The sequence below is a fragment of the Pleurodeles waltl genome, chromosome 2_2, assembly GCF_031143425.1.
Source record: "Pleurodeles waltl isolate 20211129_DDA chromosome 2_2, aPleWal1.hap1.20221129, whole genome shotgun sequence".
Lineage (NCBI taxonomy): Eukaryota > Metazoa > Chordata > Amphibia > Caudata > Salamandridae > Pleurodeles > Pleurodeles waltl.
The window spans coordinates 17,881,744-17,953,832 of NC_090439.1; positions in this window are offsets into that span (position 1 = coordinate 17,881,744).

Consider the following 72,089-nt stretch of genomic DNA (forward strand, 5'->3'; position numbering starts at 1 on the left):
CGTGCAATTACTCATTTGCTGACATTGGCCTCTATGGAGTATAGGAACCAATGATGATCAATGTCGGTGGGGACGGTGTTCATCACCGTGACCACCATTTTCTTTCTACCACTTCACTTGATTCCTGACTTTCCACAGGATCACATCTCCACTGTGTGTGCTGCTGTGACCTGTGTCTGGAACATACAATGGCCCGTGCGATAGGGGAAAGGGTACCAGCCTTCACATCGGAGGAGTTGAAGAGGCTTGTGAATGGGGTCCTACCCCTGTATGGGCAGTTGTGTGGGCGTCCAGACAAACAAGCGAGTACATTATGGGTACGTTGCATGCGACATGGCTGCTTGTAGATGTGTGTGTGTGCTGGCAGTGTGTCACTTGGGGGGCTATGGCTGGTGGCAGGGTTAATGCAGAGGTACGGGTCATGCGTGTGCCTGACTAGGGTCAAATGCAGTATGTAGGCCATATGTGTGACAAGCTGGATTGTCTGGTTCATGTTGTCCCCCTGTTTGTGTTTCCTCTGTAGGTCAGCGCTCATCAGAAGAAGGGGTTGTGGTGTGCCATCGCCAAGGATGTGCAGACCCTGGGGGTCCAGAGCTGGTGGAGCACCCACTGCAGGAAACGGTGGGAGGACCTGAAGTGCTGGGCCCGGAAGACCGCAGAGGTCCAGCTGGGGACAGCCTCCCAATGAGGGAGGGGTGCCCATTGGAACCTGACCCCCCTAATGACCTGCATACTGACAGTGACCTACCGAGAGCTGGATGGGCCCTTGAGGGTATCACAGCAGTCACAATGGGGTGAGTACAGTGTGTTTGACAACCATCTCTGTTGCCTGGCATGGGAATTGAGTGCAGGGTGCTAGTCAGTGGATGCCCCAATATGCCAGTTTAGTCATTGCTGCGTGGTCCAGCTTAGGTTTATTGGGTGAAATGCATGTTTTTGATAGCTTGGTATCTGGCTTTCCATGGCAGAAGGGATTAGTTTTTCCTAGTTGGTGTGCAGATGCAGTGTTTGGCTCATACCTGCTGTGGTACTCAGCCAATTGTATGCCAGTGTGGTCCATACTGCCCATTCTTAGTCTCAGTGTGTGACAGTGGCATGTATGCCATCTGTGCTGTTGGTGCTGTGATTGACCCTGTGCTCCCTTTCTTTCTCCCCCTCTCCTTTTGTCATCCTGTCCATGTGTGCATTAGCATCATCTTCCAAAGGAGCAGGGGCACCGGCGATTGAGGGAGCTGCAGCCTACTGGACCCAGAAGCCACAGTCCGCCGAGGGGACCAGTGGGACAGAAGGCGAGGGGAGCACCACGGGGTGGACAGGAGGTGATACAACTGGCTCTGATTCCTCCTCCAATGTGAGCTGACTGGTGGTGGCTGACTTCTCTGGGACCACCCCAGCTACAGGTTCTACTGCCACCACCGTACCAGCACTGCCCTCTCAGTAGCTCCCACTGAGTTGCCAGTGCCCGCTCACCCATGAGGGTGGTCATCTCCTTTGCCCAAGGCACCTCAGACCCTGCCCAGTCTGCCCTGCTGCCCTCAGTGAGGAGGCTATTGACCTCCTGATATCCATCTCTGTAGGGCAGTCAACCATAGTGAATGCCATCGAGGGGCTGGCATCCCAGATGGAGCAATGCAATGCCTTTCTGGAGGGCATTCACTGTGGCTTGGTGGCCCTACAGAGATCGTTTCAGGCTCTGGCCTCTTCACTGATGGCAGCCAGTGTCCCTGTTTCTTCCGTCCTCCCTCCAACTACCACTTCCCCATCTCCTCACCCCAAACCCATCCCATGCACACATTCTGACAAGCATGCATACAAAGCAACTAACAAGACTCGCACAGACAAACTCAGGCAGCACACCTCAGTCCATAAGCACTCACACAGCCAACACACAGATGCACACACAACATTATCCACTTCCTCCTCCCTCACAGTCACATCCGCACTCACACCTGCATGCACTGCATCAACAGTCCCTGAACCTGCCACCTGCACAACCTTGCCAACAGTCACCACAACAGCAGACCCGAAGACATGCTCCCCTTACACCAAATGTGCAGTCATCACCACCATTACCACCTCATGAAGCACACTCACCTCACTTGCAGACACCACCACAACATCCATCCACATTCCTGTTTGACCTCCCCCACCCTGACTGCCCCCCCTCCAAAGATACTCAAACACTCGCACTCAGACTCCCAACAGACATCCTCCTCACACATGCATACTGTCCATGTACCTGCACCCAAGTCCAGCCTACCTCCTCCTCCTACAACCACTCCCTCTACAACCACTCCCATCGGTCCTCTGACATCACACCCCATTGGCCCTAAGAAGCTTTTCCTTTCCCGCCTTGACCTCTTTCATCCCCCTCCCCCCATCCTGCCCAGAAGAGGAAGGTCCCACCCCCCAGCCCAGTATCTCCAGCACCCAGTCTGACCCTATTCCATCTCCAAAGTCTTCAGCTGCCAAAACAGAAGGCTAAAGTGCTGCCCGCTCCCAAACAAAAACCCAAAACCAAGGAGACACCTTGGACTTTGCCCTGAGGGCATTACAGACTTTGAACTGCCCATTGGGCCTGCAAGTATATATGCAGTTCTGATTTTTTTGGATGTGGGCTCTTCATCCAACAGGATTACAGTGGTTGGAACAGAAGTATGTGTCCTGGCTTTCTTTGCTCCTAGGTCCTGTTACAGTCGCTTCTGTGTGTGGTGTGTGTGTATGGTGTGTGTTGTGCGTGTGTGAGTCACTCTCCCCTCCCTTCCTCCCTCCTTGCGTGCTAGGCGGCTGTATTTACTAACGTTGTCTTCGTCAGCGTTGGTACTCCAGGACGGCCATGGCATGGTACAGCATCAGGAAGACTTGCAGTTCAGGTTCCATGGCGGCCGCTGACTCCTCTGTGTCCCTGGAGGTGAGTGTCTCCTTTTATATGATGTGTTTCCGCCAGGCTTTTGGTAGCATTGCTACCGACCCGGAAATCCTGGCGATGTGCTATGTCATAATATGGTGGGCGGATCTTTGTCTTCCGCTTGCCTGGAGATTGCTACTGCAATGTTCAGTGATCATACCGCACTAGCGGCTGGTGTGGTACATTGGCTGTCTATGGGAGGGACCACCAAGGTCATAATGAGGGCCATAGTCTGCATCTGTGAGAGAGTACTCATCACAAACACCCCCATATTGAAGGCCAGCAGAGCCACACTTATGTCCTTAGCAGGACCAGTTAGGCTATGGAAGAGACTCACAGACTACCCACATTCTACTTCTGAGTCAGGATATGCATGGGAGTCAATCACTTAACTCACCAGAAACGGTTACAGAAACAGTACTAGGGTGCTGCATATTGTAGAATGTATGTGCATTGGCAAACATCTCATGGGCAAATAACAATTAGGAGCATGAATAACTGGACAGTGAGGATGAAGAACATGAAGAGTAAGTTCAAAATGTCCCAACAATGTGGCTGGTGTACCACATACTAGGGAATCTGTATTCTACTTGCATGAATGACTCTCACAATATCACAAGTTTAACACAAAAATCATCATTGTACCCTTGTAAACCAACACACATAAGCAAACCCATTGTGTAGCCAACTTACGTGCCCAGTCACAGTGTGAGAAAGTCTTCCTTTTATCATGGCCATGCCAATACCTATGACTGATACTTGTGGTAATGGACTCTGACTCTATCCTGGTTCTGTAAACCTGGCCCAATGCCAATACTCTGTATAAAATGTAAATGAGAAAGTGGTACAATTACCATTTTCAATGACAGACTTGTGTCAGTCCCTAGTAGATAAATGGCATAGGACATTCCTTTAAGTCCGTAGTATATAAAAGGGCAGGGAAGTCTAAAGGCAGAGTAGCATTTCTGCACTGGAATGTGCACTGCTATGTTGCCTGTCTTCAAAAAGTGAAATGTGTGCCAAATCTACACTGTAAGAAATGGTACCTCCAAAGTGTTAGGCCAATCTATTTTAACATAATATTCGACCCTTAGGTCTCCCCTGGGTGCCTCAGGGGTGGGGTGCCATGTACCTATGAGATGGGACAATTCAAAAGATGTTTGATAGGCCCTGGTGAGGGGAAAACTACACCTCAAAGTATTTTCTTAGTGCAGAAACTTAGCTCCATAGGCTAACATGGAAATCACTGTTAGAGGGAGAAGTATTACTATGAAGGAGCTCAATGATCCATGAAAGGTAATGAGATATTCAACAACCCGCTACTGCAGTAGGCATCATAAATAACACTGGGAAGAAACATAAGACTGCCTTTCCTGTAATAATACAAGTTGCTAGTGGCCTCACCTAGGATGGCAAGTCATACAGATATGAGCCTTGGTACCACAGGCTGATGATGCTGCCATCGCCCTTCACATGGACCACCTGGTGGCACAAGCCTCTAAAAAATATCCATGAGGCCATGCAAATTCCAGCTATGTAGCCCATCATGGACTCATAGCTATGAAGTAACTGAACACACCCCAAGAGGCTTACAAGTGTCACTCAGTGTAAAGGGTGCATTGCAGGGACATTGTTGCGGCATCAGTGCTGGACAACCCACATGGATGACCTGGATGACCAATGTAAATAGGTTGATGTCAACATGGAGCTGTAGAAGAGGATTACATATCCACGCAACCTGCTAGAATTGTGTATCACAGTCCACTCAACACCTACAGCACAAGTAACATCCATGTCTCAGTCCAACATGGCTGGTGTGAGCTAAATAATACAGGATATATTAAAACCGATGGGCCAAGAACACATCAATTGATACATCCATGTTTATGCTCTACTGGGGGTTTCTGACAAATTTGGGCCTGCACCTGCTCCATGAGTTCCATTACCTGTCACAGTGTTACACTACATGGATAATGCATTTGTATACCTACTGCTATGCCTGATGCAGAGTGTAGTAACGGTATGATGTACACTGGCTTGCTGTCCTCAGTATGTCAGAAGTCACGCACAGGTATAAATGGAGTGGGAACAGTGCAGTATGAGTGACAATCGTGGGCACCACAAATCAGGTGAAATAGACTAGTCACATCACCTTCACATGCTACTCCAGTTAGAAATGGCACCTTAAGTGCAACAGTAACAACAATAAGTTCTGTGTGCTGTAAGTCCTGCAGGTGCACAATGACCCTTTGCAGGCACTTTGGCCCATATTTATACTTTTAGATGCAAACCAGCGCTGGCGCAGGTTTGCGTATTTTTTTTTACCACCAGCTAACGCCATTCCTGCGCGCTATGCGAATGCCTTATTTAAGGATTGACGTTAGCCGGCCCTGCGGGCTGGTCAGAGTAAAAAAAAATTACTCAAACCAGGCAGCGCCGGCGTATGGGAAAATGGGGGTTTTGAGTCAAAAAATGGTGCAAGTCAGGTTTAAGTCAAAAATCATGGCTCAAACCGAACGTGCACCATTTTTTGACACAGAACCCCCATTGAAATGACTCCTGTCTTAGCAAAGACAGGAGTCATGCCCCCTTGCCCAATGGCCATGCCCAGGGAACTTCTGTCCCCTGGCCATGGCCATTGGGTGCAGTGGCATGTAGGGGCCCCCCTATGCCACTTTCAAAAATAAAATAATAATACTTACCTCAACTTACCTGTACTTACCTGGGATGGTCCCCCCATCCATGGGTGTCCTCCTGGGGTGGGCGTAGGTGGCAGGGGGTGTCCCTGGGGGCAGGGAAGGGCACCTCTGGACTGCTTCCATGGTCTGAGACCATGGAAGTGAGCCCATAGGTCCCTTAACGCCTGCCCTCACCCAGGTGTTAAAAAACGAAGCACATCAGGCTGTGCGCCATTTTTTAAGGCCCGCCTCCTCCTGTGCGTCAAAATGTCGCAGAAATATAAATAAGGCGCACAGGCCTTAAAGTAATTTTTGGGACAGGAACGCCTACCTTGCATGTCATTAACGCAAGGCGGTTTCCCGCATTCAAAAAATGATGCACACAGAGGGTTTTTGACGTCTGCGGGGTCAGGCATCATAGTTTAAATATGGGGCAAGGTTTGCGCCAAATGTGCGTCAAAATTGTTGACGCACATTCGGCGCAAACAGAGTATAAATATGCCCCTTTGTGCCCCCTGGGGTCCATGGCAATGCCTGAAGGGGCTGCACATGCTGACCTTCATGACCGAGCTGTGGTGTAGGGAGACTCACAGTGGCTTTGCCATCAACAGAGGGTGCACCCTCCTGTGCGGGAATGTGTGGGCATCTGCCAATAAGATCCCCACTCTGATTTGGACTGTATGCTGTAAGAAAGATTGTGGAGCCATGGGCAAGAATTCTGAATGGACTTCTGCCTTTAATTCTTAGCCCCCCGCCTACGATCAAAGTTGCACAAAAATGTGAGTTGTAGCACCGACAGCGACAGCATATGGTGGGAGCAGGGCGTAATTATAAATAGTGCAGTAGGTGTAACAGCACCAGCAACTAGGGGTATAACAGCCGCCCTCTACTGCTCCAATCATGGCTGGCTTTCTTTCCCTAAGAAAAGATTACTTGGGGTACATTTTCCTTGCTTGCATGAAGGGGCACAGTGTCTTTACTACCCCTTTGACATAAAAACTAGTGATTTACACCTCTCCTACATTCCAGTCTTAATGTACATCCCATAGTAATCTGAATCATGCTAATGTCTATGGGTGAATGCGCTGACCTCAATAAAGTCAAATGCTGTCTGCCCCTTACTCAGGTTACAATCTGCCACCCAGATGTCTTTCAGTCGTAGCTTCTTTAAACATTGGTTATGTGGATGCACAGGGAGCCTGTTGCCATTAGCAGGGCTGTTCTCTATATATACTCCTGTCGCTCATGGGATCCCATTTATGGATAAGCAGCAGAGACAAACCCTGATTACGTCTGGCCTGACGATGGTACTGCTGCCATCCCAGGCATGGTGGTCACCTGACCACCAAGGTCATAATGAGGGCCATAGTCTGCATCTGTGAGAGAGTACTCATCACAAACACCCCCATATTGAAGGCCAGCAGAGCCACACTTATGTCCTTAGCAGGACCAGTTAGGCTATGGAAGAGACTCACAGACTACCCACATTCTACTTCTGAGTCAGGATATGCATGGGAGTCAATCACTTAACTCACCAGAAACGGTTACAGAGACAGTACTAGGGTGCTGCATATTGTAGAATGTATGTGCATTGGCAAACATCTCATGGGCAAATAACAATTAGGAGCATGAATAACTGGACAGTGAGGATGAAGAACATGAAGAGTAAGTTCAAAATGTCCCAACAATGTGGCTGGTGTACGACATACTAGGGAATCTGTATTCTACTTGCATGAATGACTCTCACAATATCACAAGTTTAACACAAAAATCATCATTGTACCCTTGTAAACCAACACACATAAGCAAACCCATTGTGTAGCCAACTTACGTGCCCAGTCACAGTGTGAGAAAGTCTTCCTTTTATCATGGCCATGCCAATACCTATGACTGATACTTGTGGTAATGGACTCTGACTCTATCCTGGTTCTGTAAACCTGGCCCAATGCCAATACTCTGTATAAAATGTAAATGAGAAAGTGGTACAATTACCATTTTCAATGACAGACTTGTGTCAGTCCCTAGTAGATAAATGGCATAGGACATTCCTTTAAGTCCGTAGTATATAAAAGGGCAGGGAAGTCTAAAGGCAGAGTAGCATTTCTGCACTGGAATGTGCACTGCTATGTTGCCTGTCTTCAAAAAGTGAAATGTGTGCCAAATCTACACTGTAAGAAATGGTACCTCCAAAGTGTTAGGCCAATCTATTTTAACATAATATTCGACCCTTAGGTCTCCCCTGGGTGCCTCAGGGGTGGGGTGCCATGTACCTATGAGATGGGACAATTCAAAAGATGTTTGATAGGCCCTGGTGAGGGGAAAACTACACCTCAAAGTATTTTCTTAGTGCAGAAACTTAGCTCCATAGGCTAACATGGAAATCACTGTTAGAGGGAGAAGTATTACTATGAAGGAGCTCAATGATCCATGAAAGGTAATGAGATATTCAACAACCCGCTACTGCAGTAGGCATCATAAATAACACTGGGAAGAAACATAAGACTGCCTTTCCTGTAATAATACAAGTTGCTAGTGGCCTCACCTAGGATGGCAAGTCATACAGATATGAGCCTTGGTACCACAGGCTGATGATGCTGCCATCGCCCTTCACATGGACCACCTGGTGGCACAAGCCTCTAAAAAATATCCATGAGGCCATGCAAATTCCAGCTATGTAGCCCATCATGGACTCATAGCTATGAAGTAACTGAACACACCCCAAGAGGCTTACAAGTGTCACTCAGTGTAAAGGGTGCATTGCAGGGACATTGTTGCGGCATCAGTGCTGGACAACCCACATGGATGACCTGGATGACCAATGTAAATAGGTTGATGTCAACATGGAGCTGTAGAAGAGGATTACATATCCACGCAACCTGCTAGAATTGTGTATCACAGTCCACTCAACACCTACAGCACAAGTAACATCCATGTCTCAGTCCAACATGGCTGGTGTGAGCTAAATAATACAGGATATATTAAAACCGATGGGCCAAGAACACATCAATTGATACATCCATGTTTATGCTCTACTGGGGGTTTCTGACAAATTTGGGCCTGCACCTGCTCCATGAGTTCCATTACCTGTCACAGTGTTACACTACATGGATAATGCATTTGTATACCTACTGCTATGCCTGATGCAGAGTGTAGTAACGGTATGATGTACACTGGCTTGCTGTCCTCAGTATGTCAGAGGTCACGCACAGGTATAAATGGAGTGGGAACAGTGCAGTATGAGTGACAATCGTGGGCACCACAAATCAGGTGAAATAGACTAGTCACATCACCTTCACATGCTACTCCAGTTAGAAATGGCACCTTAAGTGCAACAGTAACAACAATAAGTTCTGTGTGCTGTAAGTCCTGCAGGTGCACAATGACCCTTTGCAGGCACTTTGGCCCATATTTATACTTTTAGATGCAAACCAGCGCTGGCGCAGGTTTGCGTAATTTTTTTTACCACCAGCTAACGCCATTCCTGCGCGCTATGCGAATGCCTTATTTAAGGATTGACGTTAGCCGGCCCTGCGGGCTGGTCAGAGTAAAAAAAAATTACTCAAACCAGGCAGCGCCGGCGTATGGGAAAATGGGAGTTTTGAGTCAAAAAATGGTGCAAGTCAGGTTTAAGTCAAAAATCATGGCTCAAACCGAACGTGCACCATTTTTTGACACAGAACCCCCATTGAAATGACTCCTGTCTTCGCAAAGACAGGATTCATGCCCCCTTGCCCAATGGCCATGCCCAGGGAACTTCTGTCCCCTGGCCATGGCCATTGGGTGCAGTGGCATGTAGGGGCCCCCCTATGCCACTTTCAAAAATAAAATAATAATACTTACCTCAACTTACCTGTACTTACCTGGGATGGTCCCCCCATCCATGGGTGTCCTCCTGGGGTGGGCGTAGGTGGCAGGGGGTGTCCCTGGGGGCAGGGAAGGGCACCTCTGGACTGCTTCCATGGTCTGAGACCATGGAAGTGAGCCCATAGGTCCCTTAACGCCTGCCCTCACCCAGGTGTTAAAAAACGAAGCACATCAGGCTGTGCGTCAAAATGTCGCAGAAATATAAATAAGGCGCACAGGCCTTAAAGTAATTTTTGGGACAGGAACGCCTGCCTTGCATGTCATTAACGCAAGGCGGTTTCCCGCATTCAAAAAATGATGCACACAGAGGGTTTTTGACGTCTGCGGGGTCAGGCATCATAGTTTAAATATGGGGCAAGGTTTGCGCCAAATGTGCGTCAAAATTGTTGACGCACATTCGGCGCAAACAGAGTATAAATATGCCCCTTTGTGCCCCCTAGGGTCCATGGCAATGCCTGAAGGGGCTGCACATGCTGACCTTCATGACCGAGCTGTGGTGTAGGGAGACTCACAGTGGCTTTGCCATCAACAGAGGGTGCACCCTCCTGTGCGGGAATGTGTGGGCATCTGCCAATAAGATCCCCACTCTGATTTGGACTGTATGCTGTAAGAAAGATTGTGGAGCCATGGGCAAGAATTCTGAATGGACTTCTGCCTTTAATTCTTAGCCCCCCGCCTACGATCAAAGCTGCACAAAAATGTGAGTTGTAGCACCGACAGCGACAGCATATGGTGGGAGCAGGGCGTAATTATAAATAGTGCAGTAGGTGTAACAGCACCAGCAACCAGGGGTATAACAGCCGCCCTCTACTGCTCCAATCATGGCTGGCTTTCTTTCCCTAAGAAAAGATTACTTGGGGTACATTTTCCTTGCTTGCATGAAGGGGCACAGTGTCTTTACTACCCCTTTGACATAAAAACTAGTGATTTACACCTCTCATACATTCCAGTCTTAATGTACATCCCATAGTAATCTGAATCATGCTAATGTCTATGGGTGAATGCGCTGACCTCAATAAAGTCAAATGCTGTCTGCCCCTTACTCAGGTTACAATCTGCCACCCAGAAGTCTTTCAGTCGTATCTTCTTTAAACATTGGTTATGTGGATGCACAGGGAGCCTGTTGCCATTAGCAGGGCTGTTCTCTATATATACTCCTGTCGCTCATGGGATCCCATTTATGGATAAGCAGCAGAGACAAACCCTGTTTTCTTGTGAATGGAGGTCCAGTCAGAAACTCCGAGTACAGCATCAGAGCTCACTGCCTGGCCCTGTTTCTGCCACTATATCCGAATCATGGCATAAGATGTATAGGTTTATAGCAGCGAAATTCTCGGTTTTCTTATGTGTGACATTTCAGTGCATTTTGTGTGACACTTAGTGACATTTTATCATGAGCAGAACAAGGCAGTTAATGTTAATTCTAGAAATTACCTTTTTTGTGAAAAGTACTGATCTAAAAGGCACTTTAGTTCACTTGCAGTATTCCCAGCCTAGGACAGTTAGACCTGGGTGATCACTGCATTGGTAAATCAGAGTTATCGGGTGAACAAATGTAGAAATTATGGCCACGGGTAGGCTCAGTATGCAGGAGAATAAACTGGGAGCCTTTCCTGCATTATCCCAGTCTGTCAAGAGTCAAACAAGTGGAAAGGGTAGCGGTATAGCAAGGAGCCACAAATCCAGTGCAGGCAAGGAAAATGGGCCTCTTCTGGTAGAAACTTACCACAATAATCACTGTTCAGTTGGGCCCTCAGGGCCCTTGTTCCCGGTGCAACCACACCTGTTCACAGGCAACACAGCAATCCCTATCACTTCTTACATGCATTCCACCTCACACAATACATAAATGCGTTTTCCTCATTGCGTAAAAAAAATTATGCATGAGGCAAACGCTTGTTTTTTCATCTATCGCACCAGGCAAAAATGGTGCTTCATACCCAAAGTGTTAAAATTTCCTCAGTATGCTTTGAGCTGCCTTCTGTAAAATCCATTCTTTGGCCTGAAACAGCAGCAGAAAACGTGACATATACACACAGGAAGTGATTCAGTAGATCAGCCATGCTGCAAACCAGGAACTGTGAAGTTTCTTTCACTTTTTCTTCACTGACAGTCCTTGTTTCTGTGCTTGGGAGTGGTTGTTTTGTGGTGTTGGTGGAGAGAGTTGTGCTGCTTGAGTCTGTTCTGCTGTCATTGTTCTGTCTCTCTTGTCACACTTGTCCCTCGTAATAGTTTTTTGTATTGTACTGTGTATTGTCGGGTGTTTGTCTTTGGGGTTTTCTAGTTCTTAATGGTAGTTGGGGTCGTTTTTTTTGGGGGGGTTGTTAATCATGTGTTTGAGTTGGGACATGGTGGGGAAAGGACGGGAGAAAGGCATGAGTGCCCAGGAGCTGAGAGTGTCCCTTTGGCTGGTAGAACTACCTGCTGAACATGGTGGACAAGGGAGGATGTGTGATCCAGGGATACAAGCTGTGTGGGAGAAGGTCCCCTTCCACATGCAGTGGATCTTCCAGGTGGAGAGGAAAAAACACTAGATCAAACAACGCTGGGCGGATGTCATCAGCAGGAAACGGGACCTGCTTGACTACATTGGCTTTGAAGTTAGTGAAACTGATTGTAAGTACACATTCCTAGTGAATGCTTCTTTGGAGTGCAACTGCATTTGGATGTGTGGTGGCCACAGGGCATCATTAACTTTTTTCAGACTCAGGGCTGAAAGGTGTGTTGCTGCCCTGCATCCACAACAAGTGCAGCAATGTTCCTCATCTTTGACATATGGTGCATTGCTATCCTTGTCCCCTTCAACATAATTTGCTGCTGAGCACCAACCTGGGCAGCCTTGTGCAGTGGAGCAAGAGTGCATGGTTTACAGGGATCATTGTTCATGTGCATCAAGAAACGCCATCCTGCACATACCCAATCATTAATACTCTTTATCTTTGTCTATGTGTGCAGTAGAGTGAAGCACACATACTAAGAAGATAAATGTAGAGAAATAATGTACTAACTTTCCATTGTGCTACTGTGATGCCACCCCTGACGTGTTGTTGGTATCTGATATATTCCCCACATTGGAATATTGTTTGGCACACTGTGCTTCTGAAACTTCAATAAAGTGATGCTCTGGTTTTGCAGGTTGTGGCCTGGGTTTGTATATGAGGCACATAGTGTCAGTGGTCCATATATGTCAGTGCACAAATGCAATCACACCACAAGACATATTTGTCAAAGCATGATGCAGATGCTTCAGATAACTGGGCTGTCATTCGCCCACACTGAGCAGTGGGCCTAGCGTACATGGGAGACAGTTTCTATGTTAATACCACAGAGCACTTGTTGACAGATGTGCTGTGGGCAACCTAAGTAAGTGTGCCTCTTTAAGATACAAGGTCAGCTGCCAGAACATTTGGTAACTAGTTCTGCTCTGGGGTATTTCCTTTTGCAGGAGCTGTCCTATTCTGTGACATTCCAGTTGATCATGTCTTAGGTACATTAGTCATGATTTATGTGACTCTGTACATAGTTCTGACATGCGGACTGTCATACACCTGAATATATCTCACACATGTGTGTCTGAATCCAATATACTGAGGTTTGGGGATGGCAAATAAATGTATGTTAGGTGTCTATTACTATGTAGCAATGACAGATACCAATGTCTGTTAAATGAGGGTATGATGTCTGACTAGTGAGGTTTGTAGCATAATCATAGACATGTGTTGAAAAGAGTAAGGCAGGGACATAGCTAGTCGTGGCTGACTGTGTTCTGTGAGTCATTTAGATGCAGAGTGCTATGCACGCAGGTAGCCTTGCAAAAATCCTGGGGTAGTGAGTCAAATAATGTGCCCAAGAGATGTATGTTACATTTCATCACATGTGTACGTGTCTGCCTGTCCTACCAATGTTAAATTTTGAGGCATGTCAAATGAGCCATTTCATTTGTTACAACCAGAAGGGTTCAATATCCATTTGCAAGCCATGTGCAATGTTCACTATTTGATCATAGTGTTTTGTGGTCCAACAGTCACGGTGCTATGTCGCATGTTATGTTTTGCAGGTGGACCAACACTTCATATCATTGGAGAGATTGCGAGCTTTAATGACCCTAGTGCTACCGTTGAGTATCATCCTGTATGTCTGATGGGTAGTGTAAAGATTGTGTGTAATGTTGGATACTTTGTGCAATGCCATGGTCAATGTGCACTTTAAAAAAATCTAAATCCAGATGTGACATGTATCTGGACAGGAAGGCAAAGGTTGTGTTCTGGATGTGCATTGGCCTCTGACTAATGTCATAAAGGGTGTGATTGTTGTCACTTAGGGGGCAGATGGTTGCTAATATGACCAAAGAGCAATGGCCACAGTGCCAGGATCTGTGAATATAAGTGGTGGTGGATTGGTAGTTGAACACGACAGAGGATGTAGAACATAAATGCATTTGAGATGCCCAGAGTTGCTGTTGTTGCTCACAGTGCAATCTATGTCTGATATGTATGACACAACAGAGTAATGACAGTTAGGGCATGTGCCAGTATTACAGGGTTACAACAAGCCATGCAGGGTGGCATAATGTAGTTTCTAGATCATGCTCTTGCTGTGGGTGCCACAGGAGCATCACAGAAAATGATGTTCTTCCAGGACTGATCGACTTATGAATAAGGCCCTAAGTGTAGCAGGACAGAGGTCAACCTTCCACACTTGGAACTGCAGTTGATGTGCCCACTCATGTGGTGTGATGCTCCATACTGTATGTTGGATGGATCAACATTGCTATCCCATGTCTTCCTCACAGACATGGTGATGTATGTTGGAGCAGAGGAATGTCTGCATAGCATTGTCATGCAACATGCCAATGACCAATCCATCCTCAGATAGTGCTGGCTATTATAGCCTGCAAAATGTACTACAAACAGGATCATACAGGGAAAACCATTAGCCATTGCCATTCTATGATCCTGTGCAGATGAGATTTTGAACATGCATGCACACACATGAAATGGCTGTGCAGAATGCTGGTGTGCAGCAAGGTTACATGCATATCTGACATGTAATGGTCTGTGTAGTGGGACACATGCAGTTACTTGGGGAGTGTTAGCAGCACGGCATCGGAAAAGGGTAGCAATGCGTTGATTCCTTAATCACAAGTGAGGCTGTTCGTCGTTTCCTTCTCCGGTTGGGCCGGTGATATGTCGTTTTTCTCCCCGCAAGAGAGCGATGCATCGATTTCCGGACACAGCAACTCGGTTCTGCGCTGAGTCGGGTTGCTTTGACGCCCAGGGACGATGCATGGAAAATCCAGTTGCACGGTATCAAGAAACTACGCTGCGTGGGGTTTGCATCATTATCAGCCTTCATTAGCGAGTGTTGCACATCATTTCTCCAGCCGCGCTGCATCGATCTTCCAGCCGCGATGCAGGTGGAGCTTGATTTCAGCCATGAAGCTGGCAGCGCACTGTTTATCAGCAGCATAATGGAAGGTGCGTCGAAAATGTCCCCGCTCGACGGTCTATGCCTGGATTTTCAGTCCTTGTGTGCCAACTTCACCTTTCAAGGGCCTAGAAACTGGATAAGGCATCACTCGACAGGGCAGGAGTCTCAGCAGAGAGTCCAGGTGCTGGCAGGGGAAGTCTTTGATGGCCCAGAGACTTCAACAACAGGAGGCAAGCTCAGTTCAAGCCCTTGGAGATTCTTCTCAAGCAGGAATGCACAACAAAGTCCAGTCTTTGTCCCCTTTCACAGGCAGAAGCAGCAACTGCAGGATAGACCACAAAAACAGTCACAGGCAGGGGCAGCATTTCTCCTCAGCTCCTCAGCTATTCTTCTTGGCAGAGTTTCCTCTTGGTTCCAAAAGTGATCTAATGTTCAGGGGGCTTGGGTGCCCTTCTTATACCCCTTACTGCCTTTGAAGTAGACCTACTTCAAAGGCAAGTCTCTGTTGTTTTCAAGATCCTGCCTTGCCCAGGCCAGGCCCCAGGCACACACCAGATGGTTGGAGACTGCATTGTGTGAGAGCAGGCACAGCCCTTTCAGGTATAAGTGACCACTCCTCCACTCCCTCCCAGCACATATGGCTCATTAGGATACGCAGGCTACACCCCAGCTCCCTTTTTGTCACTGTCTAGAGAGCGGTGCAAACAGCCCAACTGTCAAATTGACCCAGACAGGGAATTCATAAACAGGCAAAGTCACAGAATGGCTTAAGCAAGAAAATGTCTACTTTCTAAAAGTAGCATTTTCAAACACACAATCTAAAACCCAACTTCAATAAAAGATGTATTTGAGCTCAGAGTCCTTAAACTCCAAATTTCTATCTGCTCCCAAAGGGAATCTGCACTTTAAAAACATTTAAACAGCTTCCATGCTAACCTATGGGAGAGATAGGCCTTGCAACAGTGAAAAACGAATTTGGCAGTATTTCACTGTTAGGACATGTAAAACACATAAGTATATGTCTCACCTTTAACATACACTGCACCCTGCCCATGGTGCTACCTAGGGACTACCTTAGGGGTGCCTTACATGTAAAAAAGGGAAGGTTTAGGCCTGGCTAGGGGGTACACTTGCCAACTCGAATTGGCAGTTACAAACTGCACACAAAGACACTGCAGTGGCAGGTCTGAACCACGTTTACAGGGCTACTAATCTGGGTGGCACAACCAGTGATGCAGGCCCACTAGTAGCATTTGATTTACAGGCCCTGGGCACCTTTTGTGCACTGTACTAGGGACTTACTAGTAAATCATAAATGTTAATCATGGAAAGCCAGTTATACCTATATTTTACATAGGAGCACTTGCATTTTAGCACTGAATAGCAGTGGTAAAGTGTACAGAGTATCAAAAATAGCAAAAACAGAGTCCAGCACAAATTAACAACCTGGGAAACAGAGGCAAAAAGTTAGGGGAGACCACGCCAAGGATGCCAAGTCTAACAAGGAGTATGCAAGAAGTCATGGCACAGCATATCATGTACTAACAGGAGTTAATCTAGAAGTTGTTCCACACATCTCTGTGTGGTGTGAGTGTGCTATCCCCCCTCCCCCATTGTCACATTTGATATGTGGTACATGCAGATCCTATATAGCAATGTGTGCAGATATGTGTCTTTGACATATCAGGCACCCAATGTTGTGACACAATACATGTGACTTGCAGTCCTTGGTCAACTTAATTTTGATGATGCCAATTGTATCAAGGGTATTGCAAGATGCAGAAGGGGCACTGATGGTAAATACAGCATGAAGATTGGGACTCCCATGGTCACAAAACAGCATTTTTCCTAAGCATTCTGAATGCTGACATGGTCATGCCTAGATGTAATGAGATGGTGCATTTCTACTATGCAACATTAGTTTAACTTTGGTCCTTTGTCCATAGTAAATTGTGTGATGTTGGATATTGTGCAGACCCGTGAGCACTTTGACCTTCAAGATGCATTTGTGACATGTAAAGTGCAACATCTGAAGTCTGAAGAGTGTACTTGCATGGCATGGTTGATGTACAGTGACCACCTTTGTATGACATGTTTTCTTTATATGTACACAGTTTACACAGTGAATATGACCCCAGCCAGAAGAAACACCACCAGCAGAGGGTGGATCAGCACAGGCACATACACAAAGTGCAAAGGACCTACAAAAAGATGGTGAAGACCTACAACTGGAAGAAAGCATCTGTGTCCCCGAAGGCATTTACCCAAAGTGTTTTGACACTGGGACAAGCTATCACGAGCAAGGCTTCTAGGTGCAGACAAGGCTGGATCTGCAGGAACAGGACCTTCCACATCCACTGCCAGTCACACCACACCAACAGTCTCCCATGCTCCACCACCAGCACTTCCACATGACTTTGAGAAGGATGTGCGTAAGGAACTGGCAGATTTTAAATTTCAAGTGCCTGGACTAGAGCAGAAAGTGGACAGCATGCACATCCTACTCCGTGAAATAAAGCAGTCGGTGCAGAGACACTGAGGAGCATGATGAGCCCAATGGACCCAGCCTTCCCTTCCCCTTGTAGATAGTTGTTTGTTTTGTACTTTTCATGAGATAGTTTAGTTTAAGTAAGTTAGTATACTGTAAGTTAGTATTAGTATTTCGTAGTTTATATTAGGGGTAATTACAATTTTAGGGATTCTTATTTTTTAGGAGCTTTTAGGGGGTGGGGGATGTCTGTAAAATATCTGTTTTGAGAAAAGAAATCCATAACAAATACAAAAAAATGTTTAGGCATAGTGTTTAGTGAATTTATATATAGCTGAAGTTACTGTTGTCCTTGTCTGCAGATATGTTTTAAGGGGGGTAGGAGTTGTTGTTTATCATGTGGCATTGAATGCTTAGGATACGTTAGGCATAGGCATTAGTTAGTGTAGGTTAGGTTAGCATAGCTAGAATAAGTGGTTTAGATATTTTTTGTGACAGAAATGGATTGTTTATTAAATGTTGTTGCTAGCTGCAAATGAGTCTCCATCTTGATTTACTGTGTACGAGTTAGCATGTCTGGTCAGGTTTTGTTAGGTACATGTCATTGGCTTTGCTAGGAGTATTGTGCTACATATGAGACTAGGTGAACTCCCTATGGGCAGGTGCCTGTCAGATTGGGCATGGAATCACATGAGCCATCTACAATCGTCATTGAGCAATGCATATGACAATCTGGTTGTGAATGGATATATATCCCAACACAGGTATTCACATCCAGTTGATCTGTGTAGGTAAGTTGTGGGGCGTGCATTGGTGGGATGCTATGGTTCTTTCAGTCACCCTAATTCAAGGGTTTTTCACTCACACACTGATGCATGCCTTTTCTATCTCACACTCACATCTTTTTGTTGTGACAGCAATGTTATTTGTTTGCTACTATCCAGGAGTAGACCACCTGCCTGTGGTGTGAGTTACATCATCTTTAACAATGACTGCATGATACCTGTTAAACTACATGCTTGGGGGCTCCAGAAGCTGCTTGCTAGTCAACATACGCATCATGTTCATCACAAATGTTTCACTCAGTCTGTGTGGCTTTGTCTCTGGCTCCAATATACACATGTCTTTTTAGTAAGAAGTCACTGTATTTTCTTCTCACAATCCAACAATCTGCCAAACAATTTGCCAGACAGGCTGTAGTTAGTGGTTTTATTTACAGGTGCAAATGTTATGTGATATACTGATGTACATTTCATGAGACAACAACCCCAACAGATGTATCAAGCCATTGGATGTCCCTAGGACTCCATGAGGGGGACATGTCATGGTACATGTGTAAGAGAGGAGTGCTCCATTGAAGGAGGAGGACCACATTGCCATTAGGGAAGATTGGCCACTATGATAGTCCACAAATGTGAGAGTTGAACAGAGGGAGAGTCAAATTGAAGACAGTGCCAGGTGTTTGGTCATTGGCATGATCTTAAGCACAGGGCAAAGGAGAAAGTGGTTATGTGCCACTGGGAGTTGCTTCTGGGCTGTTTTTCATCTGAAAGATGTGCATTCCACATCTTTTTCCTCTGTTGTATGCTGTACCTCTCATGACAGAGGTGTTGAGGAGTTGAAGTAGAATGAGGCACACACACATTAGGGGCAGAAGATGTGGATTCTATGTCTGCAGCAGCTCTCCTGTGTGGCAACACATAAGGCAGCAATGCAGCATGGAGGATATGCTGGTTTTGTAATACAGTAGCATCATCACGGTGATAGCCCCCCCCGCTGGCATGGAGGGTGTCCTGCTTGCGCTCCGTGGACTTCAAGACCTTTTGTATAGGCCCCATCCTGTTAGCAACCTCACTGGTGCCACTTTGGCAAGGCATTTGCTCATGCCTCTGCCTCTTGACACCAGCAATGTTAGCCTGAGACTGCTGAAGGCCACGGATTGGAAAGTAGGTGCCTCGTATGGCAGTAGTTTTGTCCAATTTTGGACTGAGGCACCTATGAACTGCCTCAAGGATGTCCACCATTGTCCCCATCCCCAACTGCACCTGATCTGCCAGCTCACATTGGACTCCTACTGCAGTGTTTTGGAATGTCGGTTGTGGGCTCTGGGTGGGCTGGCAGGTGGCGAATGTTAGAAGTTGGACAAATCACCTGGAGACTTTGCAAAGCTGTCAGGCCTCCCCACAACTGAGATGGTGTCTAGATGCTGGAGGCTGTCAGGATTTATGGTTTGGATCATCAGAAAAGTCAGGACAGACAGTTGGCCGGGAGGTATGGGTTCTACCTCTGCAATGAGATAGAGATATGTTAATGGTGATCTCTGCTAGACGTTGACATGAGTAATCAGGTTGACATTCAAGGTTTCATGTGTAGCACTTTCAGCGCCTCATTTACGAGGCCCTAGCGGCACACTGCGCAACTGGAGTGTAATATTCTTTTACACTGTGTTGGCGCTGTGTCCCGCCTCATATTTACAAGCCCACGCAATGTCAACTTGCATGGCTTTTTTATGGTCTTGAAAATATGGAACTCTTTTGCACATGACACTGCGTGTTAGGTGTGTTCCATGGGTGTTGCTGTGGGTGTTCCCACACAACACCCATGGAATCCAGAGCAATCTGACACATTCCAAGATTTATAAGTCTAGGAATGCGTCCGATTCGTAGACCACCTCAGGAGTGACATTGAAGTGGTGCAACGGGGAGCAATAACATTTTTCTCCCAGTTGTTTCCACTTTCTATGTGTGCTGCATTCTACAACACACATTGAAAGAGGAATAAGTCATTAATGATTGTTTTTGTGCAGGAAGGCGTCCCTTCCTGCACATATTCAATCATCACTGCAACCCAGGCATTCTTTCACTATGGCTGTGTTGGCACTAGGCAGCAGTGTGTGCACCTGCACTGAGGGAAGTACAGGGATGGGTTGTATTTTTGTAAATACAACACATCCCTGCACTTTGAAAATGATGCAGCGCCACATAGCAAGATGGCTTGCTGTGCCATGCTTCATCATTTCCACATATATGAGGCCCTCAGGTCCACACTGATGTGTAGTGAACCTGTTAGGCATAGGTATTGATGTATGGTTTCACAGTATTTCCATTACAAATGGTAGTATCTCTGCATTGTTTTCACAAGAGCTGTGTACCTACTCTGAGGGGATGGGCCCTGCCCTACTGGGTAATTTAAGCTCACTGACATTCACCCAATTTCATCATGCTCCGAGTTGTTTATCTGCAGACTGTAACATGTCATGTGACAAAGGCCTAGCCCATTGTATGTGTACAAGCTTCCTCTGATTACTCACTTTTGGGTCCTGGTATGCTGATAAGTGCCGCACAGTGATCCTACGCAGATCATACTTTATTGCTCATATGCCTACGACATATGGAACATGTGTGCCCATATAAAATGGTGCTGCATGTTACTTTGTTATTTATAGATATTGGTGCAGCCTCACCCCACATGGTAGTAGTGGTGTGAAGAGTGGGAAGTACCTAGATATGATTCCCTCATTAGTGGGCCCACCCACAGTCTGGGTTCTTCCATGAATCTTGTGATTTGTGATGGCTATGTTGTTCTTGTTATCCATTGTGAAGTCCCTCATTGACATCCTACATCTTTAACATGTGGCACCAAGAGACAATGTTGCATCAGACTCCCTCCTGGCACATGCTATATATTCCCCCAGTCCACATGACATGTAGGTTGTAGTCCCCCAATGGGCAGCTAACTGCCATCCCTCCCTTGGTGTGCCACAAGCATTGCAGAGTCAGACCTAGCAGTGCATGTGTATTTGTTTAGCTACAACGCAGTAAAAATGTCCATTCCCACCTCCCCAGTATGCACAGTCTCCCCATTCAAACCAAGGGGCATATTTGTACTCTGTCTGCGCCGAATGTACATCAAACATTTTGACGCACATTCGGCACAAACCTTGCACATATTTATACTATGACGCCCGACCCCGCGAATGCCAAAATTCCCCCGTGTGCGTAATTTTCTTGATGCAGGAAACCGCCTTGTGTTAATGACATGCAAGGTAGGCGTTCCCGTCCCAAAAATTACTTAAACACCTGTGCGCCATATTTATGCTACGTGCAAAAATCCCACACGGGCGGGAGGCTGAGTCAGAAAATGACACACAGCCCGATTTGCTTAAAACAATAATGCCTGGGTCAGGGCAGGCATTAAAATGGGGCAAACACACCACTACTTAAGGAAAAAACACAGAATCAAACAGCAGAGCTCAAAAAGAAAGACATGGAAGTGCTATTCATCCAGCATGCACGAGGACACAGAGCACAGGACCAACACCAGCACCTTCCACCACACCAACAGGGACCCCAAAGGCAACTCAGAAGGCAGGAGAGAATATTCAGGACCAGGACAACCCTTCTGGGACTCCAACAACAAGACATCATCCAGAGGTACATACTCAACTGGCAAGCCATTCAGCAGCTGCTGCGCAACATTGAGCCACAGTTGGCACCCAGCTTGCAGACACCCCACACCATTCCACCAGAGACCAAGCTGCTAGCTGTCCTCCACATGTTGGCAAGTGGCTTGTTCCAAGCCACTGGTGCCCTGGTTGCCAGGATCTCACAGCCCTCATTCTCTGCCTTCCTACCCAAGGTATTGGATGCCATCATCTCTCTCACATCCCGCCACATAAGCTTCCCCAACACACAGCTGAAGCAGCAGGAGACCAAATAGGGCTTCTACCAAATCAATGGCTTCCCACACGTGCTTGGTGACATTGACTGCACACATGTAGACATTGTGCCACCTGCTGCAACCAAACATCTATACCGTAACAGGAAGCACACACACTCCATCAATGTGCAGGCCATTGTCGATCACCGGGGATTGATCACCAACATCGTGGCAAAGTATCCTGGGAGTGTACATGATTCATTCATCTTCCGCCACTGCACCATCAATCAACACTTCCAGGATGGACGATATGGAAATGGCCTACTTGTTAGTAAGTACAGAAACCTACTTATATACACACAGCACAGCAACCCTGTTGGACACACAACACATACACCACTACATTGACACGTGGCCAGGAAGACACTGAGGTTGTGACACTGGTAGCCATGTGTGATATCCTCACCCAATGGGATACACACTTAGGGACAAATGACAGATGCAAATGACAACAGATGCCACTCTACAGACACAAGGGACCAATTTAAAACAACACAATGACAATGACATGGCCTTAACTGGCAGTACAACTTGGAAGATGAATCTTTCAATATCACATCAATAACACTCAATCAAGCACCCTTCCAAGCAATAAGTACTGTGTAAGGGGTGTGTAATGTGTTTCGCTGCAGGTCAAACACCATGAGACACATAGCATGATGATGATGACTCTAATGAAGGTGACATGGAATCATTGAGGCTGTACCAATATCTCACATCACTCCTGCTCTGACATTGCCCACTACCAATAAGCAAGTGGACTGTGCTAAGAACACATATTGATGTGACAATATTGAAAGTGCACATTCCTACACATACAGTTTGAGAAAATTACACATATACACAACAGATGTACAGGCATGTGGACCTTCTGACACTCAAACCGTCAACCGCACAACCAAGTTAGCCAGCTGAATTGGACCAGGTTCAGTAGTATAGGTACACGTTTGAACATGAGTCAACTCGGTAAGGGCAGATAAATAGGTTGCAGAGAACTTGTCACACATGGGTTATTTGTGCATTGTCAATTGTCAACACGTCAGTGCTGCCAGCTTATGGAGATGTGTTGTACAATGTCACCTAGCCAAATCAAAGGGCCTCACTGATGTTTAACTAATTCTATTACATATGTTAAATTGGATGGGATGTCCAGGCCATGCAGTTAAGACACATGAACACCTCTTTCACATGACATAATGCATGGGATTACACAATGTACTGCAAGTCTACAAAAATACCGCTGACAGTATGGTCAATCAGCCAAACACCAGTTCAGATAATGAAACATCCCAATGCCGATGGTACTTCCTAGAAGCCTAGGATTCCACACAATAACACAAACACAGATGAGTCACAGACAATAAAATAGAACAACTTCCATGCAAAGTGATAATCATGATGCAAGCAACATCAACATTTTCTCACTCATTTTCTCTTTCAGCTGATCAGGGGAATGGGATCCAGCCATGGATCATAACCCCATTTGCAAACCCAAGCACAGCATCAGAGCGTGCCTTTAATGAGGCTCATCAGAGGACATGCACCATAGTCGAGAGGACCTTTGGCATCCTGAAGTCAAGATTAAGGTGCCTCGACATCACCGGAGGCAGCCTCCTAAACTCGCCAGTAATGGTCTGCAAGATCATTTTGACCTGTGCCATCCTGCACAACATTTGTGTAAGGAGGAACATTCCTCTCTATGAACCAGACCCACAAATGGCTGAAGAGGAGGAAGAGGAGGATGTTGTCCATCAACATGAGGGGGACCATGCAAACATGCAGCAGGATTGTGTCGGAGACAACACATTGTCTAAAACTTCTTTTAACTATAGTCACCATCACCACTGTCTTACCATATGTCATTAAACACCAATTCTAATCACTATATCATGGTCTGGGTATTCATTTATGCATCACATTATCCCTAAGATTCATAATCAGAGTGTAGCCTCATGGAGCATTGCAGTAATACAGATTAAGATCCTGAAAAATCCACATCACATTTGATGGGTATGAATGTACACCCAACTTCACACACACTGTAAATGACATATATCCTGTCCATTTCACATTTGAAGGGCAATATCAGAGGACCACAGCTATTTCACACATACATGTTGGCAACATGGCTCATTGCAGCATATGGCACACAACAAAGACACCATTGTTCAATAAGGAAAACAAATCTCTCATACATGAGGCAGTGGATGTGTTGTTGCATTAGTCACAGGAATGTATGACCAGACCCTTGACAGCAGTAAGTGTGACATCATCTATCTTTGCAAGGAGTATGTGTGACAAGAAGTCCATGTAAGCTGCAAATGGATAGCACGAGTGCCCCAGGTATGACTAGCTTTGCTCACAAGACATCTCCTGCACATGCCATCCCAGTTCATAAATCCTGCCACTGACATGTATTATGTCTCTCCCCACCCTTCTCTAAGGGGCCCTGGAAGTGGACTATTTGTACCCAGATAATCCTTCATCTACACACACCCAGACTCACATTCTGACTCCAGTGTGATTCCCTCTTTAGTGTGGCATGCCATGGTCATAGTTCATCTGTGTGCATGGACTTCTGGTCAGATTATGCACTGCCTGGTAGTCTGTAGGACCGGTAATCACCTGTCCATTGCTTCCCATGTGAAAGGCACTATTGACCCTTTGAATTTGATTCTCACCTACAGGACTTGTGAGAGACTGAAGCTGCACACACCTGTGAGCACCTCCAAGTAGACCAGCCGTTTGAACATGCACTGCCCTTGCTGCTTCCTGGAATGGCATAGAAGCTGACATTATATGTAAATCTCTGTTATGCATTGCCATATAAATCACTTGTGTAACACAGGCCTTAAGTTGTTGTGTAATGTTACAGCACACAGGACAAATACAGTTTTCATTTTCCACAGTGTTGTTCCAGCTTTGACCAGTCTCAGTCTGCTCACTGTGTATTTGCCTTGTTCATTTTTGTTCCTGACTGACCCTGCATCCTGTTAGCCTGACTAGTTCCTGTCTTTGTGTTACCATAAAGGTTCCCTGTGGCTACATTTGTCTTATTTTTGCTTTCAATACCCTCACTTTCCTCCTGGGGTATTGTGTCAGGTAGGTCTACAATGAATACTCAAATACATCGTATAGTGTAATCAGTTTACTTATTGTATCATGGGGTGGGACATGTCTTAAAATAGCCTAATCACAGCCCATCCCTTGTCTGGGTTTCATGTATGCATGAGTGACAAATAGTGACAGTGTACCATGGCTGTATGCAGAGATTGGGTATGGTGCCTCCAGCACAACAAACAACGTTTGATAATGTGCATGAAATGTCAACATATGTTTGTACCCTGATGGTCCACACACTGATTCAGATCAGCCCCAACCTATTGATGGGGCTTGCATGATGAATAGCTGTGAGATTAATCAGCACAGAGGCACTGATGTTCCCGGCTGCAGTGGGAATTTTTGAGGCCAACCTGTGTACAAATGTTGTGAGGAAACCTGCTGGTTTTAAATTACTGATCCATTAACTTTGTGAGCACACCAAGGTTGCCCTGTTGTCAGTCTCATAAAACTTCTGCAGTGCCATAGCTGGACTATCCCCATGTGTGTTCTCAATTCCTCTTTGGCTTTCGTTCAATTCAGCTGTGAAGGATACTTTGTTAATGCAGGGAATGGCTTCACAGACTCATGACTAGACCTGCATGTAAATGTCACAACATGGACCCCAATATTGACACAGGCTACACATGGCCCCACACACTTGAACTGGACACCTTTGTGCAATTAACTACTGGAAATATGTGAACACGTGCTGCTTGGTCTGCTCGTCCTCCACTGCCACAAGAGAAACATTGGTCATTTATATGACTCAAACTGTGGAGTGTCATTACAGTTGTGGATTGGTTTTGGGACTCACATAGCATTTTCAAATGCCTGACCCATGGGTAGTATCGAAACAAGTGACCAGGAAGTGGTATCCAACATTCCAGGACATGTGATGGCTTAGTCTTGGAACATTGCCATGATCAACCGTCCTCTATCTATCCTGTGCATGGTTTGTTTGGGAGATGCTTTTGTCCCAAAATTCTAGGAAGTTCACACAGCATTTGTTGCTACATGTATGACAAACACATTTCCTTGCTCATTCCCACACTGAATAGCATCTGATGGTTATCCACATTGACAACACATGCATACAAGCACATTTATGAAAGCATGGCTTGTGATGTTCACACAGTGGGACAACTAAAATTGAAATAGCCAATTCACACACATTGACACACAGGCAATGAGTTACTGTATTAATTTGCGTAGCCTTGCTATCCTCTATTGATGCACAACCTGCTCAAACTGGGTAATACCAATTTGTATTCCAAACGTTTGGGAATCTATTGCATTGGTGAAGAGTGCAAATCCGGTACAACTACTAGAGGATCATGGTCCGCAGTAGTCTGATTTGCCACATGTGCCCATACACTGGAATGCACAATGTAGGTGCAAACAGCATATCCCTGTATAGTTAAAGCTGTCATGTACTATACAATTGTGAGAAATGACCCAAACCCAGTAAGAGACATAACTTTTGATCCATATGCGTAAAAAAATCCGCACATGCATAAAAAAACACCGCAAATGTGTAGAAAAATAACGCTCACTGCCATGATACATCCATTGGCCCGAGCGGTTATTCCTACACTGTACCCCATGAAATTGGTTAACAATGAAAAATATTTGGAAATATGGATGTGGGGTAATTTATAAGCATGTGCGTAAAAAAATGACGCACAGACTGTAAGCATTATAATATTTTGACAGATCATAATAAAAACACACCGCATTTGATGCAGGAAGTGATGTAATAGGCTATCATGTTTACAGAATTGGTAGAGTGGGTGTACTTTCACTTTGCAGTCTGTGATTTTTCTTGACTGTGCGGCTGTGTTTGGACTTGTCTCTCTGTGAATATTGTGAATTTGTCTCAAGGGTGCTCTTTATATTGTCTCCTGGTGTTTTCTAAGTGTCTGTGGTATCCTGTGTAAGTGTATTTTTGTCATTTCTGGTGTCTAATTTTGTCTTTGTACTGTTGGGAGTCCGTTGTGGGTAGTGTTAGTTTGGGTATAGTTGGGCTGTTATAGGGTTATTTACTTTTCATTTCCATCTCCTCCTTTCCCCTCATTATCCTCTGTTCCCCTTAATTCCTTTATTATATCAATCATGTTGAGTAGGCCACGTCTGGGTAGAATGGGTGAGGAGGAGCTGGGGGGATTCATTTGGCTGGTTTGCCACTTCCTTCCATTGATGATCGAAGCAGGTGGCAGGGTGATACAGGGGTATCACACAAAGGCAAGGAGGCTCCGGTGGTCAAAGGTCCTGTACCATCTGCAACACATCTACAACACACCACGCAACAACCACCAACTAAAGCACCCCTGGGCTGACCTTGTTGCCAGGGAGCAAGACCTGCTGGACCACCTGTGTATTGTGATTGGTGGCCCTGTTGGTTAGTACAATTCAGAGTAATGTGCACATTTAAGTGCTCTGTAGTGACAGTAGCAGATTTGTTCATATGCTGCAGGCGATGTATTTGGACATGTGGAATGCAAGTTAAACATAGAGTGGCCCTGATTTATACAATAATTCCTACACATCACCATCATTTGTTGATGCAACAGCTGCACTGAGTTACAAAACTCAACTGGAGCCTGTACATTATTGCTGCTTTCACGTCAATAGTTGATGCAAATGTGGCTCTAACATATGTTTAAGACATGGTTTGTGAGTGTACCAGGAAAGACATGTTTTTCACCAGATATTTTCAAGAATTAATGTGTCCCCCAATTATTTCTAATACATGTCTGAACTGTATTCTGGCCCACACGTACCAAGTTCTTTCTAACCTCAGGTAATATCTTAGGCTGATAGTTTGACTTGGTTGTGCCGAAATTAAATTAGGGATGGGTGCCAAAGTAATGCACAAAGGTTCATATCTAAATATTTGGTGCTACTTTCCATAGCTGTAGCACATAAAATGAAGCAAATTACACAAATGGAGGGACAACAACTATCCATGGCCCTCTGTTCATTGTACCTGTGTGTTTTACATTGGTCTTGGGCACAGTAGCTGGAACAGAGCTAATGCATTTGCCATCTGTGTTATTCTATAGCCATGAACTTCTCATAAGTTATGGGATCATCATGGGATACCTGACATTGGGGAATGCATGGTCACAATGTATTACGTGCATGATATCGTGCAAGGGACCCCTGACCAATTCCATCATACATATAAAGTTCCCTAATACTTTGCTAGTTTTGTTTGGTACACCCCTGCTGATCTAGTGCAGCATATGTTTAGTAACTAACTTCCCAGTATGGAGGCTATCACAGACATGGGTGTATGCTAAGATCAGAAGACCAGCATTCCTGTGACTGCTGCTATTTCGAAGGTACATACAAATTGAAACCTACATCATCATGATTGACACAGTGGTACATTTGCTAAACCATGTGTTAATAATATGAAAGTGTCAGTTTGCTGTATAGCCGCTGATCTACCATCTTGGCAAATGTAAGATGATGAATGTGGCTCACTGTTATTTCCATAACCCATAACGGGTACACAGGGCAATGAGTGACACATTTCAGGTGCAATGACTACACCTGTGCCCATGCAGTCTGTCATGGATGACTACAATATACACTGTCAGCATATATCTCCTTGTTGTATCAAAATATTAAAATTGGTCAATCCATGGCTAGCCTCAAACTGTCACCAATTAATGCACAGGATCCCTGCCATTATGGTGTCATAGGGGGCATATGTGGCTCAGGGTACACTGTTAATGTAGCATATGTAACCTACACACAACACAGGCCCTACATGTAAGGGACCATAGAAAGCATGATAAATCATGACCTTAAATCAACCCACAGGTGCGTCACACAGTAAATAAATGTCCCTTGCATGCACAAGCCACAATACCTGAGTGACTGGCATTGCGGTACTCCAGGAATGTGGCTTTGCATGTCTTTCATTACTACAAATGATGAGAGGAGTACACTCCATAAATGAGTGCAACCAATTGATGGAGCATGTTTGTCACCACATGATAGTTAGGGCACTACATGTGTGCAGATATGTGTGTATCACTCACTGGAGTGACCGGGTCTGTACATGTTTGCAGTGGTATGCCTGTTGGAGTATCATGATGCCTGAGAGGCTTGACTTTCAGATTTAATGTTACACACAGTAATTTTATTTGAAATGTTGCACAGTGCACAGACATTGAGCACATTTCTCCCTTCCATGCTTTACAGGTGGACCTGCCCCCTACACAATCGGAGAAGTGGCTCGATTTGCGGACCCAGACATATCCAGTAAGTGTTGATATTTCAGTTCTGTGTTGTGTTTGCAGCTGTTGTGTGATTGACTCCTGTGTGTTGGACACATAGCAAGGTATGTTGTGTTGGTAAATGATCGGATATGTTACTTGAGTGGAGTTTCACTTTTTTTCCATCTTTAAGTTGGACAATCAGTAGCATATAGTCATATTTTGGGATTGTAGTGAAGCCCTGTCGGCATGGCCATGTGAAGAGGGTGACATTTGTTTTTGAAATTTTTATCAATAAAAATTAACAGAGGCCCATATTCATGATTTAGCCGGCAAGTCAGACCCTGAATCTCACAGAATAGGGATGCCAAAGTCTTACTCACAGACTTGAGCCTCCCTGTTCACTAATGAACATGTTCGACTTCCTAGCAGCATCTAGCTCCACATGTTGTGCTACGTGTATGTGGCACTTCAGTACAATGTCATAGGTGTGCATGCAGCTCATGGCCAGATGTGTGCTTGCATCTATCTGCTTGTTGTAAGACAGGTATTAGTGGTATTAAATGGTGTTGACAATTGTCTGCCTTTACAAACATAAATGTGGATGGGATTGTCCAAGGTTTGGGTCTATCCTAGTTGGGCATCCTCCTTACCTGTGGTGGACTGCCCAAATCCATGTACAGCTCTCCAAAGCTTCCTGGGTGTCCTTGATGTTTGAAAGTATGTGTTGCTTGTCCACCCCCCCCCCCCGAGGCACTGGCTTAGGGTTATGAAATGTGTACCTAGGTGTGATGATCCAAGTTTAGTACACAGACATGTAAATCTGTAAATCACTTGTCCAAACCTAGGGTACCCACTCATGACTAGCAACTGCATTCCATCCTGGCAATTCCATTTACAAATCACAGATCTTGTGGCCCTTGATTGTCATCCAGAAGATAGTCATAAGTTGGCCTGTCACATGTGGATGACTTGCAGCATTTTTTACGTGACTAATGGCTGAACAATGATGCATAGGTCATTTAAGTTGTTACAGATCTTTTAAGAGCATTAATGTGATATTAGATAGGACATGTGTAGGCTGCGTTGGCATGTACTTCCTCAGGGAGAATCTGTGATCTGTATGGTGATATGGCCTGTTTCAGCTACATTAGATGTATTGTCTGATTCTCATCAGTAGCTATATCACACAATGAAGTACCTAATGTTCGGCTTTATCTTTTTTAACAGCAGCCAATATGGATGCCATCCAGATTTCTGAGTTTCAGCGCCAGGCAATGCGTTACCGCCACATTCTGAATGTGGAGTCTGGGTTCCGCCACATGGCACTGCGGTATCGCCATGAAAGAGCCTCAGGAGTGTGGAGGGCATTTGCCCAAGGGGGCCCTTCGGTGTCCGCAACAGCCGCCACCGCCAGCACCACCACTACCACCCAGGAGGCACCAAGGATATCAGCCACCACTGCAGGACCATCGACTTCCACTGCTCCAGGACTACTGACAGCAGCACCTGCACCGCCCCCTACAAGCATGGCACCACCAACCGGACACACATCTACAGCTGCCACTCACACCACCCCTGCTGCAGTCATTGACCCTGCAGATTTCAGAGTGATGCAAAGTGACATGCAACGCATGTTGCGGAAACTGAACAGGCAGGAGGTGTCACAAATTAATAAGAGGGTTCGTGCCATCAAGAAGACCCTGCGGAGGGTGAACTTGTGACAATTATACCCTCTGCCATGATTCCCTCCCCTCCCTCCTCTTTCCTGGTTCTTTTAATTAGTGGGTTTAGGGGGCTCAGTGTTAGGTTAGAATAGGCTGTTAGTTTAGTTAGTAGTGGGTTGGGGGTGGGGGTATGATATTTTGAAATGTTCTTTTATTATGTGTGTGGGTGGGTGGGGGTTGATGTTGGGTTTTGGGGTTTAAAAAAATATATATATAAAAATACAAAAAAATATATATTTGTTTAGTATAGGATAGTATGTGTTTAGGTTAGTATATGTTGTCCTCCATATGTCCCATCTTATAAAGGGGGTGGGGGGTTGATGTTTAGAGTGTTTAGTTAAATGTGCTAAGTAAGTTAAGCTTAGGCTAGTTAGGGCCAGTTATGGGTAATGTGTAGTTAGGATAGGTTAGGTTAGTTAAGATGTTTCCCCAGGGTTTATTATCTTTTTTTACTGATAAATAAATATTTAGGTACTCCTTTACAGTTTGTGCTTTATGCATGGGGATCAGGGCCTTGGCATGGGTACACAGTGTCTCTGTAGTATTTGCATTTGTGTCCCATCCTACAACCAAATCCCAATTGAGCTGTCACATTGGCAGTTACACCAGAGCTACTTTGTTAAGAATCTGCCATCCATTGCACCCACCGCTCAAGGTTACTATGGATCCCAATGTGTTGTTATATTTTGATGTATGTTTTCAATCTCACATACTTTAGGACCAGATTTGGTATTGGGGACACTGTGTTACGTCTGCCTGCAACCTGATGTTCAAGTGACCTTATAAGGTGAGTGATGGTATATTCTCAAGTAGTATAGTATACATGACTCACACCTCTCATTTATTACATTGTACAGCCAGGTTACTTATTTTTACGTACCCTCATACACATCCATTCCTGCTGCATGGTGTGTGTTAAGAAAATTGTGACAAATGTCACATATGTAAAGATTGTCTAGTACAATAATTTGAAGGCAATATTTTTTGGCTTAGACATCCCTTGAAGAAGACTTATTCTGTCCAACACAGCATTTTACTGTATAGTTTTGAGTTACCTCAGAGTTGGCCTTCATGAAGGGTAGATTATGGTATGATCCAGACCCCAGTGCATAGTTATCAACCCACATTCTTTCAGGGCAGTTGTATTGACATTCTATGGTCATTGACATGAGGCAAACATCACTAATCTCCCTCACAGTTGATGTGTCACCTTAAACAGAGAAAAAATGGTTGTTGAAGTGCTATTTATTTTAAAGTGGTGTTGTGCTATGTTTAAATTGTCCATGATTGTGAGTCCATTAGTGTGAAACTTTCCATTGTGATCGTACACAAGTGCAAAAGGACATGTCATTGGACATGCTGGGGTGAAGTGTCACACAGTGCAGAGGGACATGATTTGCCAAGTAGTTAGTGAGAGACAATGACAGGACATTGTGATAAGGTAAACAGTGGGCTGGAGAACAGTGCTTGAGAGCAGCTGTTGCAAGACTGGCATTTTACAAAGCACAGGACCTTGGTTATAAGTGTCCAGGTGGCAGGGAATAGTGCTACCAGGTACCCTTACTGGTGAAGGTGATCTGTTCACGTCTTCATCTTCTGATGTGTGTGTTGTCTCCTCTGCCCTTAGTGGTGGTGGGTGTGAAGGGGCAACACACACCTCAGTGTTTGAAGGCGTGGAGTCAGACATCCCGGTAGCTGCCTACTGTGGGGCTATTAAGGGCAGTACTGCATCAAGGAGGAGCTGCTGGTTCTTAAGAATAGCAGCCACATCACTGTGGTAGGCAGCCAGGTCTGCCCTGAGTGGGTCAATATTACATTTGTGCACGAGTTGAAAGGTTTGTTGTTGGAGGTGTTGTGTCAACTCTTTTACAGCTGTGCTGATTTCCTTCACAATTTTTTCAAGTTCTTGCAAGACTGATGTTCACCCTTGCATGGCTGCTGCCTCTTCTGCAGTTGACATCATGCACGAATGTACCCCCTCTAGGCTGGCTGCCATATTTTCCATCCCCACCAGCACCTCATTGGCCAGCTCCCGCTGTACTCCAACTACAGTTCTCTCAAAGCTGGTGCCAGTGTCGTCAGAGTCCTCAGCTGGGTTGGAGCTGGCAGGTCGTACAATTGGGGCGGTGGGTGGGTCCTATGTGATGGCTGCTGTTTCCCGTGCTCCTCCTTGCAACTGAGGTGGGGTCTGGAGGGTTCCAAGGACATCTTGGAGGGCTGCTGGATGATGTTTGTCAGCTCGTCATCCATGTCATCAGGGAAGTCCAGGACAAGCATATCCCCAGGATAGCCATCGTCCTCTGCAAAGAGATATTGTGCAATTAGTGTGTCTGTGTTGTGGCATTTGTAATGTGACGTGCCTGCCTTCCTTTTTGTTGCACATTGTGATATAGGTTCCTGTTCATTGTTCCTGCCTATAATATTAGCATTCTCCCAGGCCTATGCCCCACCTGCATGTCACATGTAGTGTGGTCAGTTTGGGGACTTGTCAGCATCACATCCTCTAGGTGTAGGTCCTGCCTAAATTGTATATTGCCACCTTCTTGTCCTACTCAACCCTCCGTCTACTTACATTCTCATGGTGAGGCCTTGCAGTGGCTGTGGGTGTTCTGATGGCACTTGCACCACACTTATAAATCTGGAACTGAGCCAGTCTCTGATATTTCACATCCAGCTATATGTTGCTGAGATCTAGCATAATTATGTATAGCATTGGCATGGCACACTACATATGTCAGCATTGGTAGTGTGTAATGTTGATGTTGGGGAATGTTTGCTACATTGGATTGCACTGATGGTCCTAGCAGTGTTCCATTTCCTCTTCTGACTGTGAGGGTGTATTTCATTAGCCGGTGACATATGTGCTCCCGCTCAATGCTGTTGTCTGAGCAGTAGAACATTTGGGATGTTGCATGGTGTCATTGGAGCTATTGTGACCCAGGCACAGGGTGGACCCTGACATATGCAGCATGGGTATGACATTAGAGCTGTGTACCTCCGAATGTTAATGACAATGGCTGATGTTTGTAGCAACTTTGGCCAATCACATTTGACAGGATTGGAACATTTGTCTAGATTTCAGGGGATTGATAACGTTGTCATCCTGAATCCTCTAATTTAGGTGTGTTTGATCCATGGGCACGTTACTGCGTTTAGCTACTTGACCTGCATATAGAGCAGAGATGGTAGTGGCAGCTGTTGTCAATATTACATTCCACTTGTGGATATGGATTGAGACTGTTAATTGAGCCCTAGTTCATGTAGGGAGAATACCAGCTGTTGTGTGAAAGCAGGCCAGTTTTACGTTGTACCCTACCCTCCTGAACTGGCTTTAGCTTTTTTAACATCCTTGGCATGGCAGCATAACCCCATGCAAAGGTTGTTGGTGTACTGTAGTACTGTGCCCCAGGTTTCCTCTGGACAGCCCATGCCCAGTGATGTGCCCCTTTACCTATGCCACTCCCTGAATATCATGATTTACATGCATTGTGTAGTAGATATGTAGCCCCCCCGCTTACACTTAACATGTGTGCATTGTAATTCCCCATGCGACTTACCCTGCATCTGTGTTGTCTCCTGGTAGTCTGCACTGTCCTGTCCTTAAATCACTGTGACAATCTCCTCAGGGATGATGGCTGTCACCATCTCCTCCATGTGGTCCAGGGCCTCTTGCGGTGCTGGACTCTCACCTCCAGTCTGCAGTGCTGCCTTCCTGTTCCTGGCCATCTTTTCCTTGGTCCTCTGCTTGCAGTCACGCCAGCATTTCTTGCACTCGATGACTGTTCTCCGTACTTCTGCCTCACTGTTTATCTTGTCAACAATTTGTTGGCAATTTTGAGGTGACAAAAAGTTGGTGCTGGTATTCTGTCACCTCTTTCACCAAAAGTTCCTGCTTCTCTGCACTGAAACAACACTTTCTTTTCTTCTTCCCCCTCTCCTGGGTCTTGTGTGAGTCCTCCTGGCAGACTCGTGGTCTTGTGTCATCTTCGTGGGGTCTGTCCAAGCATCTGGGATCCAATTTGGCTCTCCTTAGCACATTTTGCAGTGTTTGAGCTGCTTTTTGACGCTATTGTGTCAAAAAAAAGGCACATATCCGGTTTGCATCGTTGTAAACCGGCTAACAGTAATTTTTGCAGCATTAACGTTGTTTTTCTTTACGACGTGACGCATTGGTCTGAGTAAAAAAAAAAAGACTCACACCAGTGGTTTGCGCCGCCGTGTGTCAAAGTATAAATTTGACGCCCGAGCGGCGCAAAGATATGGCATTAGCCGGCAGTAAATTTTTTAACGCAAAACTGCGTCGGCACAGTTTTGCGTCAAAAAGTATAAATATGGCCCCAAATGTCATTTGGACAGGCAGTCAGCACCTACTCTGCACAGCAGTAGTAGTAGCCCACCATACCGACACATCATCATTACTTTGTACACACATGGTCCTATGGCATACACCTCTTACATTTCCCCAACTTATTATTCACAAAGAATTTCTGTGATCACTTCCATGGCGGCTGATACCTTTGTGCACTCACCCTGCACGTTAGGTCAGCTGGGTGCAATATAGCTGCATGCAGGTTCCTAAGGACATGTATCTTGCCAGGTTCTTATGTGTGGATACCTCCCACGTTCACACCTGGCCTCCCTCTCAGATTAGTTATTCCTCCCATGACACAGGCATTATATTCTGTGGCTTAAAATTCTAAATTACTGTGTATAGGTCCAAGTGAGACCGGGTAGCCACATGGTGCAAGGTGTACTGCATTATAACAGTCAGGTTGTGTAAGGTGGCAGTGTGCATGCTTGGTGTAATGTTCCAGTCTATGCTTTTTGCTGTGTATTGTGGGAGTTGTAGTTGTGGTGAGTACTGTTGTACATTGCACTGCAAGTGCCAAAAATATAAAGTTAGGTAAACATTAACTGATGCTGCACTTCACACAATGAAGAAAGTAAGTTGACAGGTCTAGAGTGGGCTGTGCAAATTGTGGGTGGGCAATGTGCATTGCATGTCTTTGCCGTTTAACCATAGACATGCTAGCATACTGCCCTTTGGCCTAAAAACGGTGCATTCTAGCACCGGGACATAGCTGCCTGCATCTTTTAACATTGCCTAGTTGCCACATTGCCCCTCGCAGCAACTTACCCTGTGTGTCATGTTGTTCATCACATGCTGCACTGTCCTGTACTGGGACTCCTATCACCAACTGCTCATGGATGATGCCTGCAACCATCTCCTCTAAGGCATCCAGCTGTTTCTGGGGACACCTCCTTCAACCTCATGTCTGCAATGCTGCCTTGTGATTGCTGGCCAGTTTCTCCTTTGCCCTGTGCTTACAATCATGCCAGTGCTTTTTGCAATTGATTACTATCCTCCTGACTTCTGCCACATTGTTCACCTTGTCAACTATGGACTGCTATATGGCTTCTTGCCTCCCTAATTGCAATTTAGAGGTGATGAAGAGCTAGTGTTAATGCTCCATCACCTCAGTGTTCAGGAGGTTATTCTCCTCACTGAACTTGCACTTCCTTTTCCACTTCCCTTTTTTCTCTGAGAGTCTGTCTGGACATTTTGGCTGGTACTTGTGTTGTTGGGGTTGTTCTGGGGTCTCTGGTGTTATAGGTTCTCCATGTTTTCTTCTGGAGTGTCTCTGTTGTGTTTGTTTTTGAAATGTGGCGTTTTTCAACAGTTTTGTTAGGCTTGCGGCATGCAAAAATGATGCTAGGACGGCTTGCGTCACATTATGTGGCGCTACTCAGCTTAGCATCACTTTTGCAGCATTTGTGTAATTTTTTCTTATGGCGCACAGGCTAGCGTCTCTTTTTTTGACGCTTCCATGACCCTGACGCCAAGGTACGCTGTTTTGTAAATATGGCTCTATCCTGGCATTAGGATCTGTCAAACCGCGGTGGTCATTCTTTTCACGACCCACTGTGCTGAGGCCCTGAATGTACAATGCATTAAACTAATTGAAGGGTCACTTTAACCCTAATTGTAATATGAACCTTAACCCTAAATCCTCATGAGTACGTCATGAAAAAATATCAAATGGAATACAATTAAATTGATTTTTTATAAAATAAATTTAGAACACACCTTATCCCTCTTCTTTTGTTTCTACTGATTTACAAATGATGTACTCTCAATTTACACGACCCTGTAATTTCACAGTATCACTGGAGTGACTTTTACCACACCCGAGGCAGACTTTCTGACCCTTCAGGTAGACAGGTCTACCTAAAATCCAAGAAAATTATCATCAAGTGGATGAATGACGTTTGAGGACCTAGGGCTTAGTATAAAGCAGGCCATTTATTATATTAACAGTTCTTAAACACAGCTTGCACTGATCAAGAAGGTCATTGTAAATCTGGGTCCGTTTATATTCCCAGAAAGACATTCTGTACATGTAAAGTGGAAAAGCTCACATTCAGAACGCCGCGGATTGTAGGATCACCTTACTTTTCACGAGCCCCGTGGACTTCTTGGGAGATTGACTTCACAGCTTTTAAATTCAGTTCTTAAAATATTCCACTGAAGTTTGCAATTAACAGTCTCGGGCAATTCTATTTGTTCCACAATAGCAAGTGGTCAGAAGCAGTTATGGCAACTTTATTTGATGCCATAGGTAAATGCGTGCCTGGCGCGGTGATGTCATAGAGTGAAGGAAAATTAGAGAAGGCGTTATCGCTCTGTCCTGCAGCGAGATTCGCACCTGCAGCTGTGGGGAGAGACAATTGTTAATTGGTGTCTGTCTCTCCTTTAGAATCTATATACAATTCAGGCCTGATAGAATCTTATCACATAGGAGAGCAAAGAAATGTGTGATTTCATCATCTCCTATTTAATTTTGGGCCACTGTGGATGATGTGTATTAAAATGGAAGGAAAACAAGAGTGTTATTGTAGAAGACATTGCAAGGGTAAATCAGGTTCTGTGTATATCGCTTAAAGAAAATGCCAGTTAAACATCAAGTACTTTCCAGCTTGCAATTTTCACAATCCACATTCTCCGACAATTCTAAATTCTTCCTTTTTAGACCTGTGTTAGCCAAGACATTTTGATTTTGCCAAATTATACAAATAATAAAGTAGTTGGTGTCGTCCTCTTTATCCATTGGACTGTTGTTGTATGAATCGCATTTTTCTTCCTCCCACTACAACACACAGGATGGGGAAGCAGGTCAGCCGACTTCAGCCACTGACGAATTGCTCTGCGAACAATGACATTCTGTCGTTTAACAAAAAGTATATCTACACAAAGTAGTTTCCCTTCCATAAAATAATATCTATGGCAAAGAGTGTTTTTTAGGGCCAAAAATATATTTTTCATAATGCAAATTTAGTTTTTTTATGTGGATGAAAGAATCACAGCTCCTCAAAAGTAATTTTCCAGAAATCACGAGAAAACAAAATAAATACTGATAAAGCCAAAAAGAAAGCAGACAGCACAAACTTATTGGCTTTGTCAGTGCTTTTTTTGCCCCTATTTGGAAAAACATGTTTGCATATTATTTGTAGAGAGACCAACAAAATTTGGCCCAGGAGATCATGGAACAAAAAGAAGCAGGCTGCTGTTAGGCGTTTTTAGCTGCATGCAATCTAGTGGTTAATTTATAAAAACATAAGGGGAGAGGCCCAAACTTTCTGTAGGACCACCACTCATTCTCCGTCATTCATGTTTCACCCAACACCTTACGTGACCTGATTCTTTATGTCATGCTTGCAGATTATTTTCATCCCTGCTGTATCCATTTTTCACTGTTTTTCTTATTGTTTCTCCCTTTTCATGCTCTCCTGCTCTGAGTCAAAGCCTGATGATGAAAATGCAGTCCTGCTAAAAAAAAAAAAAAAGCATAATACCTGTAGCCAACCACACTGCTACAATTCCACTTTTGTTTGACTTTTTGCAAATGGGGTGCAGTGACTGAGATTCATAACTCTCAGGTGTATTTGTGTGTATGCTGAGCTACGGTCACACTAACACCTCCCCTCTGCATATGACCTCTGCAGTGGCATGCATAAAGGAATGTGATTGGGGCATAAAAAAATGAAAATAGTAAATGCAGTCTGAACGTGGAATCATGTGTAGAGCTGCATGCAGGCCCAGCAGTATAGTAGCTGGGAGCCCATGGAACAGTAGAGGTTTAATCTAAATGGCATATAACTATATTTTAATAACCACACGAAGAGAAGGTGCTGAACATTTTTTGTTTTGGAATAGTTAGTGACCCCGCTGGTAGTTTTTGACGTCTGAGGACCTTTGCTAAGAATTTAGACCCTTCCTTAAATTTGTGATCACAGTCTGGCAGGGTTGAAGAAAAGTAGAAACTTCACATAACTGGTGTAGATGTCCAACAGTGTTGAAAGACTTTGATTTTTAAGTGTCATGCTCAATGATGCACACAATGCTTCTGCTCACACATTGGCCACCAAATGTGGTTGATAATTCCATTTGTGAGGTCAAGGCAGTAACTGGCTACTAAATGATGTGGATGGTGCATTGTCTTAGAGACCTGTATTGATGGTTTGTATTACTTTTAAAGAGCGGAAAAAGGTGACATACCGTGCTACATGCGATGCCATGTCTCAGGGAGCTATCAGACTGCATTTCAGGAGGGTCATAAACAGACTGCGGTATTGTTTCCTCGGACTCCTGGAATTAAACCATTAATACCAGAATCAAATCACAAATATCCTCTGTGGAAGGTAAGACCATCCCACTTCAACAAACATTGTGAAACGTGTACATATTGGTGGGAGGGCAGATCCATTACACCCAAATATTAAAAGTTTCCATTAAAAATGAATAACAAATACATTTCAGTTACATAACTCAACATTTGAAAATAAAAAAAATGAAATAATGTTAAAATATGTACAAATAAAGTAGAATTATAAAAAACTGTTTACATTTTTTTTTCAGTGAACATTATCCCTGGAAATGATTACACTACTGGATACCCAAGCCCAGAAAATCATTATAAAAGAATATCCAGGACAGAATATTGAGGGCCAAAATTTTTAAAGGTAAGTGTGTATATGGTAGTAACGATTTACTATTCTTAACCCCCACATTTCCATACCTGGAAGATATATATGTACCACATGTAAGTACAGTTGGGTATAGAAAAATCTAGACTTATTTACATGTTGATGTTTTACCCTCGATACTGTGCCCATTTGTTCGCTGGGGTAGATATTCAGGGTGCATACCCTGAAAAATCGCCCATAAACTACCTAAACCTAAAATAAAAGTGTTACACTCTGTCATTTAATTGAAAATTATATTTACAATCAAACTATAATTTACAGTTTTGAAATTCAACATAATTTTACTTTTTTATTCATTTTAATTCTATAGTCCCCCCACTATTCCCAGCAAAAGTGTAGAATATTTTAAAGATAAACATAAACACATATTTCAGTACGAATCCATAAACAATAAAAATGCTAAATAAAACTCTAACTTAGAAATTAAGATAATTAATAGGTTAATCAGCTATTAAAATTATATGCATTTTATTAAAACCCTGTCCACCCAATCCCTCAAAAAGCTCATCATTCTAAAAGGAAAAATAAATAAATAATTTAAACACTATAAAACATGTCAACATAGAAATGCCAATGTCAAACATTACAACTATAAATTATTAAACAATTAAAAATAATTAAAAACACTGTCCACTTAATCCTCCAATAAACTCAATGGCCCGATAAAAATACACAGTTTAATATAATTTTTTTTAATAATTTTAAAAACTCATACTATAGAAATATTATTCATAATATATTCAATATTATTGCAAACAAGTAAACATTAAATAATATATCTATATTCAATATTTTTGTTCACACTTTGCATTTCTCTTCCTCCTCTTCTGCAGGGAAGGACAAAAGGAAGCTAAAATTAGTTATTAGACACAATGAAAAGAGGACACTTCTTTGAAATAAATTAAGGATTGAACTCAAAACCCCTCTGTCCGAAAGAGAATCACAGAGAAAAGGTTCTCTACACTATAAAACTCTAGTTCTCCAATAGTCTTGCTGATCTAATGGCCACTAAGAATGCCATCTTCATGATAAGAACTTTCAAACCGATTGAAGTGAGAGCTTCAAAGGATGTAACTGTATAGCTTTAAGGACAATAGGAAAGTCCCAGGGGGAAGATAAAGAAGGAAAAATACAATGACAAACTTCTCAGATGACATTAAGCAAACTTTTTTCAAGATTATAAACTTCTCCAACATTATCTGATGCCAGATTTACTAACAAGTGCCATAGCAAACGAAGGTGCTGCATTGTGTTGCATCTCCAGAAGAGAGAACTGTGACTTGTCTTCAAAGAAATGGTGCATTTCTGCTATCTCCATGTACTTGCGTACTTTGTGCTGCCTAGCACCAACGTAGCCACCCTTGTGTCATAGTGCAGGGGTGTTTGTATTGTGTTCAGGTTAGTTTTTGTGCTCAAATTCCTGCACAAAATATCCATTGAGTATAGTTGCCCTTTGTATGTGTGTGCAGAATACAAAACACATGCAAAGAGAAAATAACCAGGAGAAATAAAGATATTTCTCATTGTTATGCCAGGCTCTGGGAAGGGAAGGATTCTGACCCAAATCAATGTCTACAGTCTTTGCAGAAATAGGTTTGTGTCAAAATGCATGGGTGGATGCATGGGAATGCCCATTCAAAACCCACGGAACACCTTCCTGATACAAAGTAGCACAATGCAGTGCAATGTGCTACTTTGCCTTTTTTTCTTGTACAGAGCAATGCAAGTAGCCATTTGTGTTGCTTTCTAAATAACAAAAAAAGATTTTGCATCGGATCCGCATAAAAAAAGTAACACAAACCTGATACAAAACCTTTGTAAACATGGGCCTGAATATGTTAATTGCTGCCCATTGAGTACACCATATTGAAACAGATAAATCTTTAGAAAAACATTCTACAGAAATTGATAGACAGCCCAGAACTTACAACATGTGCAGGAAATATTTTTGTACTGCATAATTTCTGACAAGTTGACCAGTGACGTAAATAGAATTTTAAGATTCATAATCCTTGTGATAACCTCCTTGCCCTAACTGACTTATCTGGCAACCTCCATGCTGACAGAAAGAATTTGAGGATCTAGTGAGTTATTTTTAATCAGAGATGGAACAAAAGGAAGGCTGAATTTCCAATTGCCATTATTTTGAAAAGTGGTAACCAAGGCTGTCTGGGAAAGTAAGCACCACTAAAATTTCCTGCGTCAACTACACTTGTACCCTTGTTACTAACGTAGGAACTAAAGGGAGTGAAGGAAAGACATAAAGAAGAACCTGGAGCCACTGAATTGATTACACATCCTCTCCCCATGCTTTCATGTCAGGAAGCTGAGCCCAGTACGTATTTTCTACTGAATTCTCCCTGGAGGCAAATAGATCTAATTTTAGTGTTCCAAACTTCCCACAAATTTCCTTAAAAACCTACGGTTAAATTGTCAAATCTTGAGAGGACAAAAATCCAAATGAGTTTGTCTACTTCTTAATTGTGCTCCCCTCCTAGGTTCATTGCTTTCACAGAGAGAGAATACTGTTCTGCCCAGCATCTTAATTAAAACTCCAATGTGCCAGCGAATGAGATCTGATCCCCTCTAGCAATTAGCATAGACCACTGTTACTATGTTGTCTGATCATGCAGAAACTGAATTTCCCTTGATCGAATGAAAAAAGTTCTTGAGAGCTAATAAAAATAGGAAAAAGCTTCTTCCAATTAGATGTATTCTGTCGATGCCCCAGTGCCTTTATCCCTTGGATGGGGTATGAATGTAGGGTTGCTCTCCATCCCAATGTACTTGAGTATGTTGTGATCACCATTCATATAGGGATATTAAAGGTATTCCCTTCAGAAGATTTACCACTATGCCGTCTGTTTCTGAAAAGAATAAGTCACTGGATTTAATTATTTATACATTTAAGAAGCTGGATGCCCCTGGGAGGGAAGATGATCCAGAAGAGGGCACATGTACAGTGGGGCCCAAACACCTTTGAATACAGAAGCCACCATAAGCTCCTGCACCTTGAGTCAATACCTTTCCATTGCTAAATCTTTGGACAGTAAATGACTCACAAAATTCAGTAGATACAGAGCTCTGTCCTGTGGAAAGAACATATTTGCTATATCCACCTGAAGCTGGGCTCAATAAAAAAAATCTGAAATGGGAGGGAATCAGGCAGAATTTGGGTAGGCTGGGTAAACACTCATGAGCCTCTAAACAGCAACTCACTACTTCTATGTTCTCAAGAGGTGTCTTCCACGATGTTCCCTGAATGAGACAATACTGTATTAAGGGAATAGAAACCAACCCTGGAGATGTAGAAGGGTCACTAATTGTGCAGTAATTTTCATGAATACTCTCAGCGCCAACCTAAGTCCAAATAGCGGACCTTATTTATTTTGAATCGGTAGTGTACATTCTGAACAACAAACCTGAGATTAGAGTAACAATGAGGAGCTAGTATAACATGTACATAGGTATCTGAGAGATCTAACATTACCATAAATACTGGAGTAACTAGTGTCATTATGCGTTGGAGAGTTTCCATTCTGAAAGTTATGAGTTCTGCAAATGTGTTCAATCTTTCTTTTACTTTCGGCTCCAGGAACACAATGGAATAAAATCTCTGACCATTTTGTGGCCAAGGAATTGTTATTGTTTGTTAGAAATGGGGTCTCTAGTTGGCAGTCAGTTTGCGCACCGTCCAAGTAGAGACCCTCACTGTAGTCAGGGTAAGGGAGATACCTGCTCACCCCCTTGGTAGCTTGACACAATCAGTCAGGCTTATCTCGGAGGCAATGAGTAAAGTATTTGCACAAACACACACAGTACCACAATGAAAACACCACAAAAGGACTCCGCACCAGTTTAGAACAACACCCAATATTTATCTAAATCAAACAAGAACAAAACAACAAAAATCCAACATACATAAGCAAAGGTATGAATTTTTTAAGTAAAAAGAGTCTTAATCCATGGAAATCAATGGATGTGTTGTTTTAGCACAAAGTACCTGGTATGGGTTAAAAATAAGGACATACAGATGAGTGTGCTTCGGAAAAGCAAGCAATGCGTTGATTCCTTACTCGCAAGTGAGGCAGTGCGTTGATTCTTTCCTTGCAGGGAAGGATGCATTGATTTCCGAACAAGCAGCCTCAGGTCTGTGCAGTGACATGGAAGATTTTGATGCCCAGGGTCGATGCGTGGAAAATTACGATGCGCTGTTGAAGGGTTTGTGTTGAGAACAAAGGCAGCCTTGATTCTCCAGTCACAAGGCAGGCGGTGATCCAAATTTTCAGCCGCAGGACAGGCGCTACATCAATTTTTCTGATGTGTACACAGCAGTGCATGCATTTTCCCCCGCAAGTAACCAGCTTCCACTTCTAAGGGCCCAGGGACTGAATTTGGCACCACTTAGCAATTTAGGACTCTGGGCAAAAGAGCCCAGGGACTGGCAGATGAAGTCTTTGATGTCCCTGAGTCTTCAGAACAGAGGACAAGCTCAGTACAAGCCCTTGAAAAAACTTCACAAGCGGGATTTTAGAAAGCAAAGTCCAGTCCTTTCCTTCTTATGTCAGGAGCAGAAGCAGCAAGCCAGCACAGTAAAGCAACAGGCAGAGTGACAGGTCCTCCTAAAGCATCAAGCCCTTCTACTTGGCAGAGATTCCTCTCTTCCAGAAGTATTCTGAAATTGTGGGGTCAGCAGTCCAACACTTATATTCCTTTCTGCCTTAGAAGTAGGCAAACCTCAGTTTTTGTAGTGCACAGGACCCTGTCTCTTCCTTGCCCTGCTCCAGGCACACAATGGGGTCGGAGTATGTATTGTGTGAGGGCAGGCACAGCCCTTTCAAGTGCAGGTATGCTCCTCCCTCCCACTGTAGCTCAGAAAGCCTCATCAGAATGTACAGGACACACTTCAGCTCCCTTTGTGTCACTGCCTAGAGTGAATTCACAACCAGCCCAACTGTCAGTCTGACCTGGACGTGAATTTAGTAGCCAGGCAAAGGAACAGAATAGTTAAGCAAGAAAATGCCCACTTTATAAAAGTGGCATTTTCAAACAGACAATTTCAAAACCAACTTCACAAAAAGATATATTTTAAATTGTGAGTTCAGAGACCCCAAACTCCACTGTTCTATCTGCTCCCAATGGCAAACTGCACTTAAAAGGTATGTAAAGGCAATCCACATGGCACGTGTTAACCTATGGGAGAGATAGGCATTGCAACAGTGAAAACCCAATTTGGCAGTATTTCACTATCAGGACATGTAAACTATAACAGTACATGTCCTACCTTTTAAATTCACTGCACCCTAGTCATGGGGGTACCTTGTGCCTACCTTAGGGGTGACTTAGATTTAGTAAAAGAGAAGGTTTGGGCCTGGCAAGTGGTTACACTTGCCAGGTCGAACTGGCAGTTTAAAAATGCACACACAAGCACTGCAGTGGCAGGTCTGAAACATGTTTAGAGGGCTACTCATGTGGGTGGTACAATCAATGCTGCAGGTCCAATAGTAGCATGAAATGTACAGGTCTCCGGCACACATAATGCACTTTACTAGGGACTGACCAGTAAATCAAATATGACAATCATGTATAAACCAATCACCATACAATTTAGACAGAGAATATGCACTTTAGCACTGTTGAGCAGTGGTAAAGTGTTCAGAGTCCTAAAGCCAACAAAAACAGGTCAGAACAAAATAGGAGAAAAGAGGCAAAAAGTTTGGCGATGACCTTGTAAAAAGGGCCAGGTCCAACACAATTGTTTTCTTGTACTGTAGGTTTTAGAGAGCTTGAGACCAGATCTACTGCTTCTGAAGATCATTTAAGAAGGCTGGGTTATGGAGGTTCCCTTGGTTCGCAGTTCAGCAAATGTCAAAGGCCAGAGAAGAGAGCCTGAAATAGCCTCTTCATTGAACCATGGATACCAATGACACGTCATAACTTATCGTCATCATGTATGGGAAAGCATTATGGCAAAGGTTGACATCATTATACCATGGAGGCCTACAATATGACAGGAATTATCACCATTAAGGTAGGGCCCATATAATGTGAGGGTATAATCCATCATTCAATGCATGCCTACAGTATTCCTACAGCATGTCAAGAATCACCATCATATTTCAGGGGCTGCTTTAACCAGGTGTGTAAACTATTGATCCATGCATGCCCACAATGGAGGCCTAATATATGGAAGGGGGTTTATCACCATACTGCCATGGGCACCAGCAAACATGCTAACTACTCATATCCATATCGCAGAGGGTGCCTTCTATAGTCCACTGTGTTGGGTCCTATGCAGACTGCCTACAGTCTATGTACAGCTCATCGTATTTAACTCTGAAGTTCAGACTGCTGAGGACACCATTTGAATCCTCCAGTGCTGATGACATCTTTGCAGACTACTACTGGCTCCTATCCAGCATGCACAGGCTCTTTCCATTCTTGTCTAGATCTCCGGTCCTTCCTTCTGGGGCTCCTGTTTAGCCTTCTGAGGGTTCATATCCTGTCTGACAACAGCCCCTGTCAAGCTTGTTAGTCCTGTTCCTCACACTGCTGGTTCAGAATAACATGTATAGTATTTGTTGCGTACTAGCTAAGGTGCATACCTATACTGACATTTTATGTGTGTGCATTTTTTATACACTATACATTGGAAGAGGGATCATTGTATTTGGTGTGATATTTCTTTGGGAGTGTGTAGAGAACATTACTGTTATTAATTCCTTGCCTCCTGGGTGTAATACTTGCAAGTTCATTTATTAATTATAACTTAATTGTGACATTTTAACCATATTAATTGTATCAATTCATGTAATAAAATCAATGATTTCATGGGTGATTTTTTATTTTTATTTATCTCAACCACTGGTAATTACTTCGGCCACGTCAGTGCATTTTTTTGCTTACTGTACCACCACAGACAGGATCTAATGTTATGCAAATCAGTATTAAATCAACCAGAAAACTAGTTGCAATTGCAGGGTACGTTCAGCCTTTTTAGGTCACATAAATGATGAACAGCTGATGAATACTGTGACACAGCAAGCTGAAGGACCCATGTCTGTACATACACATTTGATGTAAGGCATCTAGCTCACAGAAAAATAATAAAAATATAGATGTGATGCTTGAGATAATTTCAGCTGCTAGTAAGAATTCTGGGTTGCATAACAGTTCCTTTTTGCTCACGGTGCCACCAATGTGAGAGGTCCGCCATGTGTACATCAGCCTTATCCCCCACGCAAATTTTATAATCTACTACAAACTGTTAGGCAACTTTCCCTTCATATGGGAACACATACAACCACAGACATGTTTTGGAGTTGTTGGGCGTCATATGTGAAAAAGAATGAGTTAAATGCTCGAATCAGTCACAGCCACTGGTAATTACTCTCTTCCTCTTCTCTGACACAGAGCACTGCAGCATCTCTCTCTCTCCCTGCCCACCACTATCTACTCACATCTATTGTCTTTGCCGTAGCACTTTAGATTGTGCTACAGTTGACTGATTGTACTTTCGATTTTGCTGAAATATTTTGAAATAATTGTACTTTACTTTTTAAAACAAGGAGTCATTATGGCGGTCATTCTGACCACGGCGGGCGGCGGTCGCCGCCCGCCATGCGGTTCCCGCCGAATGACCGCACCGCAGTCAAAAGACCGCGGCGGTCATTCCAACTTTCCCGCTGGGCCGGCGGGCGACCGCCAAAAGGCCGTCCGCCGGCCCAGCGGGAAAGCCCCTGCAACGAGGAAGCCGGCTCGGAATGGAGCCGGCGGAGTTGCAGGGGTGCGACGGGTGCAGTGGCACCCGTCGCGATTTTCACTGTCTGCAAAGCAGACAGTGAAAATCTTTGTGGGGCCCTGTTAGGGGGCCCCTGCACTGCCCATGCCAATGGCATGGGCAGTGCAGGGGCCCCCAGGGGCCCCACGGCACCCGTTCCCGCCATCCTATTTCTGGCGGTGGACACCGCCAGAAACAGGCTGGCGGGAAGGGGGTCGGAATCCCCATGGCGGTGCTGCAAGCAGCGCCGCCATGGCGGATTCCCTGGGCCAGGGGAAAACCGGCGGGAAACCGCTGGTTCCCCTTTTCTGACCGCGGCTTTACCGCCGCGGTCAGAATAGCCCAGGAAGCACCGCCAGCCTGTTGGCGGTGCTTCCGCCGCCCTCCGCCATGGTGGTCATGGACCGCCAGGGTCAGAATGACCCCCTATGTATGGGTCCGAACCCCCCGGAAAAAACGGTGGCCTTCTTTCAGCTGTAACTAGTGACAATGTAATTAGTTAAAATTACAAAATGAATTCAGAGAAAGGAAGAGTAAATCCAGCTCTCTATGTTCGAACAATTAGCAGCACTTTGCTAAAGTTGCCTCTCATCACACAGTTTGTACCTGAACATACAGAAAATGCTTCAGGACTGATAAATTAAAAGCTTTTCATGGTTAATTCTACATCTGAGCTCCGAGGATTTATGGGGTTTTTGCCGAACCTGTACTTCCTGCGCCGGTGATGTCCAGTATTTGACATACAGTTGTCCTGCTAAGTTCGAACAGGCATTTAAAGAGAAAGCCTACAATAGCGAATTGGATGATAAAGAAAGAACTTTAAATGAACCAATAATAATAATAATAATAATAATAACAATAATAATAATACCTTTTATTTTTTTTTAAATAGCGCTTCAGAGCAGCGTCGATGATTTTATTTCAGATTCATTTTACCACCCTATGCAGGCTGGGTTATGGAGGTTCCCTTGGTTCTCAGTTCAGCAAATGTCAAAGGTGGGCGTTTACGATATTGAGACACATTTTCTTAAAAACAACTCATCTAAATATTGGAGATGGTTAGTGGGGCTTGTATAATTTTTCTAATGGTACTTCCGATAAATAGATTAAGAGGGATAGGACTGCTAGAACACATTATCCTAAAACTAAGCTTTGGAAAACATATTATTGAAAAACTCTTACAATAATGACAAAATTATAATATTGGTATCAATGCTTTCAGCGGCATACGTTTGTAGTGGCACACAGGGGATATGTAAACGTAACAGGCCAGACCCGAGGTAATGCAAAGCCCTTAAATTCGCATTCTCTTTATTAATGTTAAACATAAGAATAGCCCTGGGTATATTGCAAAATAAATATTGCAAACATTTCCAGAAGCTGACTTAATGATCAAATTAAAACGAGCTCACTTTTTTTATTGAGGGTTATATTTAAGTTCCTGCAGAGGTTCGATCCACATGGTAAATTGTATTCAACTGTTTAATTGAGGTATACCCAGCATGATGAGCATTTGATGCCATGCATCAAGCAAATGAGATGAGGAAAGCGGCCCACCACTGATTTTTAAAAGAAGGCTCCAAAGGGCCCTTTTGTTTTATGTACTATTTTCTTTATTGAATTTGTAATGTGCACGCTATGAATTGAATTGTCTCAAGGTGCTTGCAGGCACAAACGCGATGGTGGTCACAGGCAATGTAGCAGCTTGCGACGTTGGGAAGATGGGGGTGTGAGACCCCGGAGACCAGGATGGTGTAAGTGTCTTGCCACCTAGATCGCAGAAGGAGGGCATTACTCCATAGGGTCAGTGCTGATGAGCCCTATTTTTCTTTTTGCCACAAATAATTGGGCCTGGGTGGGGCCCCTAATAAGATGAAACTGCACTCATGAGCAGTAGCAGCTCGCGGGGGAGGGGGTGGAAGGGGTGGGGCGGTGCGGGGGAGGGGGAATAAACATTTATTTAATTTAAAAAAAGAAAACCACTTACCTTCCCTCGCCTCTGCAACGCTCCTCTCCTCTGTTGCTGCAGGCAATCACAGGCTCCCAGCCTGCTCCGCAGCCAATCCTGAAGCTGCACAAAGCAGCGTAAGGATTGGATGGGAGCACCCAGCCAGGGCACTCCCAGACAGACAGGGAGTCTGTGCAGGCTCTCTCCATCTCGAGAGACCCTACTGCGCATGTGTGTTTGGCTGTCCTGAGACGGCCGGCCAAACATACATGTGCAGTGAGGGGGAGTGCCGAGCACTCCCCATCACTGCTCGTCACCCCTCTGGCCCTGCCCCTTTGCAGAAAACAATAGTAAACTTAGTTTATTATCGATTTCTGGTAAAAGTTTCTGTTTCATGGAAACTTGGGTGTCAGCGACAAGATAAATGATGCAGAACTTTTTTTGCAGTTTCCGACGAGTAGAAGGGTACATTCATTTTTGTTTTTTTAGGTCAAAGCCTATCAAACAGCACAGCTGTCTGGTCTGCTAACAACATCTGGGGATTTTTGGAAAGCTTTCCTGGGAAGCATTCCCCCCATTGCTTACAATTGACTTTATGGTTTCTAACTCACATTTGCTTGCCATCTATTAGCTAGCTTTTTTGTTTTAAGTTGTCCAGCTTTAGTTTGTCCCTTCCCTTGCCCAAACCCTATTTTCTGTAAGTAGGCCTTTCAAACGTCCTTATCTTGTCACATTTGTTGTGCATCCAAAGACAGAGTTCAAATGCCAGGCTCTGTCTTCCAGGGAGCTTGTTGTTTACTTTTCCTTCTCTGACTTCAAAGTGAGAGGATTTATGTGACAATCTGGCTGGCTACTTGAGGTGTGTTGCACAATGTTATTATTTTCTAGCTTTTGGAAATTTGGGGCCAGATGAACCAACTTTTTTGCACATCACAAACAGCGAATTTCGCTGTTTGCGACGTGCAAAAAGCACATCACGATGCCCAATCCCCTTTTTGCGAGTCGGTAACCTGGTTACCAACTCGCAAAACGGGACTGCGAGTTGCAATTTGGAAGGGGTGTTCCCCTTCCTAATTGCGAGTCGCAGCGCGATGCTGTATTGTTTTGTGACTGCGAACGCGGTCGCAAACCAATCGCAGTTGCCACCAGTGTCACACTGGTGGTAACCCATTCGCAAAAGGAATGAAAAACATTTTTTCAGAGCAGGCAGTGCTCCTATGGACCACTGCCTGCTCTGAAAAAATGAAACGAAAACATTTAATTTTTTTTGTTTTTTGTAATGCATCTCATTTTCCTTTAAGGACAACGGGCTGCATTACAAAACAAATGCTTTATTTAAAAGCAGTCACAGACATGGTGAACTCCTGTTTCCAGCAGGCCACCGTCCCTGTGAGTGCCGCCACTCACAAGGGGGTCGCAAATTGCGACCCACCTCATTAACATTAAGGAGGTGGGCCTTTGCGACCCCCTTGCAAGTCGCAGATGGTGTCAGGGACACCATCCTACATTCTGGACTGTGACTCGCAATTTGCGAGTCGCAATCCAGATTTTTGCTACATCTGGCCCTTGGTCTCTAGTTGGCAGAGAGCCACAGGGGCCGCCTCTGTTGTACCACTGCTTCATTACTTCTTGGATGGCCTCTAAGTTGTCTGAAGCCTGCTTCCACAACTTGGCCTTCTGACTCCTGAAGGTCAGCACGTAGTTCACTACATCCTGGGGAGGTTTCCTGGGAGATTGCTCCCACTCTTCCTTTACCAGGCTGAGAGATCCTTTCACAGGGTGCCCATACAGAACGCCACAGGGGCTAAACCCATCCCCCTTCTGTGGCACCTCTGTGTATGCAAAAAGCAGGCATGTCAGAAGGATGTCCCAATTATGCCTCCAATCCTCAGGCAGGCTCCTGATCATGCCTTTCAGGATCTTGTTGAATCTCTCAACAAGCCCATTGATTTGTGGATGGAAGGGGTGGAGAACGTATAGGTAACTTCACAGTCCTTTCACATTGACTGCATATAAGCAAACAGGAAGTTGGTGCCCCTGTCAGACACCACTTTCTTGGGGAAACCTACTCAGGTAAAAAACCCTATCAGGGCCCTAGCCACTGCATGTGCAGTAGTAGTCCTCTGAGGTATGGCCTCTGGGTACCTTCTGGCATGATCCACCAGAATCAGTATGTACCTGTAACCAGAAGAGGTCTAGGGATCCATGGGCCTCACAATATCAATGCCCTCTCTCTCGATGGGGGTACCAATGACAGGTAAGGAAGACAGGGGAGCCTTTAGCTTTTGTCCCGTCTTCCCACTGGCAGGCAGGTCACACAGGTCCTACGTAATGCATCTGAAGGCTGCCTCATCTGGGGCCAGTAGAAGTGGGGGACAAGCTGGCAAAGGTGTTCTCTTGGTCCAGATGTCCTGCCAGGAGATTGTTGTGTACCACACCCGGTAGAAAGGACCAGTCGCACTGGGAGACCACCAGGCACCTTGTCCCATGCGCCTGATCCTTAGGCTCAATGTACAGGTAGTTGTCCTCCCAGTAAATGTGTTAATTACCAGAGGACTCACCTGCTGCCTGGTTTCGGCCTGTCGCCTCATGGCCTCCAAGGCTGAGCACTCCCTCTGAGCATTGCAGAAGTCCTTCCTGGTGAGTCCTCTTACCTGCCATCCAGCAAGATCTGGTAGGTCACCAAGGGAGACTGTGTCATCTCCACTGGGCCCTGGGGCTGCCTCCGTGGGCACCCCATCCACCTCAGCTGAGATACACTCAGGGGCTGGTTCTCCATTTACCTTACCCTTCCCTGTCTTGGCAGCTATCTGGGTCATTGTTCCAGGCTCCAGACCCTTTTGACTCCCTCTCCAGGTAGCCGTGGACCTGGTGGTAGGACAAGTCCTCTCAGGTATCCCCAACATTTCCAGGTGTGACCTGAGCTCCATCTCTTTTCAGGCAGTGTGCTCTAAATCCTTCCCTAGCAACCAGCCCACAGACATGGCAGGGCTTACAGCTACCTGCAGAAGATCTGGGACTACCCCATTCAAAAGGAGCAAGGGTCACTGGGTAGAGACCCTCACGGTTGTCTGCTATTACAATATGGTCAAATACATTGGGTAAAATCTGCTCTGGGGCACCCAATGACTCCTTATCATAGTCATGTAAGAACCTGTGTCCCTCAGAGCCTCCACACCTTGCCCACTGATTGTAATCCACTGCCCAAACATGGTAGTATTGGCTGGTACATGGGCCTTTGGGACAATTTCTACTTCACTCAGAGACACTAGGGTAATCCCACTAACCTCTCCCAACCCCACTAGCTGGGAAAAACTCCTCCTCACTTGTCACCCCTGGGCCCTTTCCTCCATAAGGCGGTGGTGCTCTTTTTGGGCACTTGGAATCCCCCCTCACATGCCCATACTCAAAGCACTCATAGTACTTGGAAGGTTTGTACTGATTCTTGTCAGGGAAGCTCTTTTTCTGCTCGCCAGATTGGGTATGGGACCTTTTACCTAGAAAACTGTTTTGGGGGCCTCCAGCGCTCTCCTTTTTACCTCCCCTCTTTCATTGATGGGAACTCTGACTACTCCTTTGGCAGTCATCCCTAAATGCCTTTGTGGACATTCTGGTGCTGACCCAGAGGTCCGCCTCTTCAGCAAGCTTACTGGTGTCAGTCAGTTTGCTATCCACTAGGTGCTGGTGCAGCTCTGGAAAACAAACTTCAAGCATGTGCTCCTCATAATCAGGTTGTATAGACCATCAAAGTCATCCACCTTGTTTCCCCTCACCGAACCCTTCACTCTTGCTAGAATAATCAAGGGGGTCCTCCCAGGTTTGTATGGGGAGTTTGTGGCTCTTCCTAAACCTCTGGCAGCATTTCTGTGGAGTTACCCCAGGATTGCATGGTACATTGTGGCCCAGCTCAGAGATTTCTACAAGGAATTTGGTCTTCCTGTAAAGACCAACACCAGGAAGGTGGCACTGTAAAAGGCACTGAGAGCTTGGTCAGAAGCCCATGCTGCACTGAATGTGGATCAAGAGGAGGAACAGGATGGGGAGGATAATTTGGACCAGGGCCCAGAGGAGGGTCTTGGGCTGCTACCTGTGTAGGAGGTGGACAACATCCTTCCAGGATTGGAGATTCCAACCTGGGTGGGGAGCAGTGTGTCATCCAGATGCCTGTCCCCAGAGGGGACAGGATCGAGTAGAGGAAATTGAGATTGTAGATGTATAAGCTCAAATTAAAGAAGGACTTGGAAGAGAAAAGATTGGCCAAGGAGGCAGACGAGAAACAAAGGGGCTTTGAGGAAAGGAAACTACTTCTGGCCCATGGGAGTATATTCTGTTTGGTCCTCTGCTTCTAGTGTCAGGAGGGTGCCCCTCCCCAGTGTGGGTATATACCTCCACAAGCTACCTCCCAATACTCTTCAGGAATAGTGTGAACTCTGAGAGCCACCTCATAGGCTGCAAACCACTTGTCTATGTCATCCCTCACCATATACCTGGATACAAATCCCTTTGGGATGTGGACCCACTCATCACAAGCAGACACTGTAGGCATGCTGGTACAATCACTGCTTCACTCAGCCTGCCTGGCCTTGATGTCCAGCTCTCTCATAGTGAGCTCATGGGCCAGAAGTAGTTTCCTTTCCTCAAAGCCCCTTTGTTTCTCGTCTGCCTCCTTGGCCAATCTTTTCTCTACCAAGTCCTTCTTTAATTGGAGCTTATACATCTACAATCTCAATTTCCTCTACTCGATCCTGTCCCCTCTGGGGACAGGCATCTGGATGACACACTGCTCCCCACCCAGGTTGGAATCTCCAATCCTGGAAGGATGTTGTCCACCTCCTACACAGGTAGCAGCCCAAGACCCTCCTCTGGGCCCTGGTCCAAATTATCCTCCCCATCCTGTTCCTCCTCTTGATCCACATTCAGTGCAGCATGGGCTTCTGACCAAGCTCTCAGTGCCTTTTACAGTGCCACCTTCCTGGTGTTGGTCTTTACAGGAAGACCAAATTCCTTGTAGAAATCTCTGTGCTGGGCCACAATGTACCATTCAAGTTTGGCCAGCTCGAAATACATTTTTGCAAGGGCAGATGTAGAACCTCCAGTCAAAAGCAAACAAATACAATCAGGGAGAGATGAAAAATGAAAAATGCAAATCAGAGACAGTATGGGGAAAAACGTTGTCAATGGGGATAAGAGACAATTCATTTGAATTGGATTGCAGTGTACATCAAATGACTTCAAGGCACTGCACAAATACAATTCCTATCCTAATAACTGATCACCACTGTTAGACATTGGGTCTCTAGCTGGCAGAGGTATTCACCCTGTCCAAGTAGGGGCCACACTCCTAGTCAGGGTAAGTCAGTTACACACCATAAATTAACCTGTGCTCACTGTCTGGTAGTTTGGCACAGACCAGGTAGGTTTAACTTAAGAAGCAATGTGTAGAGTATTTGTGCAACACTTAAAATTGTAAAACAGTGAAAACACCACACAAAAATAATCCACACCAAGATTTAAAAAAAAATCTGAATTTAATGAAGAAAAAGCCAAAACAACAAAATTCCAATAAATAGAAGTTGAGATATGACTTTTTGAGGAATATCTGCAACTGTGATGCTTAGAAATGTATAAATTCTGCAGTGGCTAGATAAAGCAGGCAATGTAGGCACCACCTGAAACTCAATAAAATCCTTCCTCTCTGACAGAAAACAAGTGATATGTCTACCTCCCTTCACCTCGGATTTTAAGAAGGTTAACTGTGGGGTCTAACAAGCATCGGCTTTTAGCTCTACCTTATTTAATATCTATATGGCTCCTCTTGCATCCATTGTACAAGTTTGGGGAATCAATGTGGTATCATACACTGGTAACGCGCAGTTGCTGTTTACTTTCAATCAACTGGACAACTCTGTTGGGGGTCCGTTTGGAGACGGTCTTAGTTAAATCAGTAACCGAAACCCAAGAAAGCCACGTGAAAATTATTCCATTAGTTACAGCTCAACCTTTCTTTAAGATAATAGTGACACCTTCATCGACAGACACAAATGCAACCATCATCTAAGTTCATTCCTTGCATTCATTGTGATGTGCTCCAAAGGGCAGAAAGCTGCTACTATTGAAAAGAATACATTTGTCCCCTGAGCATCACCTTTAGTTTAGCTGACATCTAAAAGTGTCTCTGTAGTGACAAGACCCCATAGTTCCTTCATAATGGCCCAAACATGCTATGGGTTTTGCATCTCCATTCCAATACCAGGGAAAAAGAGCATCCTCCTATTGTCATATTTTAAAAACTTTGCAATTACGACCGTGGCGGAAACCGCCAACAAAGACAACCACTTTAACACTCCGACCGCCACGGCGGTACTAACAAACAGCTTGGCGGTCACTCCCAACAGACAGGCGGAAGACAAAGTAACACCCACAGCATCACAAACTACCAATCTGCCACCTTTTCCGGGGTGGATTCACTGCGGATAAAAACACGGCGGAAACAGGATTTCGAAGGGAAAACGCTCACCTCTACACACCCCACGAGGAACCAGGACACCATGGAGCCAGAACTCCAAATTCTCCCTGCGATAGTCTTCCTGCTCCTCTACCAGGAGCACAAATGCCGGTGGCAAAGACCATGGTGAGTACTGCACCTACGACACAGGGGAGGGAAAAAACAGGGACACACAAACGCAACACCCCCTCCCCACCCTCACCCACTACAACACACACACTAATACATATTAAAACATGATAGTTACACCCCCCAACCCCCCTGGAAGAAAGCAAAGACAAAGGCAAATGAGTGCAACCATTGTAATATATTGAAATCAAGTAGGCAAAAATATATATATACACCATAAACAAAATATACACTAAGCATAGTAGTCCAGGTAGTGCTCCAATTAAGTCAGTGGAACACTGGGCCCACACGGAATGGGTGAGGCCCAAACAAGATCACTGACCATGACGGAGAGAACACTGCAGGGGAATCAGAGAGCAAGAAAACAGGCACATCAGGGGGAGGGAGAGGAGGGGCACCTCAGCCGGTTGAGTGCACGATGCCAAATCTACGAGAGGGCCACATGCCCACAGTTCAATCCTGGGGAGTGCAAAGCCACAGTCTCTCAAGTCTATACAGTGGGTGGGTTGCCCACTGTTCCATCCTGGGGAGTGCAAAGCCACAGTCTCTCAAGTCTATACAGTGGGTGGGTTGCCCACTGTTCCATCCTGGGGAGTGCAAAGCCACAGTCTCTCAAGTCTATACAGTGGGTGGGTTGCCCACTGTTCCATCCTGGGGAGTGCAAAGCCACAGTCTCTCAAGTCTATACAGTGGGTGGGTCACCCACCGTTCAATCCTGGGGAGTGCAAAGCCACAGTCTCCCACTGTTCCATCCTGGGGAGTGCAAAGCCACAGTCTCTCAAGTCTGTACAGTGGGTGGGTTGTCCACTGTTCAATCCTGGGGAATGCAAAGCCACAGTCTCTCAAGTGGATAACAGTCTCCACTGGTTCTGGAGGAGGCATTGTGCCCAGAGTACTTCATCCTGCTAAGGACAGAGGTAGTGGATGTATCTCTCCACTGGTTCTGGAGGGGCATTTTGCCCAGAGTGCTTCATCCTGCTAAGGACAGAGGTAGTGGATGACAGTCTCCACTGGTTCTGGAGGGGGCTTTGTGCCCAGAGTACTTCATCGTGCTCGTGACGGACTCAGTTGTGTCAGTGCCCTTGGCGGTCATGGGCCAGCGGTGTTTGAGGCGGCGGTGCCCTGTTCAGCGGTGCTTGGAGCGACAGTGCCCTGTTCGCCCTGTTCAGCGGTGCTTGGAGCGGCGGTGCCCTGTTCAGCGGTGCTTGGAGCGGCGGGCTCCTTTGCCGTGACTCAGCTGCTGGCGGTCCTCTCTGTCCCAGCGGGGCCTGTGCTGGCGCTTCTCTCTAGCCCAGCAGGCTTGTGCTGGTGGTCCTCTCTAGCCCAGCAGGGCTTGTGCTGGCAGTCCTCTCTGGCCCAGCGGGGATGATGGCAGTGGCCTCCTGTGCAGCGGGGATGATGGCTGTGGCCTCCTGGGCAGCGGGGATGATGGCTGTGGCGTCCTGGACAGCGGGGTTGACGGCTGTGGCCTCCTGGTGGCGGTCTCCTCTGCCATGCTGCTCTTCCCAGACTTTCTTGTCCCAGCGGGGCTTGTGCTGGCGGTCCTCTCTGGCCCAACAGGGATGATGGCGGTGGCCTCCTGGGCAGCGGGGATGATGGCTGCGGCCTCCTGGGCAGCGGGGATGATGGCTGTAGCCTCCTGGGCAGTGGGGTTGACGGCTGTGGCCTCCTGGTGGCAGTCTCCTCAGCTGTGCTGCTCTTCCCAGACTTTCCCGGTTTCTTGTGGCCCTTCCCCACCTTGGAAAGTGTCGCAGCTGACTCCACACTCCCACCGGGACCCCTGGGAGCGGCTTTGGTGGCTGGAGTCTTCCCCCTCTCTCGCTGGGCACTGGCCAACTTTTGATGCTTCACAGGTGGAGGACTGTCTGTGCTGTGGCTCCGTGCCACACTGGCTGCCCTGGTGGCCGGTGCACTCCAGATTCTGGTGACTACAGGCACCACTGGTCCCGGAGATGTTGTGGCTGAGGTGCTAGTTCGGGACCCAGGAGACGGACGGGGTGGGGAGGTGTGGGAAAGAGGTCAAGGTTGGACAGGAAAAGTTTTTGGGAGACACTGGGACGGGTAGCTGGAGGGGGTTTGGGAGTGGAGGAAGAGGTTGTGGTAATAGGAGGTGTTCGTTTTGTGACTTTGGGTGAAGGTGCATGCGCTGGAGGCTGTCGTGAGGTGGATGGCTGTTGGGTGGGTGTGTGCCTGCGTTTGTGTATCTTGGGAGGTGGCATCACAGACACACTGGGATAGGACACAGGGGACGTGTGAATGGTAGTGGGGGTGGTGACTGCAAGTGAGCGAGGTGTGGTGGTGTGTGTGCTGGTGATGGCAGTAGTGGCTGTAGATGTAGTGCATGCAGGTGTGAGTGTAGACGAGACTGGGAGGGAGAAGGGAGACGAGGAGGAGGGGGACACAGTGGAGGCAGTGGATGTTGCTATGTCTGCATGTGTGTGATGCTTGCGTGAGTGCCTGTGGGATGTGTGGTGTTTATGTTTGCCTGGGCTTCCCTTGTGTGTTGACGTGTGTGCATGCTGGTCTGAAGGTGTGCTTGTGATAGGCTGGGGTACAGGGGATTGGGTCTGGGTGGAGGAAGTTGGGGGGGGAGGCTAGAGACAGGGACAATGGCTGCCATCAGTGCTGAGGCTAGAGTCTGAAAAGCTCGCTTAAGGGACGCCTGACCAGAATGAATGCCCTCCAGGAATGCATTGGTTTGTTGCAACTGCCTTTCGACACCCTGGATGGCATTCAAAATGGTAGACTGCCCAACAGTGAGGGACCTTATGAGGTCAATGGCCTCCTCACTGAGGGCAACAGGGGTGACTGGGGCAGGGGCTCAGGTGCCTGGGGCAAAGGTGATGTCCACCCTCCCGGGTGAACGGGCACGGGGCAAAGGCAGAGGGGCTGCTGGGAGGGCGGTGCAGGTAGGGGGGTGGCAGCTGTACCTGTAGATGGGGGGGCACAGATGTTGCTGCCACCACAAGGGAGCTCCCATCAGAGGACGAGTCCGTGTCGCTGGTCTCAGCTCTTGTCCCCGCCGTGGAGCTCCCCTCGCCCTCCGTCCCACTGGTGAAGTCTGAGTCTGTAGTGTGGCCCTCCATGGCCATGTGGGATGCAGCCCGCTCGTGCTCCAGTGCCACTGCTCCTCCGCCTGATGATGCTAATGCACATAAGAACAGGGAGACCACAAAAAGGGGGGGACGACAGAAGAAAGACATGTTGAGTGCATGCATTACCGCTACCGTTGGCAGACACGACAGACACACAAGCCCCCTGCACTACGCCGCGCTCTTGGGCTCCACTGTTCAATTCCTGAGAAATGGCCTACTAGGCTATGGACAACATCTTCACACATGAATGACACAGGGGAATGACTAGGTGTACTTGGCACTCTACAGAGGTGGGGTGGGGTGCCACATGGCCTGCCTTACGGAGGGAATTGCCTACGGAACTTGCCTAGACCTAGGGATACCCACAACCCACCTCCCCAACCCAGACCCCTCCACTGCGCGCAAAATCAGCAGGATGAGAGTGTACTCACCCCCTTGTGGCTGCTGTGATGCCCTCAAGTGCCCATCCAACTCCGGGTACGCCACTCAAGGATCCTGAACATCAGGGGGGTCATGGTGCGACGGGCACCCCTTCCACGTTGGGAGGCCATCCACAGCTGAGCCTCTACCATCTTCTTGCTCTAGCGGCGAATGTCCTCCCATCTTTTCTGGCAGTAGGTGCTCCGTCTGTGGTAGACCCCCAGGGTCCGGACGTCCTTGCCGATGGCACGCCAAATATCTTTTGTCTGGTGGGCGCTAACCTACATGAATTGTAAAGGGGGAAGAGGAACTTTTTACCAACTGCACCGTCACAGTCATTCGCCCTCATCCCTACCCTTGCCATGTAGCACATGCACTCACCGTCGTTTCATGCACGTCGCAATCTCCCCCCTCTTCTTACATCCACCCCACTCCACACAGGCATAGCCCATACAGCATGCTCTCAGTGTACTTACCTGTTTGTCTGGCGGACCGTAGAATAGCGTGTACTGGGGGAGGACCCCATCCATGAGTTTCTCCAACTCCTCCGATGTGAATGCAGGGGCCCTTTCCCCAGACGCACGTGCCATTGTCTCTTCCAGACCGCGGTCACAGCAGCACTTGCAGTGTAGGTCCTCTACTGTCGGAGATCAGGTATCGAGTGATTGAACGGATAGAAAATGGCGGTCACGTCGGCGGCAGTGCGTACTGTCACCGCCGGCATACATCGTCATTGGCTCCTGGGAACCATAGTGTCCAATGTTAACCAATGCAGCATTGCGCCGCAGTCTTTGACCACCTACTGCGACGGTGTACAACGCCAGCGCAGTTACCTCACATCCAATTGTCCCACTTTACAGGTCACGCAGCCGCCATTTCAGGAGCCCACATGGCTTAATTTTTAACTGCGTCACACATACCTAGGCCTAGACTCAGCACACATACAGGCCACTTTTTGGATTATGACTGGTGTTCTGTGTAAGCTGTGGGTACATACCTCTGAGTTGGTTGACTCTGTGCTCGCTGTTGTCCTTCATAGGCACCGTCTGCTGGCACATGTGAGGAGATGGCGCCATCCTCTGGTGTACCGACCGTTGGTGGACCTGTCGACAATGGAGGAAAGACATGTGATCATCACCTACAGGCTGGACCGTGCCACAATCCAGGAACTGTGTACCCAGCTGGAGCCAGACCTGATGTTAGCTATCCGCCATCTCACAGGAATCCCCCCTCAAATGCAGGTGCTGTCAGTACTCCATTTCCTTGCAAGTGGGTAATTTCAAACAACAGTGTCCATAGCATCAGGGATGTCCCAGCCTATGTTTTCCCACGAGTTGTCCAGAGTGTTGTCTGCCCTGCTGAAACACTTGCGGAGCTACATCGTTTTCCCTCAGGTGGAGGATTTGCCTACAGTGAAAGGTGATTTCTATGCCCTCGGACATATCCCCAACATGATAGGTGCCATTGGCAGACCAATACATCTCCCATGTGAATGCCAAGTTCCCTGGCTCAGTGCATGACGCCTACATCCTGTGGAATAGCAGCATCCTTTATGTGATGGGTCAACTCCAGAGGCACCGTGTGTGGCTATTAGGTGAGCACCTGGAAGCAAGACAGTGGGAATGGGTGTCTGGGTCTGGGGATATCCCTACAGGCTAGTGTGTGTCTAACAGGTGCCCCTCGCCATTTGCAGGTGACTCTGGTTACCCCAACCTGCCATGGCTACTGACCCCAGTGAGGAATCCCACGACAAGGGCAGAAGAATGCTACAATGAGGCACATGGGCGTACACAGCGGATAATCGAGCGGACCTTCGGCTTCCTGAAGGCCAGGTTCAGGTGCCTCCATATGACAGGTGGATCCCTATTCTACTCACCAAAGAAGGTGTGCCAGATCATCGTGGCCTGCTGTATGCTTCACAACTTAGCTTTGCGACGATAGGTGCCTTTTCTGCAGGAGGATGGTCCAGATGGCGGTGTTGTTGCAGCTGTGGAGCCTGTGGACAGTGAAGACGAGGAAGCAGAGGAAGAAGACATGGACAACAGGGACTCAGTGATCCAGCAATATTTCCAGTGAGACACAGGTAAGAATACAATCCAGCTTACTACATGTACTTTAACACTACTACCTCTCTACTGTCTGTCGTTTTCACCCAGTGTATGGTCACTGAGTTGTCACTTTCCCTTATGATTTCACAGATGTGTGTCCCACAGTGTGACTTCTGCTTTGATTCATCATGGACTACAGCTGTGTGACATAGGTATGTTGACATTACAAATGAAAGAGCATTTTGCCACCGTAATTGCTAATACACTATTCCGAAATCACAGACTGACTCCAGATTGTTTTGTGCTTTAAGGGTGTTTATTTTAGTGCTCATTGATTGGAGGAGGTAGCAAAATGGTGAGGGGTGATGACGGAGGAATGTCCATGGCAGAGTCCTGTCTATTAGTCTCACAGGTGCATTGCCCAAATGGGCATAGGAAGTGGAGCTGGTGCAGTTTAAGGATGGACAGGGTGACAAAGTGGGACAGAAGGATAACAATCTGGGTGGTCTCATTTCTTGACGGGGGTCTTGGCATCGTTCTCTGTCTTTGTCCTGGATCTCAGGGACCGTTTGCGAGGTGGTTCTCCCTCTGCAGGGGGTGGGGTGCTGGTGTGGTGGTCCTGTGGCGTGGCGTCCTGTCCACTAGCACCGGCGGAGGTGGTGGGCAGTTCATCATCCAGGCTAGTGTCAGGTGCCCCTTGTAGTGCCACAGTGTCCCTCCTGGTGTTGAGTACTTCCTTCAGCACCCCTACAATGGTGCCCAGGGTGGAATTGATGGGTCTGCGTTCCTCCCTGAAGCCTAAATACTGTTCCTCCTGCAGTCGCTGGGTCTCCTGAAACTTGGCCAGTACCGTTGCATAGTCTCCTGGGAGTGGTGGTAGGCTCCCATGATGTTGGAGAGGGCCTCGTGGAGAGTGGGTTCCCTTGGCCTGTCCTCCCCCTGTGTTCCGGGGCCTCCGTCCCCTGGACCGTGTGCCCACTGCCACTGCCCCCAGGCCCCTGTTGTTGGGGTGGTGGGTTAGCATGGGTTCCCTGTAGTGGTGGACACACTGCTGATTGACGTGTCCTGGGGACGGAGGTATGGGCCCGCTGGGTGGGTGCTGTGATGGTGTTTCCAGAGGGGGGAAGCTCTGTAGTGGCCTGTGACTGTGTCAGGGGAACCGACTGTCCGAGGTCCCCGATGGTCCGGGCTGGTCATCTAGATCCAGTTGGGCAGAGGTGCTGTCATCACTGTGGGCCTCTTCTGTTGGTGGTGTGGACATGTGTGGACCCTCCTGTCCGGTGACGTTGGGTAGGGGTCCAGCAGGGGTATAAAAGGATGTTTATTACATCTGTGTGTGCCATAGTGTGCAATGGGTGGGTGACCGTGTACCCAAGTGCTTGCATTCCTGTGTGGGACCTTGTGTGATGATGTTTTAGGGGGGTGTATGGGTATGTGCAGTGGACATGCTTTAGGGATGTGTGACCATGCTTTGTTGTTGCATGCAGGGCTTGGTGTTGGGATGGGTGGTTTGTGATGTTGGGACATTTGTGAGGAGTTGGAGTGATGGGGGTGAGGGTGGGGGTATGTGATGGCATGCAGGTAGGGTGGGGGATGTAATAGTTAAGATTTGACTTACCAGAGTCCATTCCTCCAGTTACTCCTGCGAGGCCCTCAGGATGCAGAATTGCCAAGACCTGCTTCATCCCATGTTGTTAGTTGTGGGGGAGGAGGCGGGGGTCTGCCGCCAGTCTGCTGAACCGCAAGGTGGTGTCTTGAGACCACAGAACGCACCTTCCCCGTGGGTCGTTCCACCTCTTCCTGATGTCATCCTGATTTCTTGGTGTTGTCCCCCTGCGTTGACCCTGTCCACTATTCTGCGCCATAGCTCCATCTTCCTTGCAATGGAGGTGTGCTGCACCTGTGATCCGAATAGCTGTGGCTCTACCTGGACGATTTCCTCCACCATGACCCTGAGCTCCTCCTCCGAGAACCTGGGGTGTCTTTGCCGTGCCATAGGGTGGTGTGGGTGATGTGTGGGGTGGTGTGTGGGGTGATATGTGTGCTGATATGTAGTGGTGTGTTGTGTGAGGTGCGTGGAAGTTATGTGGGTGATGGTGTTGTGTGCTTGTGGATGCTAGTATTGTTGATGGTGGTGTCTCTCTCTGGCCTTCTCTTGGTAATTGTGGTTGTAAGGGGTTTGTGGGTGATGTGGGTGTGTGTTTGATATTGTATTGTGTGTGTGGGAGTGGTGTGTATGTGTATCAGGTGTGTGTATTTTGAATTGTCCAATGTGGCTGTGTTTTGGAGATGTGTGTGTATTTTGAGCGCGGCGGAGTGTACCACCAATGGAATACCGCTGTTGAAAGACAACCACGTGGATTCGTGTGTCGTGATAGTGTGGGAGTATTTCTGTTAGCGTGACGGTGGAGGTTTTGTTTTCGCCAGTTTATCACTGACCTTTGGTGTGGCGAACTTGTGTGGGTGTCTGAATATTGGCAGATTCCGTGCGTGGGTCATAATAGCTGTGGCGGAATTACGCGGCCGCAGCGGTGTGTTGGTGGTCTTCTGCAAGGTGGTAAATGGCTTTTACCGCCAATGTTGTAATGACCACCAAAGTCTTTAAGCAACTTGAATAAATAGAGGTAAAACCCTCAAGAAGAATAAAAAGAATGGTGTCAGTAAAAAGCGCAATGGCTTGAATGCTGGTTTCTTCTCAGTGCAGTCCTGTTAAGTTAAATTCACTAAGACTACTTCTCAAATCCCTGTTGGTCAAGAGATCGAAAGTTCACACTTTGTCCAATAAAACTTAAGCTTCAAACCTATGAATTCTACCATTACTCCGTTCACATGTCGCTGATTGGTTTTTCCTGCAATGTTCTCATCATCGTCCAGCTTGTCAGGTAACAATATTGTTGCAGCTTCTACTCCAGTCAGTGTCTCCATTGTTCTCCTCCTGAGAAAGTCAGTCTTGCACACATAACACACATATTGTTACATTTAGCAAGAACAGCATCTTCTAGCAGTCGGTTCTCATGAGAAAGCTTTCTCAGCTACGAGCACATTTACACAATACAATGGAAAATCACAGTTTAACTCTCTAGGACAGCCAGATATGAGGCTTGGCAACTAGGCCAAGACCTTTGCTAAGTTAAGGCCTAAAACTAATAAAGCTAATACATAATGCATAACCTTTAAAATGACATATTAATACATTAGTCAAACATATGCTCCACATTTCACAGCATTAGACTATTAATAAGTACACTTAGTGAACATTGGCGGCCACTCATCCTAATCACATTTTCAAATGCGTGCATTATTTTTCTACGTTATTATATTTTCTACACAAATTCATTACTCAGAATACATAAACACTCATTACTAATTTTATTAAAACACCTGCGCTAGCAGCCTGCAGCACTTTTAAAAAAAAATTATTTAAATGCATTCGGTCCAAAAGATTTGGACCATTTACATTTTAAAGAAAAACACAGTTTTACATGGTTGTATAAATCCATTGGAATCGCAATAACTCATAATTCATAATAACAATCATTCAAGATACTATAAAAGTCTGATAATCAGCTAACGTATAAAATATTTCAATAAAATCCTTACAACTAAAATTAATATTAGCTTATGCGGTCCAGAATTCTTGCTAAAATAAGAAAAAGATGTCACATAGAAATTAATAAAATCAGAGAAATAACAGGATACATATCATATATTAAAAGATAAAAGAAGGAACCAAGAAACAAAAATCTGATTGGGATCTCCCTCTGTGAACGGACAAAGGCTCAGCCTAAAGCTCTTGGGGCCTCTCTACAGAAATGAGCCTGCGACGGATACGCCAAGCCTCCGATAAAAATTTGGAAACTGAGGAGGCAACCAGTGTGGATGTTTCATATTTGCATATTCTGGTGGCATTGACTCTATCCGACAGTAATAGATTTTTACAGAGGGGGATAATCCACTTTCCTCTAGGGTTCTTGTATGAGGGACAGAAAAACAGAATATGCTCGATTGTTTCTTTATGAAGAGGACAAGATATGCATCTATCAGTCGAAGGGACGCTGGATGACAGTGGGCCGTATAGATAATAATAGGCAGGGAACCATATCTAAGCTGTAGATAAAGGGCACGAGCATAGGATGGCATAGGGAGGTTCATGAAAATCTCGGGCCAAGGTTCATGTTTAATTTGGAGAAATTCTGATGTTAGCCAGCCCGTTTTGGCGCAGTATATCTTCGTTGACTTTTTCCCAATATCTTCTTTTGACGAGATGTCTTGCGTTATTGGGAATCAGTTCTGGGTGTTCCCAGTAGTAGGAAAGACCTATATTAGCCCAAGAAGATTTCATCTCCTGCAGCCATTGAATTCTAATCGGGCCCTGTGAAGTAGCTATAAGTTCCCTCACCGCCACCCTATATGGTTCAAGTTCGGGAGTTGTCCAAAGGCGAATCCGTTCTCAAGGCCGCTATGGTTGTAATACTGTTTAACCCTAAGTCGAGCCTGAGAGGAATCATTGGGGTACCTACTCCTAACCGGGAAACCTGTCTAAGGAAGTTGTTTACTTTTGTTTGTAAAATATCCAGTCTTCTGTGTAATCCCCAGAGTTCTGCTCCATATAAGGCCGCCGCACGGATTTGGGCATTATAGATCTCGGCAATTATAATCAAAGGGGAACTCAGGACCTTTCTGGACCTACGAACTAGGGCCCCACCTCTTTGACTTAAAATAAGTGCCCCTTTACCAATGGCTGCCTCCCATTTTCCAGTGGTTGATAATCTAAACCCCAAATAGTCTAACTCTTCCACCTTCTCCAGTGGTATTGAATTCATCAAAATTTTAACACAAGGTCGTTTCCTTAGAGAGCTATATATCATAAATTTCGTTTTTTTAGCCTTGACGTCAAGCCCAAAATCCCTACAGTAAGCACAAAATTGGTTAACCAAATTTTGAATCCCCACAGGAGATTTGGCTAGCAAGATTGTATCGTCCGCGTACAATAAACATGGGATTTTTTCCCCTGACAATTTGGGCGAGTCGTTTGTGCAATTCTCCAAATAACAGATACAGTTATTGATATAAAGCAAAAAAAGGGTAGGGGCCAGAACGCACTCCTGCCGGACTCCTCTGTTGATGGCCACAGGATCTGTCAGCTCATCCTCCTTGCCACATCTAATTCGGGCATAGGTGTTATCGTGAAGTCAGGTGGTAAGACTCAAGAGACCACCAGGAACCCCCATGTTGGAGAGTGTTGACCATAGCATGTTCCTGGGGATCAGATCAAATGCAGCTCTTAGGTCTATTAAGACCACATACAGATTTCCCCCCCAAGTCCACATTCTTCCACTTAATTGCCAGGAATCTTAAGACTTGGTCAATAGTGCTCACTGCAGGTCTAAACCCTGCTTGTAGATTAGATAGGGCATTAGATTCCATGATCCATTCATCAAGGTGGCACAAAAGATGTTTGGCATAGAATTTTTGAAAATTATCCAGGAGACTGATAGGACGATAATTGGCTGGAATATTAGGGCAATCTTTCCATGAGAGAGGGATGGGGGCTCCAGCTGCGATTGCATTGCATATTCGATTAAGATAAGGAGCCCATATGTCAGGTCTTGTCTTGTATAAATCGCCCGGAATCTTATCAGGACCAGGAGCCTTTCCCCAATTTAGTGAATCAATAGCGGCGCTTGTTTCAGCTAAAGTGAATGAGATCGGGGTAGCGTCTTGGGATATTGGGGCATCGAGGGACTTAAGAGATACCTCGGGAGAACCTGCGTATAATTGGCCAAAATGCTGAACCCAGGTTGCAGGAAGAATTGATGTGCCAGGTACAGAGGCAGAGTTTCCACAGTTTTCTGCTATTAATTTCCAAAACCTGGAGTCTGCAGCACTTATTGTGCCACCCACTAAAGTAGCACTTTAAAACATGTCCCAGGCCTGCTATAGCAGCCTGAAAGCAGTGTCCCACTCCCATGTTGACTTGGCATTTAAAACTCCTTGCCAAGCCTTAAACTCCCTTTTTATTACATATAAGTCACCCCTAAGATAGGCCCCAGGTAGCCCATAGGGCAGGGTACTGTGTAGCTAAAAGGTAGGACATGTGCCTTTTCAAATCAAATCAAATCAAATCATAAACATTTATAAAGCGCGCTACTCACCCGTGCAGGTCTCAAGGTGCTAGGGGGAAGGGGTTACTGCTGCTCGAAGAGCTAGGTCTTGAATTGCCTCCGGAATGCAGAGTGGTCCTGGGTGGTCCTGAGGTTGGTGGGGAGGGAATTCCATGTCTTGGCCGCAAGGTAGGAGAAGGACCTCCCACCTGCTGTGGTGCGGCGGATGCGAGGGACGGCGGCGAGAGCGAGGTTGGCGGAGCGAAGTTGACGGGTGGGTGTGTAGAAACTGAGGCGGCGGTTGAGGTATTCGGGTCCCTTGTTGTGGAGGGCTTTGTGTGCGTGGGTGAGGAGTTGGAAGGTGATCCTTTTGTTGACGGGAAGCCAGTGCAGGTGTCTCAGGTGGGCGGAGATGTGGCTGTTGCAGGGGTATGTTGAGGATGAGGCGGGCGGAGGCATTTTGAATTCGTTGCAGACGTTTCTGGAGTTTAGCGGTGGTTCCTGCGTATAGGGTGTTGCCGTAGTCCAGGCGGCTCGTCACGAGGGCGTGGGTCACGGCCTTTCTGGTGTCGGCGGGGATCCAACTGAAGATCTTTTCGGAGCATGCGGAGGGTGAGGAAGCAGGAGGATGATACAGCGTTGACTTGTTTGGTCATGGTGAGAAGTGGGTCCAGGATGAAACCGAGGTTGCGTGCGTGGTCTGAGGGGGTTGGTGCGGTGCCAAGGGCTGTGGGCCACCAGAAGTCGTCCCAGGCGGTCGGGTGTTTCCGAGGATGACGACTTCCGTTTTGTCTGAGTTCAGTTTCAGACGGCTGAGTTTCATCCAATCTGCGACGTCTTTCATTCCATCTTGCAGGTTGGTCTTGGCGCTGGTGGGGTCCTTGGTGAGGGAGAGTATCAGCTGAGTGTCGTTGGCGTAGGAGGTGATGATGATGCTGTGCTTGCGTACGATGTCGGCTAGGGGGCTCATGTAGACATTGAAGAGAGTCGGGCTGAGCGAGGAGCCTTGTGGGACGCCGCAGATGATCTCGGTGGGGTCTGATCGAAAAGGTGGGAGGTAGACTCTTTGGGAGCGGTTGGAGAGGAAGTAGGTGATCCAGTCCAGGGCCTGTCCTTGGATCCCGGTGGAGCGGAGGCAGGTTATTAGGGTGCGGTGGCAGACGGTGTCGAAGGCAGCCGAGAGGTCGAGGAGGATGAGGGCGACTGTTTCTCCGTTGTCCATCAGGGTTGTGATGTCGTCTGTGACTGAGATGAGGGCGGTTTCTGTGCTGTGATTGGCTCGGAATCCGGACTGAGAGGGGTCGAGTAGGTTGTTGTCTTCAAGGAAGTTGGTAAGTTGCTTGTTGACGGTCTTCTATATGACTTTGGCGGGGAAGGGGAGGAGCGAGATGGGGCGGAAGTTCTTCAGGTCGCTTGGGTCAGCCGTAGGTTTCTTCAGTAGGGCGTTGACTTCAGCGTGTTTCCAGCTCTTGGGGAAGGTGGCAGAAGAAAACGAGCTGTTGATGATGGTCTGGAGATGCGGGGCGATGATGTCGTCGGCTTTGTTGAAGATGAAGTGTGGGCAGGGGTCCGTTGGGGCCCCGGAGTGGATGGAGTTCATGGTGGCTTTGGTCTCTTCCGTGTTGATGTGAGTCCAGGCGTTGCGGTGATGGCTGGGGTTGTAGGTTCTGTGGTGGTTGGCTGGGTCTGGTGTCCGAAGCTGTCGTGTAGGTCGGTGATCTTACGATGGAAGAAGGTGGCGAGGGAGTTGCAGTGGTCTTGTGAGGGTGTGATGGCGTTGGAGTTAGGGTTGGAGAGCTCTTTGACGATGTTGAAGAGTTCTCTGCTGTTGTGAGTGTTTTTGTCCAGTCTGTTTGTGAAGGATTTCTTTTGGCAGCGCGGATCAGTTGGTGGTGTTCACGGGTAGCGTTCTTGAGGGCAGTCATGTTATCTGCGGTGTGGTCCTTGCGCCCGGCTTTCTCGAGAGTGCGGCAGTTTTTTTTTTATTCCTTGAGGGTATCAGTGAACCAGCGAGGTTTTTTGGTGTTGGTCTGTCTTGGGAGGCGTCTGAGGGGAGCGAGGTTGTCTGCGCAGTTGGTGATCCAATGCGTGAGGCTGAGGCCTGTGTCATTGGGGTCGGTGGAGAAGGTGGGTTGGTTGTCGCTGAGAGTGGAGAGAAGCTGATACGCGGGGATTTTGTTCCACTGTCGGCGTGGGATGGGTTGTGTGCGGAGGTGGCGAGTCTCGCGTCGGAAGGTGAAGTGGACACATCTGTGGTCGGTCCAGTGTATAGCGGAAGAGTGGCTGAAGGATACGTGGTTGCTGGCGGAGAAGATGGGGTCGAGCGTGTGTCCGACGATGTGGGTGGGGGTGTTCACCAGTTGCTTGAGACCGAGGTTGCCGAGGTTGTCGAGCAGGGCGGTGGTGTTGGGGTCGTTGTTCTGTTCCAGGTGGAAGTTGAGGTCACCGAGGAGGATGTAGTCCGGCGAGGCAAGGGCGTGCGGGGAGATGAAGTCAGTGATAGAGTCGCTGAAGAGGGCGCGTGGTCCAGGGGGTCGGTAGATGAGAGTTCCTCTGAGGGTGGTCCTGGGGTCGGTGTGGATCTGGAAGTGCAGGTGTTCGGCGGCGAGGGGTGTGTCTTCGGTGGAGGTGGTGACGTTGATGGAGTCCTTGAAGACGATGGCGATTCCTCCCCCACTTGGTTGGTGCGGTCTCTCCTGGAAATCTTGTAGCCGTCGGGGATGGCTATGGCGATGTCGGGGGCCGAGGAGGCGTTCATCCAGGTCTCAGTGATGAAGGCGACATCCGGTGCAGTGGAGTCCAGGAAGTCCCATAGTTCAACGGCGTGCTTGTGGACGGAGCGTGCGTTGATCAGGATGCATTTGAGGTGGTTGTTGGCGCGTGGGCTGGCGTGGTGGTTTCGCGGTGGAAAGTGAGTTTGCAGGTGTGATATGCGAAGGGTCTGTGGGTACGTTTCGGGTTGGCTTGGAAGCAGGTGCTGGAGCGCCCCGGGTTGAGGGCGTGGAGGGTGATGGGGTCGTAGCGGTGGTGCGGAGTTTGGGATTGCAGGGGGCCAGGGGTCGTGGCGCTGGGCGCAGTCCAGGCACGGACGGGCGCAGACAGGCTTGCCTTTGGCGCGCCTTTGGCGTGGCAGCGCAGTGGCCGCCATAAGAGGGAGGAGGGGGGTAGGAGGGGTCAGCTGGGAGTGGGGGATGGGAGGGGGGTGACAAATGGGAGCAGGGGTGGCGGGGCGAGCAGGAGGTGGTGGCGGGAAAGCGGAGGGTGGGGGGGTCAGGTAGAGGGGAGGGGAGAAAGGAGGAAAGACACGAAGATAGGGGAGGGGGGGTTACAAAGGTGGAGGGAGTAAGGAAGGACAGAGAGAAGAGTCAGGAGCAGAAGAACAGAAGAGAGAAGAGCCAAGAAGAGAGGTAAAGAAGAAGAGGAGCGAGGAGTCAAGAACAGAAGAACAGAGGAGAGAAGAGCCAGGAAGAAGGGTAAAGAAGAGGAGGAGAGAAGAGTCAAGGAAGAGGAGTCAGGCAGAAGAGTAGAGACCTGAGAAGCAGAGGATACGAAGAACACAGATGAAGAACACAGAAGAAGGACCAAAGAAGAAGAGAGAACACGCAGAACGGGGTGCAGGGAAAAAAGAAGAACACAGATGAAGAAAGAAGAAAGCACACGCAGGTCGCGGTGCAGATGAGAGGGAAGAAGCACAGATGAAGTACACAGAAGAAGAGCACAGATGAAGTACACAGAAGAAGTACACAGATGAAGAACACAGATGAAGAACACAGATGAAGAACACAGAAGAAGAACACAGAAGAAGGACACAGAAGAAGGACACAGAAGAAGACCACAGATGAAAAAAAGAAGCAGGAAGAGAACGCGGTG